The following is a 72,089-nucleotide window of genomic DNA, read 5'->3' as shown; positions in this document are numbered from 1 at the left end:
TATATATATATATCCGTCTGCCCATGATCAGACGTGTTTTCATGTCTGTTTCAGAAACGGGTTTGATTAAGATCTTTTGTCACACCATGGGCACTGATGAAGAGTGTGACCTTGCCTTTCAGTATTTGAGAGCTATGCTCCGTTTTTAAGATCTTCAAGATCTAGGATTTATTATTATTTTTTACGGCGTTCTTCTTCTACTGATTCGTTTACTTATATATATATATATATATATATAGAGAGAGAGAGAGAGAGAGGGGAAATAGAGGGTATAAAAATGTAGTATTTCAAATTCACTGTCGAATGGCAAACTTCATTAATACGACAACTTAACGTTATCACATGACTCAATTGTTCTTGTATCATTTCATAAGCATGTCACTCTAGTGTGTAAAAGACATCCACTCATAAATCGACATACAGAAATAAAACAATGCATTCTTACACAAAAATTCTATCGTTAAATTTACCTGACTTCAGATACCTTTCCTAAACTCAGTGTATTTCTGACCCAAGGGAAAGTGATTTAGATTTTTAATAATTTTAGGGGATAAACTTTTGAAAGACTGCATGTTCTCTTTTATTGCAATTTAGTACCCGACTTACGTTCTTTTTTTTTCTTACTCCTACTTTTGCTTATGCTTCCTTCTTTTTCATTTGATCTTTAGTTCCTTATTTTTCTTCATACGCCACTACATTTTTTTTTCCATTTCTTCTGATTTTTTCCTGTTTTTTCCTCCTTTTTTCTTTTTTTGTTTTTGTTTTGTCTTATCGTTCTGGTCGTCTCGAATAATTCATCCAGACTCCAGTAATAATTTCTTTCTCCTTTTGCATCTAATGTCTTAGGAATCTATAGATATAGATATACATAGATAGATAGATAGATAGATAGATAGATAGATGGATGGATAGAAAGATAGATAGATAGATAGATAGATAGATAGATAGATAGATAGATAGATGGATGGATGGATAGATAGATAGACAGATAGATAGATAGATAGATAGAAAGATAGAGATAAACATATATTGTATATATTATTCTTCCATATCTAATTGTCATCTTAGTTCTCCTTCATCACCATCGATACCATAACCACCATCATCTATTTTTTTTTTCTACTTGCTTTCCTCTTTCTCTCCGACGTTCGAGTCCTCCCTGCCACTTTTGTCGCGCTTTGCTCATAATCGGGTAACAGTAAACCGATAAAACGAAACTGGTGAAACGTAGACCATTCGATCAACACGGAAAAAATAGAAATAGGAATCCGATGGGAGAGGGAGAGAAATATATGTATATGTTTCCAGCAAGAAAAAAGGGACACCAGGAAGACAAGAAGGTAAACTCGCACGGTCTCGCTCGGGTTCTGTCGGGGACGAGTTTGCTCGGGATAAACACGGTGTTTTTAACGCACAAGGCACGTCCTAGCTGAAAGAATACGGTAGCGTTTTGGCTCCCATTTCTTTTTTAATATAAATGGTCCTGGTTGTCATTTATGAGGGAGGAAGGTGGAAAGGGTAGGAGGACGAGAAAGAGTTCTGGAAGAGGAGGGTGGTAGGAGGGGGAAGAGAGAGGAGGAGGAGGAGGAGGAGAAGACTTTGGAATATTATGTGTCGAGGTTCCCTGCAAAAGAGGGTAGGTCGACATGGGATAATGTTGACTCTCCGGTACTGCACCACTCCGGGGGCCCCACTTGAGTACGGTCTCTCGCTTTAGTAGCTCATCACTCTTTTCCTCTCCTCCTCCCCCTCCCTCTCTTCTTACTTCCTCCATCTAAATTATGTCGCTTAGAAAAGAAAGAAGAAAAAAGCAGAAATGAAAAAAGATACACAAATTGAGACGTTTATTGGGGTTTCAGCAAACGACGGGTAAATACAGAGAGCGTATTGCCGGAGAGTGAGGATAGAGCGGGTTTAACAATCGCAGGAAGTTCATAATGACTGTATCGGAGTTAGAAAAAAAAGAAAAGATAAAAAGAAATAAGATGAAAATGGAGGGCAGAGAAGCGATAGAGGGCGTCATTTCTTGCTACGCCGGATGTTTACTGTAATTCACTCAAGATAGCGCGACGAAAAGAAGAGAAAAGGCAATTAGATATAGACTGGCTTAATTTACCTGCCAAGAGTTATTTCAGAACCGCTTGCTTATTGGTTGAAAATGGGGAAAATGTGTTTTGATTTCATATTAACATTCAGACAGTTCTAATTACACGTATATCGCTCCATCCGAATTTCATCCTTACCCCTCTCTCTCTCTCTCTTTCTTTCTCTCTCTCTCACTCTCTCCATTTTCCCACCGTTCATATGAGATTTTACACCGCAAACTACATGTTTGAATAGACTGTACATACATAACAAGACGATTTTCCCCTAAAAATTGTCCCGTAATTCGCTTATGCTCTTCAGTTGAATATATTTTAGCGCGTGCACACACAATAACGTACATTTCTTAAGATAGACTTGTAAATTCATAGTGAAATGATAACCATATAGGTATAAATGAACACACGGATGATGATAAAAGTAGTATCAGTAGCAGTAGTAGTAGTACTGGTAGTATAGCAGAAGTAGTAGTAGTAGTAAGTACTAGAGTCGTAGTAATAGTAGTGTAAAGTAGTGGTAGTAATAGAAGTACTCTCAGAAGTAGTATAGTAGAAGTTGTTGTTGTAGCAGTGATGGTAGTAGTAGTAGTAGTAGTAGTAGTAGTATAGTAGTAGTAGTAGTAAGATGATAATGATAGTAACAATGATACTGATAGCAAAAACAAAGATGATCAACATGATGAAGACAATAATGACCAAAAAATGATAACAGTTACAATAATAATGATACCTTAATGTTCAACAGCAGTAGTGACAATATCATCTCGTCATAGTTCTATACTCTCAGGGGGCCCTGCTATCATTACTGAATTTGAAAGTACCTTCACGTTTCTTGTCCCGACGCAAATGGGTCACAGATACGAATGATACGCAGAACATTGATACATTGTATTTATCATAACAATGTAGCAAAATCACACGCAATGGTGAATGAATTCTGCTCAGCATTGGGGATAACTGAAAAATTGAGGCAACTGAAAAAAATAAAAGAACCCTAACCCTGCTTTTTCCATTCTAAAAAATTCCATTTCTGAATAGACATAGGTTGCGGCAATTAATTTTGGTTACTTCTGCCAGTGCTAAACGATAAAATACCGTCAAAAGTATTATCCCTTTTGCAAGTTTTCATGTGATCTATTCCCGTAATATTTTCCTATATTTATCCATTTTTTCCAAGATGTTATAAGATATTGATCAAAACCGACACATCGACCGCCATGTTCTATTATGTTTAGTATATTTTTTTTTGTATATCCAAGCTGAACATTATGTATCATTACATTAAGTTGTACTACATATATTTTCCATCGAGAAATACGAATAGAAAAATAGAATTGAAAATAGAATTGAAGTTAAATGGAAATTGAAATTGAAATGAAATAATTTGCTACCATCAGTTCGTGGGATGTTGAAACAAAATTTGCGAAAATATAGTAAATTGATAGTAAGCATAAGGTCAGAAATATTAGCAGGTGTGAGGTTGTATTTTACTGTTAGTATACTGTTTATATGGTTGGATGCCAGCTGATGTGGAATGGAATAGCCAAGTGTCTATATGATAATCACTAATAAAAAAATATAGATTATGTCTTTTGTCATTGGGAGAGAAGATGTTCCGAGTCACCGTTAAACAAGGGCAATTATATCAGCAGATGTTGTTTGGTTACATCTGTTATTATTATTTTTATTTTCATTATTGTTATCATTTTCATTATTGTTATCATTATTATTATTATTATTATTATTATTATTATTATTATTATTATTATTATTATTATTATTATTATTATTATTATTATCCTTATTATTATTATTATCATCACCATCATCATCATCATCATCATCATGAAATACAATTCTCCAAGAAAAGGTACGTCGTCATGAATGCATGACTGGTGAGACTTAGCCTACACTTCGGCCTTATTTTTCAAGAAGTTCAAGAAAAGTTCAAAGAAGTTCTGAGTGCACTTGATCTGGGACCAGGAGGAAATATTTCAAATTTCGACAACTCTTAGAGGGACCTGGCTAGTACGAGTTGCCTCGATATTCCTATTATGTTAGGCATATATACATTAGGGCTTTTGACTGATCCTCTTCCTACAATTTACTTTTGTGGGCAATTTCCATTGCAAATATAGACCCACGACGGGGTTTGGATTTGCTATTTTCCTCTCTCCGAAATTTGTTTGCGAACAATGCCCCCATACCATTACATACGTGTCGTTTCGTTAAGAAAGAAAGAAAGAAATGTCATCAAATAAAATGGGGCACCACGTTCAGCGACATATTATCTTACTTCACGTCATTTCTCGAGAATACGTCGTGTGTTTGTGGTCAGTCTTTCTGGCGTTCTTATAATTACCAGCTTGTTTGCTCTCTGCATATCTTGTGCTGAAATTCTCTAAGTTTCCAGGTTGTCTGTCTCTAGGTTCATATTATTTTGTTTTTACTCTCTCCTCTCTTTCTCTATTTTCTCTTTGTTTTTCACAATCATTCCTTTCTTCTATGTTTTTGTCCTCTTTTGCTTTAATTCCTGCTAGAATTTTTCAGTCTCTGATTTCAGTTACAGTTTCAGTTTTCAGTTTGTTGTATTTCTACACATGTACAGAAGAAATCAGAAAGACAACTCAAAGTTTTTCACTTGAATATGAAAACAAGAGTACTCAAAAGAAATGTATGATTATGTGAATACTATATGTACATGTATTTTATAGTATATCTTGAAGGACACAGGTGGAGGAGACCGTTATCGATAAGAAGTTTGCTTGACTTGGATAACAGCCTCGGGACACTATAGTTTCTTAGAGTTTTTCTTACTTCTATACTACAGTCAGGCTTTGTTACTCCGCGTAATCCTAACTTTATCTCTTCTTTCCACTCCATTTTTTTTTCTTCCATATCGCCTTTTCCCTTGATTTCATTGGAATTCTTTCCCTCTATTTCAATCTATCCCTCTATCTCAACCTTTCCGCAACTCGTCCGACTTCGTGATCGCAAGAACCCTGGTAACTCGGCGAACATTTTGTTTTCACTCTATACTGTGCTAAACTTGTTTCCTGCTTCTATCCCGAGTGTAGATGTAAAATAAAAAACAAAAATACACCTAAGAATGCGTCTACATGACCTTACAACTTCACATATTTGAATGAAACAACGTTCACCATAAATTTTCACAGCATTTACCATAAAATGAAACAACGTTCACCATAAATTTACACAGCATTTACCATAAAATGAAACAACGCTCACCATAAATTACACAGCATTTACCATAAAATGAAACAACGCTCACCATAAATTTACAAAGCATTTACCATTCAAAATGACACATGGATACCACGGTGCAAATAAGCAGGCAACACACAATGAAACAGATAGTACATGTCGCATTATGGTTCTGTAGAGTAAAAAACAAAATGGTCAATTGGAAAGACAAGACAGGACAAAGACAGCAGACTAATCTGCTTCCCCAAAATCTTTGATGGGTGCAGTGTAAAAACATCGGTGTTAGATTTAACACCATGTGTGTTAAATCTAACACCGATCAAGTGTCAATAGAGGACCACACCCACAGATGTAGAAAGTATGTTGTGATGGTGTTGAAAAGTGTTCACCTGGCACTTCTGGTGTACGTTTGACACTGTAGCTGTTGATATTTTTGACACTGCGCTGGTTTTAATTCAACAATGTCATCGCATGGTGTTGATTTGATATTGCTGGTGTTAATGTCAATGGTATAACACCCGCCCAGTGTCATTAGGAGACCGCACCAACTGGTGTCACTGCGGTGTAAATGTGTTTACGCTTTTTTTTTCAAAAATCAAGTACTGTGTCAGAAAGTTCTTGATAGTCTTGTTGAACTTCAAAATCAACAAGAAGAACGATAACCAAGTAAATGTTCAAAAAACAATTTTATATTTTGAAGTGATACCAGGAGGTGTTAATCTAACACTACAAATGAACAGCGGAAATTTAACACCAGATTGGTGTTTCATATTCAACACCTGACTTTTTGCAGTGTACGTCTGTCTGTCTGTCTGTCTGTCTGTGCCTGTGTATGAAGTGTTTCAATCAGACTGCTTTCCAGGTTTAGAATGATCAAAAGTTTCAAAATAATTAGCATTTTCCTAGAGTTCTTCGAAACAATTCAGAATTGATTCCTCCTTGAGATGATTAACTAGAGAAATCTCTCCCGAAGCTGCTCCTCACTTGCAAAAAAAAATCGAGTAATCATTCATCTCGTTTAATACGTCATGTTTTTCAAAATGCACCAACAAGACAACTACCTGTTTTGCAACTTAAGTTAAAAAGAAAAAATAAAGATAATCAGCACCAATGTTCCCTTAAATAGGTCAGACAGGTTCTCTCAATCATTTCCCAGCCTCCTCAATGATCGACTTTCCATCTTAATTCAACTTGGTCTTGTCAACTGGACACTTGGAGCCCCCTTTAACCGTCAGTTACAGCACAGTTATTGCAAATTGTCAATCCCCATCTGAAAACGCCATCTCTCTTGTTTGAAGAAAAAAAAAGAGAGAGTCCCCCACTTGCCCCTCAGGAGAGACCGTATACTTGGAGTAGCTATCACCGGGGGCTATCGGGGGTGGAACGAGTTTGATAGGGTCGCTGGCTGAGCTAACATTGCTCTGTTTAAACAAGCCCATAGTCAATTACACTGGTTTTCAATCATGGTCTCGTAATCGTGAAACGATGTCTTTGCCACGGCTACACGCATCACGCTCGCTGACGATTACGAGGAGGCACTTGATTCCAAGAAGGCACTATATCCACGTTTTGTCAAAGCAGATTTTTTGTTGTCGTTTGGGTTTTTTTAACCTCTAAACAACTACGATGTACGACGAACAGAACACAATTTACTGTTACACTTGGCCTGTCATGTCCATAAACTCCGGTTACTTGAAAAAAAAATTAAATGGACAAAGAAAAAATAATTTTCCCAGAAAATACAGTTTCTTTTGAACAGGACATAAACTGACATGCATGTTACCAGAAGGACTATGCGAGCTCGTCTATGACCTCCGTGATGTTACTAAAAAAATAATAAATGAATAAATTGTAGCAAGAATTTCTCAGAAACTTTACAAGAGTCCGATTCGCTCTTCGCTTATCCCTACGAGTAACATTGTTCCAGGGATTTCCTCTTTAGATAATATGTAATATACTTCTAACGCCCATCTTCCGTTTGTATCCATGCGATACACGGGATTAACTGCATCGGTAGAAAAATGGATTCACAAGTTGACTTTCGAATAGTTTTTCACCTTACAGCAAATTCAAGCGGATTTTAGAATGTTTCCAAAATGAATGAGTGTATCACACTCATGTAGTATCAACGAATCATATGTTTTATAAATGGAGAGCCAACATATCTCCATAAATGGCATATAACATAGTATGTAACACCTGGGTTTTTTTTATTCATGTGGGTTTTTTTTTCTTTCATCATGTGGCCGGTAAGATTGAGTCATGCATTAAAGGCAAAGAGTTACTTGAAGAATTTTACCCACTCATGGCTCAGTTTCAACGCATACAATGACTGCACTTTGAACAATGAATACAAATGAAGTTGGACGCGAAATAGATAATTATCTTGGCGTGATGAACAGCCCACCAGACATCAGTAATTCTGATACATATTGATAAGTTGTTCTCAGTCATTGCTTTTCTAACTCCTGCAAGATTTTGGTTATGACTCTTTATCGCACCAACAGTATGTTAATATTTCATGTATTTGGTTTCCTTTCTACAACCCTATTAGGTAAATTATTTTCCTTCGACTGACACTAATGTTCATCAAAGAAAAAAAAACGAATAAAAAAAGATGACTTGAACGAGGCTGAGGGGCCGACTCCTTTAAACCTCGGATGGCCTCTCTAAATTTGCCAAACACTTAGCCGGGCCTTAGCACTAAATCGTGCCTAAACCTCAGGTCTCGTGGATTAGCGCCGTTATGTGTTTCTCCCGTCACCAGTCAAACATTTCAAAATTTTTGCTCGGATACAAGATATGTTGGATAAAAAGAAATGACAAGACGCCCGCAGTTTCTTTGGTTTGTTTTTGGTTTCCTTTCTGTGTTTATCTTCGTTTTCTTTCCTAATTCTTAGTCAATAGGCAATCACACCGTATGCTTCATTGGATTTATTTCTTCTTCTTCTTTTCAATTCAGCGACACTGTGTTGTAGGTTGCGGAAGTCTTTTGGGGTTAGGATCACGTGTACAACATAATCATATAAATCTCGAGTGTATTTCCACACTTCCTCAAACTCGTTTCTCTCTCTCTCTCTCTCTCTCTCTCTCTCTCTCTCACACACACACATTTCATTTCTTTTTTCGCGGGAAGTTTTAAAAAAAAGGAACAGAAATCACAGGATCGCTCCCGGGGAGCGCTGAAAAGCTGAGCCATCTTAAGCTCCTCCAGAACACACAGTCGGGACTAAGGGAAACGTAGCATCCCCGGCCGAGAAGACGGCCGATGCACGTAAGCGTGGCTGCAAGTGTGGGAGGGGACCGTCCTTGTTTGCTCCCGCCGCAGGTGGGCCCAGCACGCCGTTCCAGCGACGGTGGGCCGCCGCGGCGCCACAGGGCTGACGAACGCATGGCTGTGCGAATTTGCCTTTGCCTGTGTATGTTGGTTGGGGCTGGGAGCGGCGCGCCCGCGCGCGACCACTTGTATGTACAAGTGGCGACTCTCGAGTTGTAAGGGCCCCGTTTTCACACGACTGCACAAAACTTGATCAATGTGATCTTTTTTTTTCAGCGGGGGATTTTTTATTCAGAATAAGTATATAAATGTGGCGTATTAGCATTACCTTTAAATATCGTCGCTGCCCATTTAAAGAGGAAAAAAGAAAGATGTTACTTGATAGATTCTATTGATATTATAAGTCATATATAAAACACTATTGGCATACCAGGTTAGTTTAAACTAATGATTCCACTTTGAAAAGCAATCAGATGACGACCAGCTATTAACAGGGCTTTTCAAGTTTTACACAATGTGCAATTCGTGCAAAATGTCATGACGCTACAAATTTCGTCGTCATTATACTTTAATTGGTGGTAGATGTTGTTTTGGAGTCTCATGGACCTATGTCAACTTTTTATTTCTCTGGGAGTCTCTTTCCCTCATTTGCGTTCCATGTTACAAAGGATAACATCTGGATATAGAGGTTTAGTTTATGATTCAAATCAACACTTAACCCATTTGGAAGCTATGTTGACAGGGAACACACACACACACACTCACACACACACACACACACACGCACACACACACGCACACACACACACACACTCACACACACGCACGCATGCACACACACACACACACACACAAATCACATATCGACAGAATCATCTCATTACCTTGCTACATCAATGATACATCAGTCTCTAAAAAAATCTTAAGGCTCTGGAAAACAAGTGAGTGTTAACGAGGTCACTTTTGATTTGATTTTGAAATTATTTGTTTCACATGATTGCTAAGTAAGTATTAAATTCTTATAAGCATGCTACCTAGGATCAGAGCTGAAATCCCCTCCCGAAGTACTAGGCAGTGAAAACTCCTTGCATAAGGGCACAGCCGCTTCCACCATGAGACTCGAACCACTGACCTCGTGATTGATAGTTCAAGATATTAACCACTGGGCCACGACTCCTTTTTAGTCACACAGTTAGTCGTGAGTATGTAATGGTGACTCCATAAGATGGTCGAAAGGATGGCAATAATAGAATCCTAATAGATCTAACCTGCAGCATGAATGGGGTAAAAAAAAGGGGTAGTTTTACAGACTCCGAAGAGAGGACTTTGTCTGATTACGATATATATTTTTTTCTTCGATTTGGAATATGGTACGGTGTTTTCACCTCGTGGAGAAAATGCAATATTTCGTGAGTTTGACACGAGATCAGCTTCTCTTTATCGTCTGAACGAACGCTCAAATGTGTGTTTGAAAACTGGATCGTATCAATGTCCCTTTGCTTGTGTCTTCGAAGTCGGTCCATACACACTGGTAGTCTGCGTGGGCCCACACATTTCATCAGACCGTGACGCGATAGGTCCTCAAGTTTTAGCTCGCCACTCAGTCATCACTGCGCAATTCATAACGTTTTAGTTTTGCGCTTATCCTGTAAATTTCTGACAAGCTGGAAATGAAAAGTTATTGCTCTATATTGAACTTTTTAATGGTGATTTGAAGAATGTAGTGACAGGATTCTGACGAGATAGACTACGCGGAAACACATCAACTGTTGTCTGCGTTTGAGCTCGTGGCTTCGTGTGTGCCGCGAGAGGCGATATTGGCGGGCTTCGGGCCGAACGGGGGTGTTTGCCCTGCAAAATGAAACGGGGTGGATTGAAAATGGACCGAGAAATTCAAACACGCTTGGCAAAGCTTGTTGGGCGAGCAAATACTCCCCTCACTCATACAAAGTGCTCTGACCTAGTATTTCATCTCAATGTCACGTGGTCCCCTTTGAAGCACAGGAGATGTAGGAGACAGGGGGGGAGGAGGAGAAGGAGGGAGGTGATAACATTCTGTGGTGAGGCGGCTGGGTTCTTAATTTTTTAGGGGGTTATGATTTTATTCTCCATTTCTGCATATTATTCTAGCTCTCATGATTAGCAAGTTTTGTATGGCATTATTCACATGTTCGTGTAGCTGCAACTACCCTTCATTCATATCCACTGAAATATCATGTGCAGAATGAAATGTTGTCACAAAAAGTCCTCCTATATAAATATGGTGCATTATGGGAATGAACCAGCTAAGATTGTGTGTGATCTTGAACGAAATGACCCCTCTAAAGAGGTCATATTGTGGGGTCACTTGTAGCCCCCTTTAATTCTAGCAGTCAAAGTAGGTCCAAAAAAAAAAGGTCATTAAATCTGATAAATGCATATATGCATACTTTTCTATTCTATGATATTCTTAATTTGACTCTCGTTCGATATCATCATCATACTCACAATGAAACGAATGATACACACTCACACACCCCTTACACACACATATATATATATATGATGATATATATATATATATATTTACATATATATATATATATCTGATATATATATATATTATATATATATATTTACATATATATGTTTGTGTGTATGTGTGTGTACTACAAAATCCCTGATTAAAATCTTTAAAAAAACAGTTAATACAAAGTCATATCTTTTCATACAGTCATACAAGATCCAACAAGTATAGGAAGCATGTGTAATGGAAAAATATAACTTGCTTTCAACAAATGCGTGGTGCTGGGCCGAGTAGAGATGGTGGAAATGGTTGAACGTCATAAGAGGCCGAAGTTTCACTGAATGACTGTGGTACTACACACACTCCACAAGACAATACCACAGCTCTTCACCAACTCTCGTAAAGAATTCCAGAAATATCGAAAAGAATTACGTTCATTGTATTCTGCGAAATGACACACTTGTGTTCTCATCGCATCACAATGATATCATTTTCTAACAGTTACGAGGAAAACATATTTTTCATGTTATCTTGAGCTAACTTCCCAAGGATATATCCTTGTGTTTCTAAGGAAAGGGGAGAGGAGGTTTCCACTTTAAAATGTGCTTGTGGGTATGTGTGTATTCTATATGAGTGTTTGTGTCTTTTAGTCAATAGACATCAAGAGAATGTCCATGATACTTCGCTTTCAGAAATCTCAAACAACCTACTGCGCCCTCACTATCAAATACTGTCAAGTAATACTCTTAACAACAACAAGAATGTACCAGAGGCAGAAGAAAGGAGACATTTTTGTTGGTTTAGTTGTGATGCGTTTTCTTTTCATTCACACATGCCGCACTTTTTGGTATCCTAGGTAACGGTCTCATTCATTTCCCACTGAGCGATTCAGCATCGTACACCAGCACGATAATACTCTTCAGTGGGATGTACTGTCGCTGTGTAGAAGACGGAAATCAAACACGCGGAGGATTAAAATGTTGCCTTTCAAAGCCCACATCTCAATAATCCTGAGCGTGCTCCAACGCGGAATTTCATACTCAAAGACGGACACGAGTATGCGTTTAAATCCATTTGACGTAAAAGAACGACAAAAATACATTCTTTCGAAAAACTAACAGGCGACGTGGCATTCTTCTTTTTTTCATTTGCGTTTTTTTTTTGTACCCCGCGTCCTTCATTCATGAATTCTCGTGCGTTAAATGAGTTTGACCCGAAATTACCCGCCAACATGGTGGTGCTAATTGGAGAGTCGTAGCCGAGAACGACATGCGCTTTTCTAAAGCCTCTTTGTTAGCTGCCACAATCGAATTAAGAAGATTGACGTTTTTTCCTCCCCAACTCTCCAGCACTCGGCACGGATGTCGGGAGGTAATAAGGATTTGATGGGCAGCTCCGCCTCGCGAACAGCGGAAGAAACGAAGGATGTTGCGCGCGTGCTTCCTTTATGTTATTTCTGTAACGACTGCTAAATATTGCTAAAGCAGGCTGGTCTGGTAGGGGGAAGAAAAGGAGTAATACCAGCTTTCGGTTTTCTTTCTGTTTATCTTTTCTATTCTCTGCCCGAGTCCAACGTCACATTTCTCTTTCTACATCTCCCTACCCCCCCCCCCCTCTCTCTCTCTCCACCACTCTTTTGTATTTGTTGATGATGTTGCCACTTCGCAACTTGTTTTGCTCGATGTCAATTTTTCACAGTTTCTTCTCGTTTAGAAGCATCTCTGACCTACTTTTTTTGTAATGATGAAATAAGGAAATGAAAATAAATAAATAGATACCGAAATAATCCACACACACACACACACACTCAAGGTCAACATTTTCAATTCAAGTGAAACTCTAATTGATACCTCGAGTTAAGGACCATATCATATATTGTGTTTTGTTTTGCCTCTGACGAAAATGGCGACGACACAAACTAAGACGTGGTCCACATGAGGAATCAATGCGCATGATCTGCGCGTCTACGCAGGCCATTGCTTGAGTAGAGAACTGACATGTGCGTCCTCAAGTTGTACAGGTAGCAGGGAGAGATCGCGCGCGAGAGAGAGAACGCTGCGCGCGCGCAAGGCCTTAAACATGACGTCATCATATTTCCGTCCGCATAGATCTGATTTGAAGATCTGGAAAATGTGAACATGATTTTTGGTGTTTGACGCTGGAATACTGCTGTGGAAATACGTTTTTCCTATCTTGTAAAATGAAGATACGGCCCGTGAGCATAGATTTAATTAGTATACTCAATATCAATATCGTAATAAATCTAAGATTATTTAGAATGAACTCTTCTTTACTACGATTGTTTTTAAATAGTTGATATTGTAGAAGTACTTGTAATACCATTAGACTTCCATCGTTATCACCATCACATTTGCATTATCGAATTACTCTCTCTTTCGTAACTGTCATTCCCGATCAGTGTTATGAATATGCATAATTATATACGAATTCGTGTAATTTTGAATAACCCAGGTGGTGAGGAGCTTCGAGAGATCGCGAACATGGCGTTCGAGGAATAAAGTCAGGTTTGGGTCGTTTCCTCCAAGAAGATTGGTTGGTGATGTTGTGGCAATATTAGTGTTTAGTGTCACAGAAATGACGTGTGATTATCCAGCTCTGCCTCCTGACATGTCAACTGTCTAATAGGAAGGTGCCCAATCCTGACTGAACACCTCTCTGCGATCAACGCTCGTCAATCATTGTTGTACCCGTGCTCCCCTTCTCAATCTTAAACTCGCTTTTAACCGGGACCTTCGCTCAACAAGCTCGCTTTTAAGTAGGTTCCTTCATATTTCTCCAGCATTCATTCACAGATTCCAAACTTAACAGATCGACCACTATCATGTTTTACATATTTGCAATATTCTATGTATGTCATGTATTTCATTTAATTTTGTTATATTTGATGTAATTTTTCATCGAGAAATAAGAAAATAAATTGAAATTGAAAATTGAAATCTCCGACTTAAAGGAGGGAGGAAAAGAAGAAGAAAAAAAGAAGAAGAAGAAGAGGAAGAAGAAGGAGAAGAAGAAGAAGAAGAAGGTTGATTCGTCACCATCTCCTTCACGAGGTCGTAACAATCAGAGTGAATTGCACTAGACGTGCAAGTATGGCAATGTACAAATCAAACATGGAAAATGGACGCTTCTCTCTATGACAATACGATAATACGACAAAATTCAGAAATATTTCTAAGATAGTTCTCTCATGCTAGGAGTCAGTTACTTAACTTCTATCATATTCCATCTAAATGTATTGTGCAATTTTGGACCAGCTCTAAACATACAAAATCAGGGTTCGATTGTTATTCTCCCTCCATTGATTCTACATAACAAGCTATACTCTGTACACCAGCAACGCGTATGCATGTATACGTGTTCATACATGGCCTTAGTATCTGTGTGTCTGTGTATGTGCATGTGTGCCTGCGTAATATTATATATTCCCCTGTCAACGATTGTAGGTTTGAGGTTGAGTGTTTTTAATTCGTTAATTACCTCTAATTTTCATCGTACAGTCAATGTGACAGTCAACCATTGTGTACTTAAGATAATTTGTAATTATGTTATGTTGTGTAGAAGAATGAAATTGAATAAGATTGAATACAAATTGAATAAAAGAATAGATTGAATGTTGTCTTAAATTCCTTTCTCCTGCTTTCTTTCTTTTACCAATATCTTGATCTCTTTGTATCTTTCTCTCTCATCAACTTTTGCGGTGTGGTTGCATCTGGGCGTGTCTCCTCGGGCATAGTGAACTATTCTCCCTTCTATGTTTCATGACCAGTGACTCGAGTGATAAACGGAAATAACGTTGGTCACACCCAAAGCTGTAAGACGAGGAGGTCACATCAGATGGTGTACTTACGCCGTACTTATGCCGATGATGTCCAATCAAACTTTTCTAATCGTGTACAGGAATAAAGATTTCCTTTCTAAAGAGGAGAGATAGAGATAGAATGTAGTTCCCTGCACTTTCCGTACACATGGGGTCACTAAAGTGTGAGAGAATCGCATCTTTGCGCGCCCCTCCCTCGCCCGTCCCCATCCCCTCCCAGTCGTCACCCCCTCCCCATCAATACCATGCCTCATTGGAGAATATCGCATCATAGCGATCGGTGATGGCTTCGGTGCGTTACATCAGTGGGGGAAAAGACGGGACCTTTGGGACGCTTATTGCGAAGATTGGGTGAAGATTTAGGACAGGATTAGATGCGGCGGCATGCACGATTTAAAGCGGATACAATAGCTCATTCCCATCCAATCATTAAGGGCAGATCGAAAGGAGAGGAGACTATTAAAAGATGAAGAAAAAAGTGGCGTGACGGTCGGCGAGGATGTCTCGAGTTACAGGTGGCGATGTTGTGATATGATGGAGGAGAGGTTGGCGGGTTGTCAGTTTTTCATCTGCTCTCTTCATGTGGGATTACTTCCACCTCCCGTCATCGTGTATAAGGAGATTAAGATGTCACAAACGCACTTAATGATTAACAAGAATGGGAGAAATTATGTTAAAGGCTAAAACAGGAATAGATTTGAGTTGAAGATAGAGGTTTTTGAAGTGCACGAAAAACGGTCGTGTTGATAAAAAGTATTACAAGCCATGTGAGCACATTTTGGAAAAAAAAATCATGTCTTCGTGAATTATTTAAAAGAAAATAAAGAAAGATAAGAAGAAAACGAATCGATAAATGAAATACACAGGTTTTTATTCATTTTACGTCAACATGTCTACAAGGAAAGTATATACTGTATAAATCAAAACACTTTGTATATTATCTCAAGGTCAGCAAAAGTACAAACATTAGCCAAACAAAATTGTACAGCAATGTGTTTTGCTAGAACGTGCAGTATCTTGATTTACTAGGTTTGGTTCGTCTGGATTTATTGTTTTTGTTATGAAAGAAATAAATGAAATAATAATCAGTATGCGCAGAAACTATGTCTATATATTCTACTGCGCTTCAAGAGCTCTTAAATTCCTATGTTGCAAATGCTGCATGGGAAGTATGAAATAGCCTATGCTCCTCAGACAGCTGTCTGAGAGTCTACAGGAATGTCTAATTTCTGTTCTCTAGGGGCTCACATGATCGGTCAAGGTATTTTGCATATGAAGGGGTAATGTAATCTTTGTTTTGCCTTCCTCGATTAAAGCTATTGTATTCAATCTTCGGCTGTGTCTCTCTCATGCTTTTATTTCTTATTTTATTAGCTTTGATTTTGTTTGAGAGTTGTTTTTTTTGCTTATGTGCTTGTATTGTTTTTAGGAACTGCCTGTTTGTTGGAGGTTTGGTCAAAGTACGCGTTGACGATTTGACAATCTCCGGTAGCCCAGGTAACAACATTGGTTGACACAGCGACCTCCGGCAACAAACTGACGACTGAAGCCGAACACCAAGAACTGGAGAATTCCTCTGCTTGCTTATAAATTACTTTGCTCAGTTCTTGTTTCTCTTGAGGAGTGTTGCATCACGACCACACACACACACCACTTACCACACCAAACTTTATAAAATGGAAGTATTTATGTAAACATACAAGCTAAAATGTATTTGTGTCAGCACTTACAGACATGTGGTCTGTGAGTCATTTCTTCACCTGAAGATATGAACTCCTATACGTGAAATGAACATTTCTTCTTCTTTTTTTTTTTGCAATTAACACAATACAACATGGATAGGCCCTACATCAAATTTGAGTTAACATATAGGTGCGTCATGATCTGCAAAAGTTTTCAGGACAATATCAACAAGTTTCATTCTAACTAAAAAAACTTCATATGCATTGGTAGGAATAAAGTTTTTTTTTCATACTTTAAGTTTGAAGCCTGTTGATAGTGTTTGAAGACTGAGCTACACCCTTCAAAGGCAAACGTGTGGGACTGATGGTTATTCTATATCTGTTTACACTAAGTAGAAGACAAATGGGAACAGTTCAGCCCACATTACACAGTGTGGCTCAATTTCACTTAGGATCAAAGTTGTTCTCCTAATCATGTACTTTTTAGAAGTACGATCGAAATGAATTTTGTGTAGAGATACAAATATATATATATATTTCTATGCATGGAGACTTATAGACATATTATGTACGTATGTGTGCATGTATACTTTATATAAAGATATAAAGATAGATAGACAGATAGATGGATATATTGATTGATTGATTGATTGATTGATAGATAGATATTGATATATAATAGATAATAAATAAACAAATAAGAAAGTAAATAAATAAATAAATAAATAGATAGATAGATAGATAGATAGATAAATGCACATATGTATGTACACATAAATATAATGTATATACAGTGTATGCATATAATGAACGTACATGTATATATTTGATATACAATGCATGTATATTAGGCCCTTTGTTTTGATATACTTTTGATATTTATGTATATATACATTTGCGTGTATGTAGTCTCTTCGTTTATTCCCTTCTCAGTTATATAATTGTTATGAAAACAAAACAAAAAGCAAACACTAATCTCTTGCTTTTATACTCTTATATTATCACCCCTCTAGCAGCCCTTCATATCAGTAAAACAAGTACACGAGAAAGTGCATTGGTCACAGTTTTTATGTGTTTATCAATTTCCTCTCCGAACGTTTATTGGTGGAAATAATCTAATGTTCGTGGTCTACTAGTTGTAGCGTGCATGGCGTGTTTGAACTGCTCCTGCCTAATTCACTCCTAGGCCCGTCATTCCGTGTTTGTCCCTCCGAGAAAGCGCCAAAAAGCGGCGGGGCATGCTGGCGGGGCCCCGTTGGGAACGAGCGCCTCGGCTCCCCGGGGTTGGATAACCACACGACCGATGCGGGGATAAATGACCAGGATCATGCCTGCCCACGTTTCTTTTTCGTTTGCAGAACGTCTGAAAAATCGCGGGAAAAGGGAGGAGAGAGAATGGAAGAGATGGCGAGAAAGAGAGAGAGGGAAAATGCTGGAGTAGCAGGCATCTGTGTCTTTATCATCTTAAGATGTCGCTCAGTAAGTATACTGATAAAAAGCGACCGCGAATTTAAGTGCACCAACCGATAAATCGCCCTGCTGGTACATACTATTCGCTAGATCAAAGGGAATGTGTGTTGCCCCAAAAAAAACTAAGTCATCGTTTACAAGGGAATAAAGCAATGCCGACTGTTTGTCTTTGGTGCCTTTTTATAGGTATCAACCGGAGCTTTCAAACTTAAATGGATCTAGGACGCCCCCTAGGGACAGGATGATGATGATGATGGTTTCGGTGATGATGTTGGGGCATGTTGTAAGTCATGTATAAGCTGGGAGTAGATCTAAAAGGCGATGTTAACGTTGGTGTCAGTTTTCTCGATCCTAAAGTTATACTCTCGATCAACCAATCAAGTCAGGTAAAATTCCCTAGAGCCGTTAATAATTTATTTCTGGCAGCTTTTGTCTTTCATGATCCCAGCAATGACTTGTGTCTCTTGAAGACCAGTGTCCATCGTCAATAAGTCGACATATGCCTTTCTGGGCCTCCCTCCTCTTGCATAATAACTATCCATGGAGGAACTCCAAAAGAATTACTACTAGATAGCGTCAGCTCGAGATGCAGTTGAGCATGACTCTAAAGTTTCAATCTTCGATGAATCACATTTGAGCTGACCTTTGAACGATTTCCGTAAAAGCTCCGAGTTCTTACGCTTTGGGTCTCAAAATCTCGGCCGCTGACAATTTTGCTCGAGGTTTTAGCAGGAGACCAGCAGGAGGCCAGCTGGAGTGCTGCCCAAACCTTCCCCGTCTCACTCCACTCAAGGGAAGGTCACTCTTGAGACACTCATATAAATGTCCATTTGATTTCTCGGCATGCTTTCTTTTATAGGCTAAAGTATCGTGACCCGATGTGGTCAAAGGAAATGAAGTTTTAATTTTCACAATTATTGTAGAATGGAGAATTGTAATTGTATGATTGTGGAGATGTTCGAAGCTGGCAGGTGTCTCCCCTTTAATTAAACACGAACAGACAGACAAACAAACAAGCAAACACATGCACACACAAGTTCATACAACCACATAGAAACAACGTACACATGTATATATATATATATATATATATATATATATATATATACGTATATATATATATATATACGTATATATATATATATTTATTTATTTATTTATTCATCTATTTGTTTATTTATCTGTCATTTATCTATCTACCTGTCTATCTGTCTATGTATTATAATGAACTTTTTTTAATGTTCGTACTGCCTTTGTTGATTTTCTTGCATCTCGCACTCTCCTCTGAAGGTGCTTATTGTCCCACAGTCACAAGAACTGGTCAATGGCGTATCATTGCCATAGCACAAAATAATGATCTTCATGAGAATTAACTTTTGATGACCATTTTCCTGAACACATTGATGAATCGTGACCATGCACTAAGACTCAAATTCATTTTATGACAAAACACTGTTGATCAAGTGGTTGCAAAGTAAAATGAATAATTAAGAATATATTTGTGATTTTATGTGCCAGAGGGTAACTATTCATTATTGTGCCGAGGTGACTTGTTAATTATGTTACAAAACAACAAAGATTATCACTTTCCCAAGTCGCAGTCCAGGCGAAACGATTTTATTTACAGTGAAATGATATTTTAGATGAGTTTACATAGCCGTCGTCAGCTGTTTGCAAATAAGTGAAAGTGATGACATTCCATTATGCTACAAAGAATCAGCATCGATTATATTCGACAAAGAGACCGATATTTCTCCCGTGATATCTCTTCTCCGGCAGAGATGAGCCGTTTTCATTCTCTCTCTCTCTCATTCTTTTTCTCCTTTTCTCCTTCTATATATCTCTTCCCTATCTTTCTCTCTCTCTCAAGCTATCTATATCTGTCACTCCATGTATAAGTGATGCATATCTTCTAATCTTTATCTCTCTCCGACTCCTCTCACTGTTTTCTCCTTTTCCAAATGTCCTAATGCGAATCTCAAGCAATCTGCGGTGACGATATTACATGTTTTTGTTAAATCAGACGATGAGACTGTCTGACACGTTTTGGCGGGAAAATACCGTAAACTTTGGGTTCAGCTCCCGCCATGTTAAACCTGGCGGTGCACTCTGTGATTTCATTTGGGCAGGCGGTGCTGCGCCGCGGGTAAATTTGGCGAACGTTTTAGGTGGCACGAGCGAGCAGAAAAAGATGAGCTTAAACTGGCGCGAGGATGACGTTTCACCACGTTCTCGATTCGATATATATCCCTCCTTTCTCTCCCTCTCTCTCTCTCTCTCTCTCTCTCTCTTCTCTCTCTCTCTCTCTCTCTATCTATCTATCTACCTATCTATCTGCCCCCCGTCTCTTTCCCTCTCTCTTTCTTCCTCTCTCTCTCTTTCTTTCTCTTTGCCTTTGTCTCTTTCTCTTTTTCGCTCTCAAGGTATCTTTATTTCTTTCCTATCTACCTATCTAGTTGGGAGTTGGAATGGATTATAATCATGATAATATAATGCCATAGTGCCCCCATCGGACTACATGAACGCAATTGTCCAAATAACTAGTATGTAAAGATTTTTATAAGACGACAGGGAATATAACATTGCAGACTTATTGCAGAAGATGAGGGCCCTTAATATAGGTAGTAGTAGTGGTTCAACTTAGCTGAAGTCTTAAATGGAGGTGTTTTGTTGTTTTATTGAATGACGCTTAAACCTTGGCTGAACGTTTTGATGCCTTTTACGTAATGAGAGAATATCGCAATTCACTCAATGGGCATAGTTAAACTGACAGAAACAAAAAAAAAGAGCAAAAATGTTTCCCCTTAAAGCACGGAACGCTCACTGAAGAGCATAACGCTTTCACAAATGAACTAGATTTAGCCACCCATGCATGAATAGTGGTTAAGACTCATGACTCTCAATTGGAGGACCCGAGTTCGAATCCAGTCCAGTGCTTACTTCCTTGGGCAAGATGTTTTTACCCACAATGTCCCTCTTGACCCAGGTGTGTAAATGGGTACCTGGCAACGCTAGGGTAATATCAATGGTAGGGCCCTCTGGTAGAGCAGTGGCAACACTGAAGAGGCTGGCATTGACAAAGAAGACCATATCATTCCATGCATTTTTACTTTGTGTTGCGTTTTGGTTAAAAGAAAAATCAAATACATTCTCTACCTGCACCATGGGCATGATAGGTAAGCTGATTGTTAGATGTCGAATTTTTTATCTATATAATGATGGAATACAACTTATAGCTTACTTACAAATTGTTATATGATTAAAGTTGTCAAATGCATACTTTTATTATGTATATACATTTCTTTCATTTACATGGAAATAAAGTAATCGAATTGAATCGAATTGAATTGTGATACGAAATTTAATGAAACTCAAAGAAATTGTGCTCTTTTTGCTATTGAATATAAGCCCTGATTGATAGATATTCTATGCCGTCGGATAAAAGGGGGATGAAAGGCCTGCAAATTATAAAGAAAACATTTCCACTTGTCTTCACTGTTAATATTTGTGGTGCATCTTAGCAGTTTCGTAAACTTTGCGCCATACATACACAAACACTCACACGCGGGCAAGCACAGACAGACAGACACACACACACACACACACACACACACACACACACACATACATACACAAACACACGTCAAATCACACTTTATCACGACACAGGGGTTAATCCTGGCCCCAGGGTGTTGAGCCCTTGCCCCGTATCCCTCACTCCTCGATCGGAAGCAAGAATTATTATGAATGTGACCAGTCATCCGGCGATTGATTAACCCGATTGGGCGAAATATTGGGGCGCTGTCCCACTCTCTTTCTACCTCAACCCTGACCTTAAAAAAGTATCATCCGCATTTTGCACGGATAAACAAGAAAAACGGAACTCCTTTTCTTCCCCGAGTGTCACGCGAAAAATTGGAATTCCCTTGCACAAACAGGCGCTTCACAGAGAGGACGGCGTTTTAAAAGGCTAATCAGGCTCGAAGATGCACACATTTGGGTGCAGTGGTGCCGGCAACACCAGACGACAAAAAAAAAAGAGAAAAAAAATCGCGCGAAATACGTTCTAACATATTTCCTTTGTCAGCGTCAAAAGATATGAGCCGTGTTATTACCAACCTCCTTTTCATCTCTAAGAAAAGGTTACACGCGTAGGGATAAAACGAGCCCGGAGGAGTGGCGGGGAAGCTTAATATCAAAATCAAATTCATATTACATTTTGGAGCGAAAAAAATCGCCCCTCCTTCTCTCCAAGGATAAGATTTTTCCTTCGACTTCTGATATCCCCCTACATTTTTGTCTCTTTCCTCGGGCCAGGCGCCCGAGGTTGTGGATATTTCTCTCGGTTTCAATGAGGTGTCGTGTCGTCAAGCCGGGCGGAGCAGCTCATCAAACCGACTCGCCAAAATAGAGAAGGCAGAAGAGGAAGGGCGGGAAATTGCGATTGAAGAAAATTTGTTGCCGTCAGCCCGTAATTTGGGCGCGTCTTCGTTTTCACTCTGTCTCCCTTCCTCTCCCCATCCCACCCCCATTCTATATCTCTCCCTCTCTATCTATCTCTGTCTATCTATCTACGTACCTACTTATCTATCTATCTACCTACCTATCTGTCTATCTATCTACCTAACCTGCCTATCTATCTATCTATCTACCTATCTATCTATCTATCTATCTATCTATCTATCTACCTATCTATATATCTATCTATCTATCTATCTATCTACCTATCTATCTATCTACCTATCTACCTATTTATCTATCTATCTATCTCCCTATCTATCTATCTATCTATCTATCTACCTACCTACCTACCTACCTACCTACCTACCTACCTACTATCTACCTATCTATCTATCTACCTATCTATCTATCTATCTATCTATCTACCTATCTATCTCTCCTCCCACTCTTTATATCTTTTTCATTTCTCTATAATGGTGGGACCGTATAGTATAGATACTAGTAGATCACACTTATGGAGTAAGAAGGAGGGAATAACAAAACATGACAAAGTTCTTCGGTGATTAACAGATCGTGTGCATGTTTTTCTTTTCTTCTTTTTTTTTACAGGCGCACACCTTTGCAGAGAAATAATGGGTAATGAGGACAAAGAGTAACATTCTTTGCTGTCATAAAAATGAAACAGACGCGTGACAGAAAAGAGTTTAAAAAACAGTTATGATCTTAATCGCAGCCAAATGTGATCGGGCTGGGTCCTGTTATCTATTACAATTGACTGTGTGAAGTTAATCTTACATAAAAGTGACCAATGGCTGTAACGCAGTCAGAATTGGTCAAATTCTTAAGACGGTGGTCAAGTTACGTTACAAGCCGCCTATTAGGGGCGGGGTATATGGAGAACAGGAGGGCCGTAAAATTGCATATATATCTTCAGTAGATATAAACTCATTATAGGGTTTGGTGGGTGGCATAGAGGTTAATCTATCCCTACACTACACAACCCTTTCTCTTCTTTCTTTTTTTTCGCTATTGCAAACATAACAAGACAGAATGTATGTCAACGTCACACTAGCTGTATCCCTGTGTGAACGTTCCTCGGTTTTTTTTAACTGTTCGAAAAAGAATTGGAAATGGCGTCATGCACTGTAAGCTCGGAGGACATTATGGACAGGTTGAATCTGACATACGTAGACCTAAATACAGTCTGTTAAACATTATTTCCAGGGCGCCCCCTTTGTTAGAAAAATATATAATGGTCAATCGTTTTTGTTCATCTATGGGTTTTTTGTTCAAAGTGTGCATGTTCACGGTCGTATTTCTGCTGAACCCAGTACAGAAAAACATCACGTGCTTTTACAGTTCATTCTGAAATGAGACAAACGACGCTATAGCCATATAGATATGAAATCAGTCTTATTGATAGATTCGAGGACCGCGTTGTTAGATTAAAATCGCCGGCTCTCATCTTTTATTAATCCCGGTAGGGACGCCAAAACCCCTCATCCTTGTTCGATCTGATTTTTTTTTTCCGCGCGCTGTTTTCCTTGTGGTTTATCTTGTGCTGCCTTGAAAATCGTGTGCTGATATTATGATCTGTTCGGGAAATTGCTCGGGCTCATGTATCTTTCAATTGTTTAATTACGGCAAGTGATTGGAATGCCACGACGCGGGAATAATTCGCAATCATGGAAATGGTTTCACCGCATTTCGGGATTGTTGATCAATCGAGTGAATAGGGCAACATCTTGTTTATGCAAGCGAAACGGATGTTTTTACTTCCTAATTAAAGCCCTCCACCAAGGCTAGGCTCTCTCTGGTAGGGTGATGAAGGGTATACCTTTCCTTTTTAGTCTTAAAAAATGGCGTTCGTGAGAAAGAAAGAATGTTTTCATAAGCCCAGGCTCGTATTCAGGGATCTCTGAAGTGTTTGTTCGTTTAGGGGATTGTAGGTAAAGTTGACGCGAAATAGAGGGAATCTGCAAATCATTCGCGCGTTGTTTTTAAATGGGTGGATAAGGGATGCAATCTATATAGGCATTACAGCAAAATTAAACTACGATTATTTCCTGCATATCCCCTCCTTCATTATTTTGTTCCCTTGGGCTTTAATTAACCCTTTCCGTGCCGGCTATTTTGCAATGTGTGAATAAGACTGTCGATTTTCCAACCGCACAAAGTTTGGGTTTCTTTAATCTTTAGAACCTGGTAACAGACCGATAATATGGCTGCACTGAAAACTTTGCGTTGTTGTCGGGAATTAACGTTATATTCCAAGAACTCGATGTCCTCTGTTTTAGGCAATGTAAGGCAGTGCCATCTCTGTTGTATAATCCAGGCCGATAAGACTCTATCTTGGCCGGCGGAACCGTGGGGGCTCGGGCCCCCACACTTTTTGTGCACCATAGGCCTGCAAAGGAATACATAAGGTGTCATCACTTTGGGCCCCCCACACTTTTTGTAACCCGGAAGTTCGTAAGTGGCACTAAATAGAAATAGATAGAGATTTTTTGAAGTGTGAGCGTGGTAAGGTAATGTTCTTCACTGAAGACTTTTTTTTTTTTTTGGCTTGTCACCTGAAAAAAACCCTGAAATGGAAGGGGAGAGATGAGATGAGCTGAGCTGAGGACCTGGTTTTTTTTTCTTGTCAGCTGAAGAGGCGAGCTGAGGACCTTTTTTATTTGTTTATATATATATATTTTTTTTTTTAATGACATGAAACCCGGAAGTGGCCCCCCACTCTTTTGAAAACGCTCCTCCGGCCCTGTCTAGAATAATCAAACCTTTCTCTGCCATAGATTTTGGACAGCGTGTAAAACACCATATAATGAGGTTCTCTGTGTGTCTATTAGCACTCAAGGCACATACGGGGTTAAACAAAACTGGGTTCAAATCCTGTCCAACGGCCTTACCCTTGAACAACATATTTCATCATATTTTGTCCTCGTGGTCATGGTGTATGAATAGGTACTTATAGCAAAGCTTCGGGGTATGAAGGTAAGGACGGCAGGGTTAACTTGGAGAACAGTGTTCTAAAACTTAAGAAGCAGGAATTTGGCGCATTACTAATTATCAGCAGTGTGTGGTATGGTACACTAACAGTGGCTGACGTGAAAATTGTTAAGTCGATCATTAAACAAGACGACTCTGGAATAGCAAATTACTACTTTAATGCTTTTTATTTCTAAAAGTCTTCGTAAGGATACCGCCTTGGTATCGAAGATCAGCCCTACGGAGCACCCATTATTATCATTATCATTATTATTATTATTATCATTATTATCATTATTGTTATTATTATTATTACTACTACTACTACTTCTACTATTACTATTAATATTATTTGCACTGTTATATAGGAGTAAATCCCCTATTTGGCCAAGTGCTAAGATATCGAGGAAATAGGAGACAAATAAAACCTAACATGACATATTAAACAAATTAGGCCACGTATATGTTATTGTAAGACACATTAAGCTAGCTATTGATCACGTTATTATCACATGACCAAGATCATATATGAAGTCACTCTATTTTATAGCAACGTGATTGATACCTGTCAGCTGTTAACTGTTGCTTTGTCTTCACAGTCATAATCCGTAAGCATAAAATCACACTTAAGTATGCTGACGTAATAGTAGGGGTCTATGCAATAAAATGATATCAGCTTTTATCAATGCAGCGTAATAGCTGTGTCAATTGGGTTTATATTGTTTCAGGAATACGGTATGTGAGATATGTAGATAACATGATATTTTATGAGTCCTTTAACTTTTGTGGGGTTTTTTCATATCCTGTAATCGTTGTAAATATCGTTAAAATTTCACTATTTGTTTGACTTCTGTTTACTGAAAACAATGCAAATCAACTACAACAGACTTGAATTCACGTGCAATAAAGGAGCCTCTATTTTTTCTTTTAACATAAGCATTTAAACGGGTGGCAGACGACGGAGCATGGACCATTCGTAGTAAGGGAAAGAACCAACAAGTTCCCCTCTTCGCTCATCTACCACCAGGGCGCGCCGGTCGTACACTAATTAACAAGAGCCTCGTGCGCCCGGTGAGCCTGGGTGATAATGGTTGCCTCTCCATTTCATCCTCGTATCGGTCACGGGGGCGTGCATAATTTAACGGGAAGCTTAAGGTCGCGCAGGCGTCGTGCGTAAAGAGATGATAGGGCACCGGGCAATTACGCTAATGGCTTTAGATTTTTCCCCGTATGAAATCTACCGGTAGTTCATTTTTAGGGACGCTGTTAGAGGTTAAGGACAGACACATGGAGTTATGACGAAAGGACAGTGTATCCTTGCGTTCGTAGGAGCACTAGTAGTTGTAGTCACTGGTAGTAGTAGTAGTAGCAGTAGTAGTAGTATTAGTAGCAGTGGTAGAAGTAGTAGTAGTAGTAGTATGACGTAGTAGTAGTGGTAGTAGCAGTAGTAGTAGCAGCGGTGGTGGTGGTAGTAGCAGTAGTAGTAGAAGTAGAAGTAGTAGTAGTAGAAGTAGTAGTAGTAGTACTAGAGGTGGTAGTAGAGTAGTAGTAGTGGTAGTAGTAGTAGTAGTAGTAGTACTTGTAGTAGTAGTAGTAGAGTGGTGGTAGTTGTGGTAGTGGTTGTAGTGGTGGTAGTAGTTAGGTGGCGATTGTGATGGTGGCGGGTTGTGATGGTGGTAGCAGTTGTAGAAACAGAAGGTTGTGGTTGAGGCAAGGAGGAGAAAGAAGAGGAGGAGGGAGATGGAGAAGGTAGCGATGATGAATGATGACGTTACCATGGTGACAGAATCTGGAAGAAATGGGAGAAAGAAGAATGGCAGTTGGAGAAGGACCAAAGAGAAGAAACATGAGAGGTGATAGCCATGGTGATGATGCGGTAGGAGCACAGGAAAAGGAGGAGAAGGGGCAGGAGGAGGAAGGGAGGAGAAGAAAGAGGTGGAAGAAGAAGAGAAGTAGGAGCAGCAGTGAGAGGAGACCCAAGACTGGGAGGAAGAGGAAGGGGAGTTTTCTATAACAGTTATAAAAGAAAAATTAAATTCCTTCTTCCTTTGACAGTTGAGCGATTTAGTAGGCTCTGTCTTTTTACCTTCCTGTGAGAGCCGTATGACATCATCGCATAGTTTGTAAGTTTTACAGCGCATCAACAGCTGTTGAATTTTAGGAAACCATTCCAGAGTAGTTTGCGTCCAAACAAGCTTTCTCAGATCCGTTCAGTTTCCGTTTCTCAGTTCCGAACGTAATCCCCCTCATCTCAGGAAGACACCAGCGTCTGGAATCGTCCCGATGATGGATGGTGAGTTAGGAACCAAACATCTTATACTTCAAGGCCAATTAATAGAACTTGAATGTAGTGAAAAGAGACGACATGATAAATCTATACCTTATCTCTAAACCCAAAGCAGTCGGTCTAAGTGAATGTGAAGCACTTTGTCGTCGTAAAAGAGCAAAGATTGTGTGAGATCCCTCATCCATTTTCTCAACTTCCATGACAGTTTTACTATTTCAGATTATCCTTATGAGTAAATTGTAAAGTCATCAAGGAAAATGAAAATGGCTATTAAATTCATCTAACTGCTGTGATAAGTGAGCTAATTCTGTCAGATCCGTAGTCCTTTATGATGTGTTTCAATATTTAGCACTTGTAATTTAGTAATTATGCGTTTTTCACATGCCTCAGTTGCTATATCTATATCTTCTTTAGATAGCATTTATGCCTCCATGCAACTGTTTTAGTTGAGATTAGCGATTGTCAGAGCACATACACTCCTAATCACAAGGATTGGGTTGTTTTATTCATTATTTCGCCAGACATGGTCTGAGTGTTGGTCCAACTGTAATTCTCTCCTCGTCACGTACGTTTGGTAGGGGATGAAGGGGGTGGGAGAAATAGACATTTAGGGTGGATTTATTACTGTTGTCTCGTCTCAACTTGGATGGCGCTCGTAGCGAGCCGCCGCTGTTTACGCGTGCGAACATTTACCCGTCGAACGTCAGGCCGCCGCTTGCTATCGTCTGCGCGCGCTTTCTGCATCCATAGCCCCCGGCAATGGGAGAGACGATGAATGCCAGTGAATATAAATTGGCGTGTGCGTTTATCGTTCGGCCTCATATCGTACACGGGCAGAAGTGAGTGGGACTATTGATTTGTCATCCCCGACACAAACGTGACCGTGCGGGACTATTTATTGGTATCCAACCCCAACCGCTGTCGACTTCTCAGGTGTTCATGATAAATTCTGGCGACAATTTGCTGGAGGCTAAAAATATCATCATCACTCCATTTCGCTAAACTCTCTCCCTCCATCTTTCCCTCTCTCTCCCTCTCGCTCTTTTTCGTTCTCTGTTTTCTCATTATCTCCCTATTTCTATTATTCAGACGGCACGCTTTTTTTTTAATACCGCTCAAGCACTTGGCACATTTTCACAAAGGCGCTATGTTCTCGCTCCATTGACGCCCTGCTTCCCTCGTTTACACGGCAGCTTGTGTATCATAGCCGGCGAGTCCCGGAGGGCTAGCCCGCCCCGCTGGCTACGCACGAATTTCAGTTTGCCTTACACCCCTCCTGGCCGCATTTCTCTTTTTTTCCCCTACTTTTCTTCTTCCCTCTCTTCCTCTTCATTTCTCGTTGCGTGGAGACGATTTCGCAGCGAGTGAGAGGCAGTTTATTGTCTTTGTCAACATTCAAAAGAGGAGGCACAAGAGATCCTTGGGTGGCTTTGGAGATGGGAACACCACTTAGGATCGGTTACAGGCGTGTTGTAACAGCTACGGGATACAAGTGATAGCCGGGCATAGCCGCGGAAACCTGAGCCGGCTCGAGATCAAGAAGCCCCGGACAAACTCTGGGCGACAAGATCTCGTCGACGAGCACACTCTCACGCCCGGCCGATCGAACTCGCGATAAATTTTTCCCCCTTTCCGCATCGATTTTTGTTTTCTCTTCTGTCTCTTGGACGATGCGGTGACATCAAATAATGGGTGAGAAGCTAAGCAGACGATGATTAACATCTCGGAGAGTTTTCCAGCAGTTTAAGCTGACGGGGGGACTGCCGCGTAATTGAATTGGAGCCATGAATTTGACCTTCTCGCTAAGGAAAGCTGTGATCTTGCCTAGACGTACTTTTGAAGTTCCAACCTCTGATGGGGAAAAAAAAATCAAGGACGATGCACCTTTTTTATCTACCATACTTTCTCCCATCTCAAAAACGATCACGCCCGTGCTTCTTCCCTTTCGTAATTTATTTATTTATTTATTTATTCATGTTTTCTTTAAAAGCAGGGTTGTCCCGTTCAGAGCCCCAATGGCCTGCTTTGCAAGGGAGCCCTGCATCAGATACAAAGGTTACAAAATCAAATGCAGATTACAAATAATATCGAGTAACATATATACAAATAATGTACAAATAAAGTAATGTTCCAGTTATCATCTGAAAATGTCAAGAAACGAATTACGACGAGACAACGATGGGTCATCTTGGCTGTCTCATTTTTTTTAAATCATAGACGGTCAGATGCAATAAAATTTTTCCTATTAATTCATGTGATTATATCAAACAGTGTGCAAAATAAAGAGTATGAGCAATAGAATGCTCATTTTGTGACAACTCGGTTTCATTGCTACATACAATGGCGACAAAAGCAAACAAACAAACACACACACAAACAGGACTGAGGTTTGATATCACTTATCAACCCCACGATATAAGAAAAAATCTCTTGAACTTGATAAGTTATGATTACTTTCCTGCCACTAACTCGCCAATATTTCTCATCTAAATAGCGTTCTATCTTTGGGTTGATTTTATTTTTGGGTGAAGTTTCAGTGTAGATTTGCGCATCGCTAAGTTCCTGATATCAAATCCTTTCTATTCAAGTAAGACATCTGTAAGAGGCATTTATGTTTACACGCACATTGTGTCATTAAAAATGAATAAGTAGTACCGTAAGTGTCGCATTTCTTATTTATGTTTATATATTCTACGCATATATCTGAGATATATCTAATCATAACTTCCAGAATGTTCCTCGTTTTGTAACAAGTGATGCATAACCGGAAAAGTTTTGCTTTGTTGTATCTAATGAAGGACTTGATTGAAAATATGTGAAAATGGCGCTTAACACCTTTTGCAATCAAACTCTTCATATATTCGCCCCTCTCTCTCTCTCTCTCTCTCTCTCTCTTCTCTTCTCTCTCTCTCTCTCTCTCTCTCTCGTTATAGGCCTGCATATAAGTTCGGCATACCTCGTATGAAGGGACAAGTCATTACAACATTTATCACATGGCCGGCGGAACCGTGGGGGCCGTAGGGGCTCGGGCCCCCACACTTTTTTTGCACCATACAAAGGAAAACAGAAGGTGTCATCACTTTGGGCCCCCACACTTTTTTTTAACCCGGAAGTATGTAAGTGGCACGAAATAGAAATAGATAGAGATCATGAAGTGTGAGCGCGGTAAGGTTATCTAGTTGTTGTTTTTGTTGTTTTTGTTTTTGCTTGTCAGCTGAAGAAACCCAGAAATGGAAGGGGAGAGATGAGCTGAGGACCCTTTTTTTTTTTTTTTTTTTTGCTTGTTAGCTCATGAAACCCGGAAGTGCCCCCCCCCCCACACACACTTTTGAAAACGCTCCGCCGGCCCTGTATCATACGTGTAATAGTGTGTGTCACGTGAGACTGAAAAAGGCGATGGCCAATGGGATGCGCTTTGGCTCATGTCAATATTATAGCGGTATATGGTGAGGTGAAATTTCTCAATCATCTTCATTACTTTCAATTTTTCATCTCTTCTCTCTCTCTTTCTTTCTCTCTCTCTCTCTCTCTCTCTCTCTCTCTCTCTCCTTTTCGTAGCAGAGTCGACCTTGTCATTATCATATCTGATCTTTATATTAGTATTTTAAGGGCAATTTATCTTTAAGCTCTGCTGAAAAGAACACAGTGTTCCACAGTGTATTCACAGTGTGTTGACGTACTCAGATATGTGAAAACGCTCGAATTTAAAGGGATCGTACAGTATTGGTTCAGACCTAATTTCAGGTTTCTAACATTTTTTGGTGAGATAATGAGAAACCTCTTATGGAACATGAAAGAGCATGTAATTCTATGAGGAATCCAACGTTTATTTGATAAAAATTGGTTTTGAAATGGCTGAGATATCCAAAAAGAGCGATTCTAATAAAGTGTGGGACCCACACTTTATTAAGATCGCTTTGTTTTTGGATGTTTCAGTCATTCCAAACCCGATTTTCATCAAATAAACTTTGAATTCCTCTTAAAATGGTATGCTCTGTACTATATCATAAGTGTTTTCTTGGTATCTAGCAAATAGTTAAAAGCCCAATTCTCATCTCCACCAATACTGTACCATCCCTTTAACAGTGTAAAGATGTGCACACTGTGGTGTAGTTTTTTACAGAGTTTTCACACAGTAATGTTCTGTTTCACGCTGTGAACTGATGATTCACAATGTGTTCGCACTGTTAAAACGCTCGAATTAAACAGTGTAGAGGGATTTCACACCGTGTACACAATGTGTCCACACTGTGTTTTCCATTGTGTTTCATACTGTAGGGCATGCTCTGTGTTCTTTTCAGCAGGTAAGTCCCTTTTTGTTTTATTACTTTACCTTCTCTTTGCTTGCTTTAGTTTACTTGTCATTGTTGCTATCGATGCTTTAATACTTTATCATTAGTCAGCTCGTGGTGGTTTTCTACAAACAGTGTCATTTCTCAGCTTTCCTGTTTTTTCCACAGAGGGGATAGGGGAAAGTACTCTTACTCTATACATAGCCTCGAACTGGTTCATTTCGGATGCAGTCAGAACTCATAAAACGAATCCCACTGGTTCCCAGGGTTCCCAGCCAAATACTTCCTTAAATTTTTATATGTATTTTTTGTTCTCACTCCTCATTTTTGCTTGTGAAGAGTGGCAAAGTATAATCTCTTCATGTTAATCGGAAAAATAAAAGTGTATTTATCCAAATGACATTGACAATAATTGAGTCGTAATGCTCCCTTCCCATGGCGTTGAAGGAATCAGCGAAACGCGACGTTTTATTGCTGTAGTTACTGCTTCTTGACTGCTGTCAATGATGAATATACTTCATTATGCGTCACGACCGACTGGCCGTTGCAGGTCGGAAGAGGGCGTAATCAAATGAGCCAGGAATAAATTGAGCCAAAGCAATGCTTGATTTTGTTCCCCCCCCCCCTCATACAAATGAAAAATAGTATTGCAGCGGCTTACACTAAATGAGACACGAACCCCTCTTAAAGGCTGTCGGCCTTGACATCCATCAAAAGGAAGAAAAATTGACATTGACATTGAAAGAGGTTTCTGACAGGAAAAGTCGATCTCACTTGTAATATCAATTGATAGATATGATGACGATAATGCTAATCACTATTAATAACGGTGATGATAATGATGATATCATCAGGATAAGGGGTTTTCATTTGTTCCAAGATGATGGTAATGATACTGTTGAAAGTAGTAGACATAGGTTGTAACAGGCAATAGGTTTCTTCTCTAAATAGCTTCCTATCTTTAAATTGAGGATTTTTTTTCAACAACTTTGTTTTGGTACAGTGATATAAAGGTCACAGTATATAATCGTATTTCAATACATAGCATTTTCCTCTAAGGTTGCGTTGATTTTTATAACTATGTATATGTAAATGTAATGATGTAATTGCAGTTTTGTTGGAATTAAATAAATGAAACGAATGCATGAATGAAATTAAATCAAATGACTGAAATGAAATGAAATAAATTAAATGAAATGAATTGAATGTAATGACATCAAATGAAATGAAGGAAAATGAAATGAAATAAAATTAATGAAATATGTTATATTGTTATGTGTTATTGTTTATGTAAAAAAATATTTGAGTGATCACTGTATCAAGTTCAAGTTTATTTCGTGGTTGTTGGTTTTTTTTCACAGTAAAATATTGTATAAACATACACTGTAAATCTCACTTTCTTCAGCAACAGAAATTATAGATGTAAATTTGTACAGAGAAAACAATAATTTTCACGTTAACTCTGAAAAACAACTCTTTAGCTGAATGGGATTAAAAACTTGAGTAATTTGAATTAAATGATTTAATGAATGAACAAGTAAAGATCCATTAAAAGTATGATTTCAACACCGTCTGGATGGCGTGAATGGTAGAAGATATGAGCCTTTTTTTTTTTGGATATCAGCATATAAATAGGACTTTGCTACATTTTACCGGTATGGGCCTATTTTTTTGTTTTTTACCATCTCAAAGAACACACAAATGCATTTAACGTTCACCGATTGAAGCTTCCCAATTACTTATAGGTTTATCATTACATGTAATATGTGTGTGTGAGTGTTTGTGTGTGTGTGTGTGTGTGTGTGTGTGTGTGTGTGTGTGTGTGTGTGTGTATGTGTGTCTTTATGTGCTCGCTCCCGCGCAATATAATGCACCGCCACGAGAATTGAATAGATAATGATACGTGGCGAAAGAAAAAACATAATAATGAAATTACCATAAAAGATCTAGTCGTACAGAAAGGTGAGAACTACTTTGTATCGTTTTATGTAAGACCAAAAAAGCGTATTACAGGTCGTTCACCTTATCAACCACAATATACTTCATGTCCATAAAGACACAAAGAAATAATGACGATAGGGTATATACAAACAGTCATATTTGTTGACATTTTTTGCGATTTTTTTTCCCCGGCAGATTATCATCTATTTCCAATGTGTATATGCGTGGCAGCGTGGTTTTTGTTTGTTTGTTTGTTTTATTGTTGTCTTTTTTACTCTATATGCCCTTGACCGGTTAGAAGGACGTTGACAAATTTCGGAAAATGAATGCATGAGCTTCAAAGACCTATGGTCAGATTTTTCAACCTCAAATTGTTATTGTATAGGTCGTTATTATTGCCTTTATGCGACCCTTTCTTTCGATTACAATAGAAAGCGACTCACTCCCTCCTTAGACCTCAACTCTTCACCGCGTATTTTCAACGACGTGGAATAATACATCCGATGACCTAAACGACTGAATAGACCATTGCTCTCTGGCCGTTTGGGACATTGTCTCGTTTCCATGGCGACGCCTTTTCATTCACAACATAAGTAGCGATAGTCTGCAAGTGAGGGTTTTTTGTTGTTTGGTCGTTGAGAGGGTCAGAGAAAGGCGTGTAGAGTGCTCTCAGTGTATTGTTACTCTCGGAGGAAGATAACAGTTACCATTAAAAGATGAAAATGACGAATACTTTTGTTTCTCAGGAGCAACGACTAAAACAAAAATAATGATGAAAAAACACCCTTAATCTTGTACAGTAATTTGCATACGGAAGTTTCTTCCCCCAACTCATTCTGGACAGCTGGTTTCATAAGTTTTAAGATAAACGTTTTGTGCGAAGCTAAATTTTCCGTTCCTTAGGGAAAGGCACTACAAGCATAAACAACAACAACAAATAAAAAACTCTCAACACAGTACATGTTTTATCACTCTTAATTCTGACAAAGATCTAAACTGTTGTTACAAAGTGCATTGACAAGAAAGCACTTGGTGTAGAATCGTGTTTGTATTTCCCATGCTTGTTTAGCACATAAGTCAACATCACTCTTAGAACGCTTTGTTTTAAACTAACATACAAGTGTATTTAGAGTGGCTGCACAGTACTGGTTAAGGTGGGGATTCATGTTTTTTACATTCTTAAGTGAGACAATGAGAAACCTCTTATGAAATATGAAAGAGCATGTAATTTTAAGAAGGATTCAACGTTTATTTGATGAAAATTGCTTTTCAAATGGCTGAGATATCCAAAAAAGTGATAATAATAAAAGACTACATGCCCCAACTTTATTAGGATCTCTTTGTTTCACCTTGTTTTTTTGATATCTCGGCCAATTCAAAACCGATTTTCATCAAATAAACTTTTGATACCCCTTAGAATTACATGCTCTTTGACATCTCATAGAGTGGTTTCTGAATATCTCGCAAAATGTTAAAAGCTAAATCCTCACCTCGACCAGAACTGTACACACCCTTTAAAACTCAGGTTTACTCTTTAACAAACTCATCTTTATCCAAAATCTATCTATCGACCTATCTTTTTATCAGTCTAATTTTCTATCAATATGTATTGTCTATCTATACGTCTATGCTATCTGCCAATCTATCTATCTGTCTATCTATCAGTCTGACTATCTATCTACCTCTCTATTTATCTGTTTGTTTGTCTATCTATCTACCTGTATCAGCCTGTCCCGTGTGTCTGCACAAGAATTATCCTATAATTCGTTTAACACCGGTTCGCCGATACGCAACCCTTGTGTTTATGTTCAGCTGCCTGCTTTTGTTGTGTCGATGTCCTCGGCGAGCCAATAGGTGGCGCTATTGCTCAATGGGTCTCGAAGTCTGCACCCTGTAAATGACACCCAATGGGATACGTGTCAAATCTGATCACATAACGTAAATAATTAGAAATGATGCCAATGATAACAAAGTATACTACCACTACTACTAATAAAACTACTCAGTGGCGGATCCAGAGGGGGCGCAACTGGCGCGCGTCCCCTGTTTATTGTTGTTAAAACAAAAGAAATTTAAAAAATGAGGTGAAACCCGGAAGCAGCACCAGGAATATTATTTGCGCCCCCCCCCCCCTTTACGGAATTCCTTGATCCACCCCTGCTACTACTACTACTTTTATTACTACTACTACTGCTGCTGCTACTACTACTACTACCACTACTGCTATAACTTACAATGATAATAATAATAATGATGATAATAATAATAGTAGTAGTAATAATAATAATAATAATAACAATGATAATAATAATAAAAGGAGGTATGCATAATATCCTTTACCACTCAATCTGAGTGCTCAAAGAGCATGAAAATAACAATAATGAAAATGATAATAATGACAATATAATACATGTATAATGATAATGACATTATAGTATAATAACAATGACAATACAAACCTGTATGATATCACATACACATATCCATAATGATAATGAATTTATCTGATAGAAACAAGTTACATCATATACATCACACAATCATGAAAGCACTAGTATATGCAGTGCAAACAAATATATGATATATATATTACATGTTTATATATATATATATATATATATATATATATATATATATATATATATATATAATACTGAATGAATGTTGCAATCGTTTCCAAATGCGGCAACATTTTTGTTACACAATCCTAATATTTCTGAAGAAGGGTTTCTACCCAAAATCAAATCAAAATTATCGAAAAGCACGGTACATGTTTTGTTGTTGTTTTTTCAATATGTTGCATTAAAAATTGCTTTCAAAATTGATTTGAACTTCAGAAAATTATTATGATAAAATGCACATTTTTTTTTAATGTACTCCGACACCAAATTCTTTGCAGATAAAAGTTAATACTTTGTCTTTGACGTTGAAATGCATTTTCTTTTAAGAAAAAAAAAAAGGTAACCTAACAAGTCCGAGTTAATTGCACAGATGAAATTTGCCAAGAGGATCGACAGACGATATAATTACGTTTGGTCTCGGAAAAAAAAGTCACTTTCTATTCTTTTTGTAATTATATCAACGATTTGTTTTAGTTGCCAATAAAACAGCTTAATCATGTCTTTCTCTTTGATCTATATTAGATCCTGAGTTCTCATCTCATGCCCACTAATCTTCTTATTGGAAATAACTTGTGACATTTTATGAACAATTTCATCTTGAAAAGGGAGGGGAATAATAATCATGTGGTTATGGTTTTATGTAAGTGTTTTCATAGTAACTGGTCAAGTTGTTGTTTTTTGAGAACCTATTCCTAGCTGTCATTGAAGTCATGCAAAGACGAATTATTTATTGAAGAGTTTCACAACATTCGGGTCTTGTTTTAAAATGTATCGAGATGTTTTATGCAATGCTTGATCATCATTAGATCACTAGAACTAATTACTGAATCACCTAGATTTTGATTAGCACGAGAAGTCGCTTAAAAATTACTTTTCTGCTTGAGTTGCTGTCGGAAATACGAAGAAAGCCAGAACATTTTGAAATACCTGCCTTGGCTTTGCCATGCCTTGAATTAATTATTTCTCTGACAAAGCTGACCTTGATTAAAGACTTTAGGTCATTTTTCGAGAGACATACCGACAGGTTGAAGGTCGGACAGAGACATCAAAGACAGCATTAATGTATTTTTTTTTTCTTATTGGGTTCTGACATTCAGTCACCAAGTGACTCCAAAGGGTCTGTAGGAATTTTTGGTCTACCGCCATCTAGTGGCCACAAGTGAAGAGTCGGTGAGATGCTGTGTGATGGTAAATGGCATGTCCTACATCATTCTAAAAAATATAATTCTGGTAAACAGATTCTTTTAATCTTAAGTGGTAGATGTAAGTGTCAGGTCATACCCAATATACACCCAGTTTTAAATGATAAGATAATTTAAACACTGGTGAACGCTTCAACATTAAAGGAAAAGGAGTTTCTTCATGTCTTTTTAACTACATGTATGTGATTTGCAGTTACTTCATGTGGATTTTCCAAGGATTACTCCGTTATTTTGGAAAATGAAATTTTTGAAAGAAAGACCAAGCATAACAAGAAATGAATTTTAAAAATCCTTTCATACTCGAAGGCCCAAGTTATCAGTAATTTACTAATTGTTAATTGTTAACTTGTTTCTGATAGAGAGGTGCGTGAGGCGATCTATCAATAAGCTGAACTATACTGCTAGTCAAACGTCAGTCACGTATCGCACGCATTGATGCGTGCTGTCGCTGGACATCAAATGTCGCCATCTTCCGGCGACAAACAGTGGGGAAAAAAAGAATACGTGGCACTAGGTGGCGCTGGACGACTTGTCTGGTTTGAACAGTGTACATGGTGTATGAATGGTATAAGGATGATCATATTTATTTTCACGTCTATCAAGGGTATTTACCCAGAAATGAAAATGAAATTTGTAAGATCGCAACTTCCGATCTGTAAATTTTTCCGATATGTTTCTTAATTTACAGATCAGCAGTTGCAGTCTTACAAATTTCATTTGTAGAGGGAGACAAATAAATTGAAGAAAATTCCAACCTCAACCTTCACCTCTGTATTTGGTATTTTCTTGCAATATTTTCCTTATTACCAACCCGAGCATAATGCCACATTGGTCACTTTTATACATGGCTCTAGTCGACATCGTTTGCAAAGAGGAAAAAAAAAATCTTCGAGGATGTAAGCAGAAGGCTAAATTCGAACTCGGGACCTTCAGTTTGAAAACCACGACCAAATCATTCATACTGTTATGGGCATGCACTTAGCATTCCATACTTTGTGTTACATTGTAGGCCTACAAGTATGAGGGAACGAGCGTGGCTAAACGTTTACAGACTGACCATGCTTACCGTTATGATACACGTAGGCCTATATAGGCCCTTGGTAGTGAGCAGTTTGTTAACTGAAAGGGCTGTCCTGTTGAAATATAATAGGCCTATATGTATAAGCTTGATAAGAGGTAATGAATTAATGTTAGGATATCATACACTCCAGAAATCAAACATAGTTTCGGGAAACAGCATGAAAAAAAATTCTTGAACAACTTCACGGCATTGACAAAATGATTCCAGATGGTCGCCGTATGTTGAATTGTAGAAAGGCTGTTTGTAATCATTATTGAATATTTCCCTTCTTCTTTTATTGTTCTTCGAATATCCTTTGCAGTTGACTGTTTTTCTTCTTCGTATTGTCCTCTTCTTCTTTTTCTTCCTTTGCTACTCCACTTCATTCATTCTTCCTAATTTTTGAGGCAAGACCATCGACAACGAACCTTGATTTTATTTTTCCTTTGCAATTACAAATTTCAACTGTTTTTTAACATGTGGCATAAAAAAAAAAAAAAATCTGTTGCTTATCAACTAAGAAAATGAAAGTCAGATTTATCATGGCATAATCTCATCATATTTTTTTTTACTACTAGTAACTCTACTGAACAACATTCAGGTCGCATTCGTGTGTCAGCTGCGGTCCCAAATGAACGAGTTCCAAAGGAATACTCGTATGCGTTAGGGCGCCACCTAGAGAGAGGTGATAGTTATAGTCTGAATGGGGAAATTGCTTGCAGCAGAAGTTGCAACTCACTCTGGTCAATGGAATAACGCGGCAAGTAGAAAATGTGCAGTGTGCTCCCGCGCAAGATTGTTTTGTTTGTTTATTTTTCATATTAACGAGAACAGAGCACAAGGAGTAAGACGTATATGTTTTTGTTTTTGCTTTTGTTTTGTTTTTTCCCTCTCCTCTCTGCGCGTATCTGCACGCTCTGTCCAATTTACCACACGCTGTGACAAATTCGGTATCTCAGTGATACGCTTTTGGAACAGGGCGTTTGGTTTCCTGACCATCGGTAGTTGACCTTTCACTTTTGACGAAACTGACCTCCTTTTGTTGAGAAACACCGATCTTACCAGGGTGGTGTCAAAAAGCCATGGCTCGAGGTGAAAATTGTCTGGTATTGGCTTGGTTGTTTGGAGTCTACTGAATCAATGCTAATTCTGCTTCAAAATATATATATGTATCTTTATCGTTAGAAAGTACGATTCAGGCTCTAGCCATGTGTTTTGAAGATCAGATCATGTTGTGTCTTCATGAAAAACCCTTATTCCTCTCACAAAATAACCGCACGTAATGATTTTTGTAGCATATTGACCGTTGACCTCCAAAGCGAGCCTTTACAACAGATGGCATCGTTCATGAAATTAGAGACGCGCACGTGTGCGTGATTGCGGTCACATAATGTATGCAATGAAAAAAAAAATCAGGTGAAAATATACACACTTAAACACACACATACGTGTGCGCACATACACACACAGACCCACACACACAAGCACACACACATTCCAGGTAACTGGCAGTAGTGCATTGATGTGAGGTCATTGTTTTGTTTTTTCATTTTTTAGCTGTGACGTGCACGCCGTCTTAAAAGCAGAATGGAATCAAGATTTTCCTTTGACCAATCAATAATTCAAATCCCTTTGAATCTATTTTTCGTTTTGTGTGTTTTGGATGTTTTATCAGTTGTACAACTTCTAGTATTCTAAGGTATAAACAAACTAAAAGTAGAGATCATGAAAGTGAAACTCAAGGGGTGTTGTTGTTGTTGTTGTTGTTGTTGTTGTTGTTGTTGTTGTCGTCGTCGTCGTCGTCGTCGTCGTCGTCGTCGTCGTCGTTGTTTTTTGTTCTTTTTTAAGTGGCTGGCTATACTTAAATCTTACCGGAAGCATTTTTAAAGGAAGAATGTCTACGCAAAACTTCACAACGATGATGAGAAAAATTATGCAGACGCAGAAACAACAACAACAAAAAAATGCTACCCTATGTAAACAAGAACACATGATTGATATCAAAGAACTATTTTGAGAGTAGAGAGTTTCATGTGATATGATTTTTGGGACCGGACAAAGTGTTTGGAGCATGTGAATATTGGCTGTGTTCATGAAAAATTCGGATTCTCAGAAGAAAAGAAAAAGATAGGCGGACACCACTCTTATCCCTTGTTCCTTGATTACCTCATGTGAATGCATCTTCTATTTTCTATCACAATTGCAGTTTATTGTGAAAGTACGATAAGGGACTTTAAAGAATGGATGTTAAACTTCATATTCAGTATTAGAATCAGTTCTTTATCCCTCAATCGCAGTTCAATTGTCAAAGCGTTCCTTAGAAGGATTCTATTTTGAATTTGATCTATTATGATTTGCGTAGGTGGTAGCCCTCTTACACAAAAAAGCAAGAAATACAAAGTGTAAATGCAATACAGATATCGTATAGAACATCAATGTATACATCTTTGAATATTCACATAACTAGATTAAAGCGGAGAGGAAGCAAAACACTGAAAAAAGATAAGAATCCTGTACCGAAAATCATGTTTATATATAATCCTTGTCATGCTTGTAGGAAACTTCTCCGCTAGCACATGTATAACTAACGTTTGCCGAATAGAAATCATCGATAAACAAACATCAGATTGCAAATTCCAAGGAAACTCTATGATGGGGAAAGAGAGAAAAATTCTCCCCCTCTCCCCCCCCCCCCTCCCGTCTTCCCAAAGTGGTGTGTTAATAATGTTATCAAATCAACCGCATTTGGGAGTTACAAACTTTAAAGATAATATCTGGCACATGCGATCCATTTTTTGATGTCCTAAATCAGTACAGCCTTATTGCAACCGACAAACTTCACACAGAAAAATTACATTATTCACACTCATCTGTTTAAAGATATGTGTCATTTTGCTCAAGGCAAGTACAATAAGCTTTAAGAGAGCAAAATAAAGGGGAATACAGCTGTACATGATTTCTTTCTTTTTTCCCATTTCCTATAACTATTAATGTCGCTTGAAGTTTGGGCAAATATTGCGACTTGAACCAATTGCCCTGTGTTAGTTTACATTTCTTAAATTGGTTTGATTTCATTTGACTATCAGAAGCAGTCTTCACTGTTTTCAGTTACAAAAGGGGTTGGGGGTTGTGAGAATGCACGAACGTGCAAAATGTACGTTTTTGACATAAGATTTACGGAGTGAGCTGGCATAATGGTGTCTGCCTTGCAGGTCAATGGCTTTCATTTCCAGAGTGATGTGCATCAGTTAAGACCTGTTTCTTAGCCTAATGATGATGTGAGATCTGCCTTCTGTGTGAGCAGAACCCACTCCCGTTTTTACACCAGGGAGGTCAGTCTCACCTCCCTGCTTACACAGAGACAGCATAATAATCTGTGTCACCGAGATATATTTCACCGGGATATATTTCACCGGAATATATTTCACCGGAATATATTTCACAGGAATGTATTTCACCGCGATATATCATATCCCGCTGAAGTGGTCACAAACTTCTATTTACGCGCTCATATACACACACGCGCGCGCGCGCGCACACACACACACACACACACACACACACACACACACACACACACACACATTCACCATCAAACACTGAAAACAGGTGTTCAATACCGACCCCTTGCGGCTCCACCCTTTGTAACTGATTGCCTGCCGTTGGTGTGACGTCACAGAGAACGCTGCCTGTGTACCGTGAAATACGTTATACGTTGCATGCAATACGATCCTCAGGTTCCAATCACACGTAGCATCTTTTATTTCTAATACTATATTCACACATTTCTCCCACACCAATCGTCCCGTGATGGTATCATGTTCCACCAGTTGTAGGTGCATGTCCTTTGCTTGTTCCTAAATAGCTGTCTACAACATCTGAAGGCGTCACTCACACATGGCTTACGACACAAAAAAAACACATATTTTGGGATACCTACCTCCTTAATCCTTTTACTCTTTAATCTATCTTTTATATTTGCACATACGCACAGATGCTGTGATACCCAAAAACGCAATACCCTTTTCCAAATCTGGCCCGAAACCATTCTCCCTCTCTCCCAATATCATACTCACTAATATGTCGTTTTCTGTCGATCTCTCATCTCTTATATCCGATACAAATATGTGAGGAGACGTGCAAACGATCACGCATATCCACATACCCACACATCCAGCCACCAACACACACACACACACACACACACACACACACACACACACACACGCACAAACACAGAAATATCTCGTTGGTATCAAGTTGAGCGTCAGGGCTCTCCGCTGAGTAACCTCAAGGAGTACCGAACTGCTTTTTCCTGTCCGCAGGGGCTGGCGCTCGCCCAAATCTCCCGTCCAGCTTACTCCATTATCCCGTGGCAGAAGTGTGGGTCGGGGGCAACTTACTCCACTAGAACATAACACAGGGGAAGAATTAACAGTAACGGTGAACTTGAAGGGCCCAATTTTCACCAACAACAAAACAGATGAAAATTTTACATTGGGATACCGTTATGTCTTTCATTTTGGTATACTCATGCAGATAGTAATGTATGTTTGCTCATTCTTATTCACAGTGTTTAATCTTGGAATCTCTTCCTTGCTTACATAAAAGTCTTTGTCAACTAGAATACATCTACGCAAATGCAAATAAATGAGAGAAAAGCCTGCAAATTTGGAAATGAAAAATGTCAAGGTATAGGTATAAATTTCGTTTCAGTCGGTCTTGAATTCCGAATCAAATACACTGCATAAATTCATGCTGAATTAGTTTCTTTAAAAGTTATAAATTCACGTTAAACTCTTATCAAACAAAGATGTAAACCACCTAGTTTACCTGAAGCATTGTATGATATACAAAAATATAATGTCAGCCAATTTTCTCCAATCACAAATGAGGCATATCTACAAGAAATATACGTAGAAAGTAAGATAAATCACCTGTCATGCTTGTGGTCAAAACGATAGAGGTCAGTAGCATTTCACTCTCCTTTTAAGGGGGCAGTTTACCCAACCCTACATTGCATTCAATGAACACAGAAAGATTCGATATGACATAAAGTCATGTTATGTCTCAATAATTTAACATCAGTCAGATACAAAAACAAGATTTCCTTTTTTTTCAATGTTAGAGATAGAGTCCCAAACTTGAATCACTGGTTAACTCAAAATTTCTGGAAGTTAATGCAAACGATGACTCCACTTTAACTGATCTACTTTTATCTCCGTACTATTGATTGATTGATTGATTTGAATTTATTTCCACCTTTTTTTCACAAAACAAGAAACAAGCAAGACTGTTACAATCAAATTGAATTAAAATCATTATATAATACAATGACCTTTTTTCATGGCTTAAAAGACAGTCAAAACGTATACTTTGGCATCAAATGGTAATCCAAAATAGTAATAGAAACAAAACTGGGGGTCGATGTAAATGAGATATCAGAAGATAAGAAATATTCATTTTACCTTGCTATGACTATAGGTCTCCTTTTAATTCTCTCGGGCGCAAAGCACGTGTCAATTTGTCTCCTGAAGTTCCAGACCAAACAAAAGTACATCGTTCTCTGCTCGGCCGGAAAAAAAAACGAGAAAGGAAAATGGAAAGCAAGAAAGAGAGATGAAAAGGAATTCTTTCCTCCTTCCTTTTTCTGATTTTGTCTGATGAGGCAGAGGAGTTAAATTAGAAATTGAAAAATCCGCTCGAATTTGACGAGAACCATCAAGGGGTGGTTGTCGGGCAGCCCCACCGAGATGCAGTCTCACCCTCTTGGGGGGTGCGTCAGACCCCGCCAGGCCTTCCAACCAGACGTGATGTGGGTGTCATTCTTCCCCCCTCCCCACTCCCCTACCCCCATCACCAGCCCTCCTTCCCCCCGAAGTTGTTCCCCTCATACCTCAATCGCTCCCTGTCGGGCGCGCTTCTTTTTGCCTCGTCCTCAAACCGACATTCATGTTGCAGTTATGACCGAATGACTCCACAACAACAACAACAACAAGAAACCCCAAAATTGTTAGGCAAGGGAACAAAGCGGGTGGCTATGGTTATGATGTTCAATCATTTTTTTCTCACCTCTACTTTTTTTTTCTCAACAGTCTTATCAAAATACCCAAGTAGTTTCCTTCCCCCCTAATCGTGAACGTCGGGAAACATGCTACAGGGCGTAAGTGCTTGGTCTATCGGACAATAACCTCAACGTGAGGGGAATATATGAGAAATCACAAACTGGTTTATAAGACTTGATTTTTTTTTTGACAAACATGAATATGTGGGAATTCTTTCTTCTTCATGAAGAGAGGGCATGGGGAGTCAAGATTTATTGGGCTTACGAGCATGGCATGGTTCATTCTTACTTGAACCTTAGAACTAGGACAAAGTTGAAGACAATTTCGGTGGTTTGGGGAGGAAATTCGTTTTCATTGGGAGCGCGTCGAGAGAGTCACGTACTGGTAGCCGAACCACGTTTGTCGCCTGCGCCGCAAGCTGAGCGAAACGTGGAGCCCGAGCGGGCGGATGGCACGAACCTCCCCGTACCTTCGGCTGGGCTACTGCCAATTCATCGGTGGGATGCCAATGGAACCGCTTTGACGAAAAAACACAAACGAAACGATTTTGTGAGTAAAACGAGACAAACTCATTTCAGATTTGTTTTCATATTTTATTGTTTGCTCCTTCATGCAGTTGTGCGGTCTTCCAGGTGTTTTCCTCTCATAACAATGAACTCTATGCTTTCTTAATTTCATGGTGTGTTTTTTTTTCTTTTGGTAATGCTCTTTCTTGTTTGCTAGTGATTTTAATCATGTATTATTGAGTAGTATGTATCATATCTTGATCAATTTTCCATCCCCTGGAACATTTATACATGTATCACGTTCTTTAATTGCTGGATTCTATGAAAGTATTTCCTGACATGGAGAACGGGAGAGGTACTCTTAGAATTATTTAAAACCGATTCTTCACGCAAGAAAATGGTTGTGCAGTTGTCATCAGACATAACGAAATTATTTCATTCGTTATGTCAATTGCAACCAGTGAATCACCACGACATGCATCTTCTTTTTCCTATTCAATTCAATATCATTTTAGTTTCTATCCGATAAAGAGTTAAACAAAATACAAATTCAAAATACAAAGTATGCAAACAAAATACAAATACAAAATACAAAGTATGCATTACACAATCATAATATTTGATAAGTTTGAAAAAAAAATACATAACGCAATGTGGATCGTAAAGTATATAAGATATTATAGTATGTACAATTAAGTAGAATAACTAAGAACACCTATGCATGTTTTGAAGTTTGAAAGAAAAGTAAGTATGGAAAAGAGTGATCCAGTAAAAAGCAACTAGGCGTGTGAATACGTGAATCACTCAAAATCATAATAAGTAACTATACATCATCACTATAAGGAGACAGCAATTACTGTAAAGTACGAATAATGTTTAAGTCAGACCAATCTTACAGTGTTTAGCGTACAGGCACTATTCGCTGAGCTCATAAGCAGATAGTGAGCACATTTACAGGTAGTCATTCAAGCTAATCAAATGTGGTGCCTATATTAAACCTTAACACAAAGACCTAATATAAAAATATAAAAGAATTCATATCCCGGTAAAAGTAAAATGCTTACAAAGAAGTGTTTGGTTCTATGCTAAGATTGTCGGAAATCCCTATTAGCGTCTTGATAACAAAGTGAAGTTCATCAATCACAACATTTTTTTTTCTTGCAGGGATTCAACTTAAGTATTGACGTAAAAATAATTTTAGATATTATTTCATGTTTGCCGAAAGTTGCAGGAAAAACTTCGATCATCATTATTTATAGTGATTACTTCGTATTTACCGAAAGGTTTAGTAAAGACTTCTACCATATTAAAGTATGTCACTAGTGTCTTGTTTTGATAATCAATTCTCCTATCTTTGATTATTAAGAAGGAAAAACAACTATCGAATGTGATGAACATTTTTACAGCCATTAGTTACCATGGCTGTGGTGGTCAATATTGCATGATGATCTTAAACTTATGATGGATAAGAAATGTTTATGAGATATTTCAATTCAACATATTTTAAGATACTTTCATTTTGACGCAACGGAAAGTGGAGACTTTGAAGTAGGTGAATATTCAACACAATCATTTTCTTTTTGTGATAATTATTCTTAGACAAATGGGATGTATATTGCTGAGTAAATGTGAGATTTATCCTTTCCACTTCCCCAGATTGAGAGTTACGATATGGAACGTTTTAAAAAAGTAACCAAAAATTTTACTCACATGATTTATCAACATTTATGACATTTGTAATATTATCTATCAATCATAAAGTTCATAGAATTCCCGCAATTTCCATATATTCGATCATTCGTCAGCGTGCTGGGGATTATCAGTCTTGCCTGATAGCAAACATTCTTAGTTTCCAAAAATCTATTAACCAGCAGAATCACGTACAGTAAAAGAAAGATTCGGTCAATAATTCAAAAATAATGTAGGACGTTGAATTATTAGTTTGAACACTTATGAACACATGCACGTCTTGTTTGTTCTTCGTTCGTATTATTACAGCTATAACTGAATCAAAATTAATCAAATGACATGTTAAACTTAATGTTATCAGAACTGACCTTTTAAATATAAGCTCTTGTCACAAGACAGCGAGCAAGATAACACTCCATCAAAAAGATCCACTTTGATCCTTTTTACAGTAATTTATTTTTTATCATATTTTTCTGTTATATTTGCTGCTTCTTCAAACTAAAATCATTGATAAAGATTTTGTGTTTGAGGACACGCAAAGTCGATGGCTTTCAAGAGAATTCGAAGCTGTTTTCTTTATTGTTTTAACAAGGCAATTCTAATGACTTACATCTGTGTAAATGTAGTATTAGTGCTCAGCCGAGATTTCAAGGAAAGACTGAAGCGAGTAGTCAATAAAAAGAATAGACAACAATAGTACAGTCAAAGTATATTTAAAATTATGATAGATACTGTATTTTATATCACTTTTGTAGTGTTTTCAATAACAGAAATGAAACCTGGTCAAACGCAAATAGAACTTGATTTTCTTTGTACCCTTTAATATCATTCATGTTCAGAATAGCCAAATTTACTGAAACTCTACTTTAAAAAAAAAACGAGGAATATAAAAACCATTCCATCATTAAATCATTTGAATGATAGCTAATCAACAAATCAAAAAACCGAAAGGAACGATTTATATCCATGGATGAATTGACAGTACACTGCTGAAATAGACCATCAAAAGTAGATTTTTTAGTGATATTTCATAATCTTTAAACTGTCGAGCCAATATGGTACATACATATTACATTGATATAATTACATTTGATTTATGTATAATTTTCCCAAATATTATGTCATGTACATTTTGACGAGAATACATGTTTACAAACAAGCATTTTGAAGTTGCTGATGCATTAACACATGACTACTCCCGTCTAATTCGCTTTGATTTAGACTACTTGTTACTCCTCTCTCACTATTTACAGCAATGAATGGTTAGTAATTTTTGCTGTTGTTGTCACATATCATAATGTACATAATGCTGTATTTTTGCTTTAATATTTTTCCGTATTCACTGGTATTAATGCGCTTAGAAACGTCAGAATCAAGCGCTATATAAGTGTCATTTATTATTATTATTGTTATTGTTATTATTATTATTATTATTGTTATCATTAGAAGTAGTAATAGTAGTAGTAGCTTCGGGGTTTTATCTAGTGTTTGAGTGACATCATGATGAATGTACAATTAATATATGTAGGTCATACGTGTATCGCTTGTATTATACCCTCTATATAAACATCCAGATAGGAAATCGAAAATTCTTATTCATGCTTCAATTAGATAGCAGTAGCTACGCTAGGAAAAATGAAGTGCTACATGCTTGAAATCACACAAGTTTATACACAGAACATTGCCAAAAGAGATGAGTTGTTGTAGGTCTATGCGACGTGAATGGTACCCTAAAAAATTGATTTTTTTTTGCAGAAAACGCTCAATGTTTTGATGAATATCATTGAAAATGTGACAAAATTACATTACCAGCTAAGTTGCTGAGAGGTTTCATGTTTTTCGACAAACATGAGATTTATCATCATCTCGACCGTCAATTCTATTTGATTTTTGTATCCTCTATTTTATCAGATTTAAGGTGTTTTTTTTTTTATTTGTTGCTGCTTGTGATAGTAACCAAAAAGTGCCACATAAGAATAACTGCTATAATCGTAAATATTGTATACTGGTTTACATGTCCAATATGGCTGTCATATATTGAAACTCCTTTCGCCTATTTCGTTTGCTTTCTTGGTTTAGTTTATTTTCGTATTTCATGCAGATATATATTTTATATACATATATATATATGTATATAATCATAAAAAATAGTGCAGTTTCATAATCAACAAGCGCACATAACAAATTTATGTCCTGTTTACCCTCTTTTTCTTCCTCTTCGAAAGATTTTGAAACATTGTACTGCTACTCTTTTTTAATTTCATTCGTTTCTGGAAGTAATATTACTTCCTTATTTTTCTTCTTCGCGTTTTTTTTTCTCTCTCTCCCTCTCTCTCTCTCTCTTTCTCTCTCTTACAGAGCTTATCCATTTTCGACTCATTTCAGTATCTTATGACATTTCAGCGTGAATTCAATATGCCTAATTTGCCATTGTACCTATTACTTAAATTGAATATCAATTTGCTGAAACAAAACTTGGTACAATCAACTGAAACTAATGCTACATTTGCTGTAATTCTGTTTACTAATTCACAAAGTACCTGCCGTTACACCTGGTATGCATCAAATATTACTGCGATATAATTCATTTCAGTTAAACAACTCGTAGCAAAATAATGCAAAATATATTGTGGAATTGACTTATTTTATAGAACGGTGGAACATAATAAATGATAATAATGGTGCACTCTTATATCATATTTTTGTAATTATGTATTATGAAATATACATAAATACACAAATATACACAATTTCAACAACATTTAAAAGTTTTTAAATACTACATTGTATATAGATGTAACCTATACCAAACTATGATTGAGAAATAGAAACTTTATTAAAATGGTCCGGTAGAATAAAGCGCTTAATGCCGTTTTAGATTTTTATCACATACATACATACGCAATTTCTATTTCATCCTAAATTGATATAATTATCAATTGTGATTTGAATAATGTTTCAATTCAAATTTGTTTATTTGTGTTTTAATTTAGGTCGTTTTGTTTTGGGTATAGTTACAACTTCAACACTATTTCAAAAACTTTCTGATGCTGCATTTCTGTAACTCTACCAAATGATGTAACGACATGAATGTTTTTATTCAAATTGAGAAATAGAAACTTCATTCAGTTAGGATAAAATAAAGATTATCCACATATTATTTGCATGATATTATATATTACCTTATTGAATTTTCATTTATCATCAGATTTCTTAAAACTCATAGAGAAAGAATGAAAATTTGAAAAGATTTATGTTCTTCAGTTCAAGGAGTGAAACGATGTAATGTGGGTTTGGAACAAGCCAAATGACACTAATCAAAGAATAAAATAAAAAGCTGGAAATCAAGTTAAAGGGGCTCAGAACTCATCAACTGCTTTTGGAACAATATTTTGAATACTTGGTGAAGGAAATCAGTTTGCCATCACCGTGATATCAGCTAAGCACAAGACATATCGCACATTAAGCATCATTATTATTTCGCATCAATTCCAATCACATGTTTTTTGTCTGCGAAGGTGGTTTACTAAAAAATGAGATTGGAAAAACAACAAACACATATAATTTAGAGAGAGAAAATCTACTTATAGGCGTTTAAAATCTGTTGTGAGGTGTTATTTTCTTCATTATCACTTCTCAAAGTTAATATTGCCTATGTTGTCATAGTTATTTCGGCTGATCTCAATATCAAAATCATAAGAAATATCGAAATGCCTATTGGTCTTGATATCAAAAGTCGTTGTAATTTAATAGTATTTTTGGTATTAGTATAGGAAAACTGCAAGGAGCACAACATTATAGTAATATTTATCCAAGTGGTAGCACTGAAAACTTAATGAATAAGAAAGTATGTCAAAAGAACTTGACGTAGGTGGCTGACACAGATGCAAAATACTAAACATATTGCATGTGTTCTAATTTTGCAAGCATATACCCATATTATCTTCCATAACGTCATATACGAAACATGTAGGCCTTGGGTTTCCTTTATGACTATTTCTACTGTTCGGGACTGACGAACTTGGACGCTCTGACGGTTGTGGTACTGTTTTATATCCACGCGGATAGTCACCGATTTTTTTCAATGGAAAAGCTTCAAACAGTAAACGATGGCAGGTAGTTCTGTTGAAATTAGTATTTTCGTGTTACTGCGCTCTAAGGCTTCGATAATGTCTGGCAATTTAGTGCAGTGATCAGGTGATAATAATACCAAATCACAGAATACCGATGTTGAAAAAGCTGAAATATATGTGAAAATATGACATTAGCCATCATATTGATTGATTTTTTTAAAAATCAAGATAAAAAACATAGCTGATTATTTAAAAAGTGGCAAGACACTTTGATCTGCCCAATAAGAGACTTCGGGAAAACAATTCGGGTAATATGTCTATGTGCAAACATTTTTTTTTTTAAATTTGGAAACAACAAAAATGAATTGACTATTTCTAATTGACATAACGAAATGAAGCTCCCCTCGACAATGATATTTTCACAAAAATCTACCTTATCGCGTGCGCACACACACACACACGCCCAAAATGTATAAAACCTCAGGATGAAACTAAAGTGGGTTTCCTTAAGCTCCAAAAGAACTTTTTGGATTTTTTTTTTATAGTTCTATTTCAATTAAATAGACAATTTGAACTTAATAATTTTAAGCAAATGATATCAACACGAAATTGATATAACCAATTTCTGTTTATTTTAAAGGCCTTACTGTCAGTTGTTACGCGTGTGTCCCGCGTTTTGTTCTTCTTCATGTATTGAAATTTCACGCAATCGCTATTTCGAAATATTTGTGATTTTTTTTTAAATAAGGTTTGATAAGAATCAGACAGTTATCAACCATTGTTGATTTCTGTAAAGAACAGGAAAGTCACGTCGTAATATGCTGGCATATGACTGATATGAAATCTGACTATGGATGAATGAATAAGTAATTACATGCAGTGTGTGTATATATATATATATATATATATATATATATATATATGTATATATATATATATATATATATATGTATATATATATATATATATATATATATATTATATATATATACAGAGAGAGGGGGACGAGAGAATTGTTCAGTGTAATATTCCTACTAGTATTTTCAAATATTGAATATTCAACAATGGTACGAACTCCGGATGCATATATAAACTAGTAATCAGATTCATATTTACAAAAAATTTGCAGGGCATATTCTTCTTCTATTCTTACGAGTTGGTAATTTATCTGAATGGAACTATATAGAATTTAAGTAAAATTTTATTCTTCGTGTAATGAGTTATCTTTGTAGTTACAACTCTATTTATGTCTATGTCTGTCGTCATCTGAAAGAGACGATTTTGATACAACCAAAAGACTTTTTCTATACTTGTGAGACATTGTGTCAAAGGTATGAGATTATTGTGAGAGGTGGTATATATATAAATCAAAGCTTATGACCTATGTCATTGGCTAAGTTCTTGAGTTTTGTAGTACCTGGAGTGACGATATAAGAGTTTGTTTGTTTGTTCGCTTTTTCCGGAGTTTTTATTTGGTAGTTACTGAAAATTTCAATTGCTACACTTTAATTACAATTAAACTTCCCAGCATGCCCAATATGTTAATTTACTGTTACGTTCAAATGTTTATATGCGAATGCTGCTGATGTTTCATTTAACGTGTTTCCCCTCACAAAAATCTTGGAAACGTTATGGTGATGACGATGAAACTCCAATAGTTTGCATCCATTTTATTTCACTTGACTATTGTCTCTTCAAAGCAGCTATCTATCCCAAGTATTTGTCCATTTCTTCTTCCTTGGAATTACACATATTGAAAGCAAGTTTATTTTTTCATTAGTCAATTACATCAAAACCGAAATTTCGTGACAAATATATAGAAAGTTCGATGTCAAACTTTTCGTCCTTGTCAGGTCTCTCCTTCCACCTCAACGGAAGTCTTTTAGTAGTTGCATCGGAAATGTCTGATCGATAAAAACGAGTTAACTCCATTTTTGATTTCATATTTGCGATTGCAACCGCTCAAAAAAGAAGATGATGATAGAAAACATGACATATATCAAATCATAACATCAAGAATATTCCTTGTACTGCAACAACTAAAGCACCATTAGAAATAACTTATTTTGCTCTATCTGATGATAAACATACTTTTAAATGTTTAAAAATGGCTCTCATCCAGTATTTGGATCAACCTCTTCATTCGCAAAAGGAAAAAACTTGATGCAAATATCTTTTCTTGATTCCTCCTTGTACTAATGGTTCACATACACACACATACACACAAACACGTACAGTTACACACATGTAAGAATATATGTGCCCTTATATCTTTTTGATTCTTGTTCCATATTCCACATTTTAGTAGAAATTTTACATTCCATTTGATTTTGAAAAAAAAACTTTAACACAACAGTCAATTTGAGATAAAATTACAGAAATGTATAAGAACATATAAATGATGTGTAATATGAGGAACCTATTAAAAAGCAAAGCTTGAAGGGTGTACGCTCGAAAGTTAAAATACGCGTACAAGCATTAATGTGTAATATTAGCGTATATAATAATCATGTACGTTTATTGTCGATATTCTTCAGTATTCTTCTATGCAAACCGCTATAACTGAAGACCAAAGGACTAAGAAAGATATCTAATGAGTAAAGGATACACATCACCTTTGATCTAAGTTATCAATCATGAGCCTATTGCAAAATATTACCCATTCTGTTGGGGGGGGGGGGGTTACGCCTGTGTCAAACGCTATATTGGTATAGTGGTAGACTCCTAGAATGTAGGTGTAATTGATTTAATTGCATTGTGGTGTTGTAGATAACATGATAAGATCCATTAAACTGTTTAATGGATCTGTCTTTCCCCGAGTCCTGAATAATTTCTTCTGCCTCTTGATGTAACATACTGAGTTTTGAGACTTTTCGTAATATCATTTGATGAAATAGCAAAATAATTAACAAATAGTGATACACGTGAAAATTGGCATGTATGACAAAATGCTTCAAATACCAAATATTGTGACTAAGAAGAAAGAAAGAAAACATTGAAGAATAAAATAATTTAATGAAATGCTAGCATAGATGAACCATGATAAGTATGTGAACATTGCCAGGTCTGATAAAGTGCTTCAAATACCTAATACTGCGACTATCAAAAAGTTAACTAACAAAGTTAAGTGTTAAGTCTCACAAACTCAATATTGAATTGCGTCAACATTTAGATTGAATCAATGGCATCACATTTTTATAACATGATCTTTTTTTTCTACATCCAAGTGATGTTTTACTTGTTACTCAACACATAATCTTCTTGAAGTAATCACAGCTAAGAGACACATGACAAAGAATAGATTTTTTTCAGCTTCTTGATTATGCATGCACATTTTTGTCTTGAGGTATGTTGTCTGTGTGGGTTTATAATGGAGAGGAATGTTAAAAGCTGACATAGCCGGAATGCTAACGACATGTCGAGTGGTAAGCGCATAAACACAATCTAAATTATTGAAATCTATGCCATATCGACAAGAACATGAAAATGCCATTGCCAAACATTTAGTGAAAATAACTAAAGCTCGATAATACCGCTGAGTGGTTCCCATTTCCGGTTATGCACATTAATCTTTCCTTGTCTCTTTGCAATAAATATAACACTCTTCACGATTGATTTTGATAACATAATCTCAAAAAAGGACAGACAGGGAATAGTGTTGGTACATCTGCTTGCATATATACACCTTTTTCCTATAAATAAAATATGGTTTACCAGTATTTTTTTTGTATCAATCTCTATAACTCCAGTTAATACCATCTTCACATTAAGGAATGACAAATCTATAGTTGTAAGAAAAGATATTATTTCCCTCCAAAATGTTTGTGACACCTTACAGTTCCACATAATGTGTTCAATCGTTTCATTCTCAATGCATCCAAATGAACATAAAGGAGAATATACTACCTTCATTTTAAACAACTTATAGTTTAATGGTAATATGTTATTAAGTGTCTTGAACTGAAATTCTCTGCTTCTTGCATCAATTGACGCTTGCACTATAAGTTTACATGCTTTACCTATATCCTGCTCTGTCATATCGAAATTAGACTGCATTCTAAAAGTACTAACAGGCGTTTCATATTTAGATTCTACTAATACATCATAAAAATGTCTGCTCCTTAATCAGGCACTCAGACGTAAGCGTTCCGGAAGGACGACAATGTCTTTTACGACTTGCTGAAATTCTGCACTAACTGATAAAACCTGAATCTCTGTATTCTTGTTAACATGAAATTTTAAAATGATCTTATTTAAGGTCGCTTTTTGGAAATATATGATAATCACAATTCTTCCCGTTGATATGACAATGAAAATGTGCAGGAAATAATGTAGTAATTCTAAATATCAGATGTAACGTTAACGCGGATATTATGCCCATACTGCAGGAGAGCAGCACACGCAACACACACACACACACACACACACACACACACACACACACACACACACACACACACAGACACACACACACACACACACACACACATGACTTTTTATTACTTCAGCTGAAAAGAAATTATCTTAGTGAAAATCATTCAGATTTTCTACATCTTTAAACCTATATTGCTAGCACAGGACAATATGATAGGTTATAATCAAAGGTAGTGAATAGAGGAATTTAGTTTGAGTTGACAACTATTTCTATTACCAAAAAAAAAAAAAAAATGCTAAAGATAGTCGAAAATGATTACCAGTTTGTGATATATGATATTATCTATTCTGCTCTACTTTGGCAAAAGGAAGCCAGTGACATTTTTATGAATATTGACTTTTTCATTGATTTGGCATATTTGAGGCATACTCTGTTTAACTGAAAAAAATCCAAAAGTTACAATTTGGACCCATTTCTGAGATATAAGGGTGGCAAAAGGAAGCAAGTGCACAAAATTGCATGAAAAAATGGCAAAAGGAAGCAAGTAACAACCTCATATGATTGTCACTTGTTTCCCTTTGCCAAGTCATTTATATTTACACACAATCTAAAATACTTTGGTAAAAGGGAGCAAGTAACATCCTTATGATATGATTGTCACTTGCTTCCTTTTACCATTTTTTATGTTTGCTGCAAATCTATAATACTATGGCAAAAGGAAGCAAGTAACATTCTCATGATATGATTGTCACTTGCTTCCTTTTGCCAAATTATCTATTTGCACACAATCTAAAATACTTCGGCAAAAGGAAGCAAGTAACATTCTCATGATATGATTGTCACTTGCTTCCTTTTGCCAAATTATCCATTTGCACACAATCTATAATACTTTGGCAAAAGGAAGCAAGTTACATAATAATGAGTTTCTATGGGAATATCAAAATTCTTCGAATTGTCATAAATGCATCACCATATGACTTGCACGAATACCGACATTATTTTTCATCACAAATTTCCATGTTGAAGGGCCTTCCCAAAAACATATTTTCTTCATTTGTAGCATTTGTACTCGATGTCACTTGCTTCCTTTTGCCAAAGTAGGGCAGTATTGTGTTTTGTGACTTAGTCAAATTATATGTAAAAAAAAACATATTTAAAATTCTTTTACATCAAAGTGACGTTAAATGAATTCAGTATTTAAGATTTAAGAATTTTTGCTCCTTAAACAAAAGGAAAAGACAACAGAAATTATTCGTATCATATTATCATATGAGAAGGTTCACAATGAAAAGAATACGATATCCCGATACACAAATATGATTCAAAACGTTACTTCTTTGGTTATGACATGAAAACGGCCGACCCGTAAACTGAAGAACAAGAAATATATCTTGCTACGAGGCATAAATAGCTTAAGATTGTAACATTTGAGTGAGGCAGTCAAACGAAAAAAAAGAGAGGAAAAAACGCATACCTCGACGACTTCGGATAATATGTCATAAAAGGTATCACGTTATAGGAGCTACCCTGGTATTCCTTTCACAAGGGTGGTGGTAACGAGAGAATGGGGTGAGAGGGGGTGGGGATGGGAAGGAAGGAATAAGAAAGAGAGGGAGAATGGAAACCCGAAAACACGCATTATGAGAACTCTTTTTACACGAAAACATTCGCGCACGGTTACACTCCCCCTTGTGACAGCCTGATCTATTCCCCCGTGCGCATGCGAGGGCACATACATTGACACTGTCGGCCCATTGAAGAAATGCATAAGTTGGAGAAGAAAAAAAAGAGAGACCCCATGTATCTCGTATTGCTTTCTTCGAAATACGTTCAACGAACTCGAGATGGAAAGCGGGGAGGAGAGAGGGGGAGAGAGAACACAGCCTGCATACACGCGGTGAAAGTTTTAGCCAAGAGTTCTTTACCCGAGCAACCCCTCTTCTCACCTGTAAAATCAATTGGTTTTTGCGAGCAAGAAAAGCAACGTGATACATTTTCATTATTTTTATATGGCAAGGTAAAGTATTTGTCTAAGTTGTCATGTGACTATTTTCAACACCTTTTTTATTCTAATTTTCATGGTTTATCAAATATTAGTCTAGTCTTGCTTTTTGATGGCACGCCCTTCAATATAGTAATTAGGTCCCACGTGCTCTGTATGTACTTAATTGTACCAATGGTGTCTCAAAATATCAAAATATCAAGGGACTGAAGTCTCTTTAAATCAACGACTGAATCAATGAATGCATGTATGAGTATGTAAGAAGACGGTCACTATATACTATTAATTGTTTTTTAATGAATTATTTTAGGTCTAGATCAAAGTTATCTCAGTCTGTATCTTTCATCACATCGTATCTAGGAACATAATAATATTATGGGCACGTGGACCAGGAAAAGGGCATATATTATATGCCCTTTTCCTGGTCCACCTGCCCGTAATCGTTTCTTCTCCTTTTTTTTCAGTTCATTCTAGCTCCTCCTATCGAACAATTTCTATTTTTCTTATACATTTCCTATTGCTACATTACTTTCTTTCTTACCTTGCTGTTCAATTCAGCTGTATTTATTTCCCAGCTTTTCCGGGTAACGATTTATACAGGAATATTGTGTAATAAGATGTAAAATGTTTCTTTTAAATAATCCTTCCAAAAATCGTCACATTTGATATCAATCAAATTGTTCTATCATTGTTCTGTATTGTTTTGTAATTGTTCTCTTTTTCCCTTTTTCTTGTTTTATGGTGTAAATTGCAAACCAGCACGGCACATTCTCGCTAGAAGTCGAGTATATCATACTAATGTTTCAGATGTGAACTGCGAAAAAGTCTTCGAACATTTGCAACTCGACGGGGCGGAACAAACGCGTCCCCGAAAATTACCTCTCTACAACACTGACATCTAAAGACATGTTGCGCATTTTCTTTTACAACCTTATCTCCTCTCGTTCACTCACATCCCTTTCTTCATCTGCCCCCTCCCTCCCTCTCTCTCTCCCTCTCTCTCACTGTCTTCCTCCCTTACCTATTCTTCTTATTCATAATATCAAGCCACTTTTTTCCCCTGCCGCATGGAGTTGATAAATTCCTTTATATTCCTGATAATAGAAGCGTGACATTCATTCACGTACCTATTGGCCTCACTAATATAAGCACAGTGAAGGCAGTCAAGACAATTTGGCGGGGAACAGCGCGATCTCTCGCAGACGATCGCCCCTACCCTCTGCCTGCCATCACCCTATTTGGCGCTCCGCATGCAAAGGTCCGGAGGAAGACTCTCCCCCATTGATAATTCAGCTACGCGGTATCATTTCTTACAGGCCGCTTAAAGATAATCAGAGGATCTAAGCGAATCCTTCCAAAACTTTGTTAACTGCATTCTTGTTAACTGCATTCTGCTTTTTCTTGTCCCTCACAGCCCTACCGGCCCCTACCGGCAAGCCGGTCATATTGTAACAATTTTCGCGCTCATTTAGTTAACTGATCAGAGAAAATTACATCAGATATGTAAGCAACTTCTAAAGAAAGCTCCTGATTTTTTTCTTATCGTCATTCTCCAGGCAATTGCCAGGTGCACGTGGATTTTTTTTCAAGGTGTCCAGGATCCGGCATCAAAATAGAAAGTCACGAAGAAGGGATCTTATGATTCTATAAAAAGTGACACTTCGTATGCGGACCAAAATATTTTTTGAACAAACACAACAAAAATGTTTGAAAAAAGTCTACATGGGAACGAGGTTTTGTCGTCGTAACATTAAATATCGATGCAATGAATGATCTTACAGTTGTTACCTCATTTGGTCTGATCAAAAATGCAATCCTCGTTAATATATATATATATATATATATGTGTGTGTGTGTGTGTGTGTGTGTGTGTGTGTGTGTGTGTGTGTGTGTGTGTGTGTGTGTGTGTGCGTGGGTGTGGGTGTGTTTGTGTGAATGACATATGTACGGAGAAAAGATTAGAAAACATGAAAACGACATTCTTCATCCTTTAACCAATGTCGGGGTGGGGTTGGCGGGAACAATGTTGCGGTTAATATGGATTGATGTTAAAAAAAGAAAAAAAGAGATGAGCGGTGGGCTCACAGGGGATATCGAAACCAGAAAGCCGAGAAAGTGTTTCTGAATAACTTTCTGTCAGGACCCATATCTGTGATCGCCCATCATCGTCACATATTTTGAATTATCATTTATCATCTTTCTTTTGTTAGAATCAAATGACAGGTCTCACCCCCTCGCTAGCGTCTCGGCGAAACTTGATTCTCTTTAACAACTGGATATGAACAATAACATCCTCGCAATTGTAATAGATCCTTTGTAAAGTGGAATTCGCACACTACTGAGTATGTATGTAATCGTAAGTTTATTGTTGCGTATATTGTTGCATAGACTATAAATCAAGTTGGAAATCGGAGAACTTGCACAGTGCTCAAACAAAATAGCTACATGAATAGACCATACTTTTGAATTAGATTTCGATAACTTGCGTTTTTGTGACTGTTGTATTGTCTTCCGAAAATGCCGAATAAACAATGATGGTATCGATAATAATGATGATCATGGTAATTATGATAATAATGATAATATTAACAAAAATAATAATGTTGATAATGGTAATACTAATGATACTACTACTACTACTACTACTGCTACTAATGATAATAATAATAACAATGATAATAATGATAATGATAATAATAATGATAATAATGATAAAACATCTAAGGACCTTTGTTGTAAAGTTTTAACTCCAGGTTCTGTTATTGGTTAATCAGTAAAGAGGGAAATGTACTCTGTAACGAACTCCCAAATGACTTACTGGACGTCTGTTAACGTTAACACGAAATTACTCTAAAATGGCATGGCTGAATTCAAATTTCAAAATCAACTTTAGATCGGAATTACTTGGTTTTTCTCTCCAGCCCGAAGATAAAATGTGTTCCTAAAATCCTCTTAACCTTTTTAACATCTGAAGGCAATAATTTACAATACTTTATAGATGAAAACATATCTACTGACTCTGTTTCATAAAAAGACATAAAAGAGTGAATATATATCTTGTGACAGTGAAACTGATTTCAAATGAGATTTATTTTTCCTTTGTAAGGAAATTGGAAGAGAGTATATTATGGTACCGTATAACGTAGGGTATTTCATCATAATAGCAGAAAATTATTTATCCAAGTGATTTGAAGGAAATTTCATATAATTATTTGTGAATAGACTTACCAAGTATCGAAGGGCACTTTACCCCAAGCCTTTTATGTGGACTCATTAAAGGACAAGTCCACCTTCATATACATGTGGATTGAGTGAATGCAGCAATATTAGTAGAACACATCAGTGAAAGTTTGGGGGAAATCGGACAATCCGTTCAAAAGTTATTAATTTTTAAAGTATCTGCGTAGTCACTGCTGGATGAGAAGACTACTACAGTACATGATGTCATATGCGTACAACCATATAAAGAAAATAAAAAGAGAATTGCACAAAACTTTACTTTTTGAATAAAGTGCACATTTCTTCGACTTGTTACTGGCGTAAGGGTAATTTTATTGCCCCTGCCTTCTGAAAGAGAGAAGTCAAGTGTTCTTTTGTTATGCGAGAAAAGTGAAAATATGTCGAATTTTCTTTATTCTTTCTTTATATCGTTATACTCATGTGACATCACAAGCTATAGTAGTCTTCTCATCCAGCCTTTAGTGAGCAGTAACTTCAAAAAATTCGTAACTTTTGAACGGATTGTCCGATTTTGCTCAAACTTTCACTGATGTGTACTACTAATATTGCTGCATTCACTTAACCCACATGTCTATGAAGGTGGACTTGTCCTTTAAATATAGAAGTACTGGTAGAACACATCAGTGGAGTTAATGTTATGAGGTTTTAAAGTTTTGGTTAAATGTTTGTGCCCTCATCGCGAGATAAGAGGCTACAAAAGTCCTAAATGTCGCAAAAGTGGAATATTGGAACAATGTTACGAAAACATGAGGAGAATTTGACTTACATCTTAGTTCTTCTGTAGCATAATGAAAAAGCACTTGAGATAAATTGCAATTTCAATTTAACATTTTATTCTATAATATACCAAGAGGACAGAAATCAGCAATGTATGCAAGCGAAATGACGACACAGTGAATCAATTAGCAAAGACCATTCTTTTACCCCATATTCTTGTCATAAAAATGAAAAGTAAGTTAAGGGTTCCTCTGAGAACACCCATAAATAGATATTTAAGAAAAGTATGAGATACCTCCTTCTCGAAGGCAGGGGGAGTAATATGTAGGTAACAAGTTACAGGATAAGAAAATAATATGATATGTGCTTTTCACATTTAATGTAAATTTGTATAACCGTTTGTGTGTTCTTTATATCTTTCCACTGCTACGTCATGATAAATCGTCGTAGCATTTTTATCCGGCGATGATGATTAATGGATTTCAACAAAACCTTTCTCAAATTTTACTTTTGATTACAAGTACAATTTTGGATGAATCATTGTGAATATGGGGTCCCCTTTTACAATATCATTGTCGATTAAATATGCAGTATATTTTCAAACGGTATTTTTGAAGAGTCGGCTTGCACAGTCATTGTACACCAAATAAGTTGCAGCTGTTGTAAATTCACAAGATGTTTTCTTCATAGCGCACAGAAATTGTTGGGAATAGTAGAGAAGTAATGCTGCGAAACTATAAGAATCCGAAGATATCACTGATACTATATCCAAAAGTTTTCCTTTGCACCTTGTCGAAGTTATATGCTCGGAGAAGATGAATTATGATAACCGACGTAATCCGGGATCCGCGATGTGACATCGGACACAAAACGCGTCGTCGCCACTTGCTTGGCTTGACCGATAGTGAAAGATTGCCCCCTAGTGGCGTGGTTGGAAGAACCCCCAGCGGGTTGGCTTCTTTGTGGTTATGACGTTATCATCATTACCAAGACCACAAGATTAACTATACAGCTCGGTATGCATACCCTTGTCAATATGGCGTCACTTCTGAGTATTCGTGTGACGTAATAAATCTGCAATGCTCTGTTCGGCGTCATGCTATCAACATCGAGCTTTTCTTTTTCTTAACAGTTTGTCATTATCCTCATGGTGTGTTACATTTGCGTGTGCCGTTCAAATTTGATTCTAGCAAGATTTATGCACTTAAGAAAAACACGAAGAATGAATAACGCTGTAGCACAGAATACGAAATCATGTTAGCAGCTTTTAGAGCCAAAGTAACGAAAACTGGTGAACTAAAGACATTCATGACCACTTTCGCAGAAATGTTCTAGCAAATAAAACTTATCATGTTCCATCATATCTCTAGATGAAAGTGTTGTGTATGTGTGTGTGTGTGTGTGTGTGTGTGTGTGTGTGTGTGTGTGCGTGTCATTACCAACTTAACTGACGCCAGTTCATGGCGGTGGTGTACCATTAAAAAAAACACCAACAAACACCCAAAGGCATCATCTCCGTTTCTTTCTCCCTGGTCTATGAAGCAATGATTATATCGTTCGTCTCTAATACTCCATCTTCCTCATCCATTGTTTGGGTCCTTTTTTGGGGGGAGGGGCGAAGGGGCTGCACAGTTTTGGCATATAGTGACAATGAGATGGTAGTTCGGGTGTGACGATTAAACAATTCAAAAGTGATGATAAATATTTGTAAAGTTTAATCATTAAACTCCACTTCTTTTTGCTGGCCCTTTGAGGCAAGTGTCAGCTGTTCTTAGTCTGCGCGCGAAAGTCAAACGGATCCTACCTAAATGTTCCACACACTTTTAGGACTAAGGGTGGGATTTCACGGAGCACGCGAACGATTTGCGAAGGACGCGAATGACAAAATCCAACATTCGGAAAAGTTTTTCTCCGAATGTTTTCCGACAATGAAGCCGAGAACTATTCTTGCGCAATTTGTGCGAAGTTCCCACGACGTATGTGCGATTGTCGTGTGTATCATTGCTAAAGTACAGCATGTTACGTACACGAAGAACACGCGACGGAAATGCGAACAACGAAACATTTTCAATAATCATGGGAGAAAATGTAGCAAGGAGAGGTGGAAGCAAGAAAAAAATCAACTCAAAAAGCTTTCTTGAGTTGATTTTTTTTTTCTTTCCTGTATTTCTCCTTTCTTTTTCTCTCATTTCTCTATCGTGAGTTTGCCTACATTTTTTTCCCCCTAGGACGTATCTCCACTAGTAAAGCATTTGTTCCTTTTTTTTTTTGCAGTTCCTCCAACACATAATCTCTATAGTTCAAATGAAATTTACATACTTAATGATTTTAAGTGTATTCTGCGATTTTTTTTTGTATATCAAATATTCTTTCTCTTTGCTAGTCTTTAATTTCTTTCGTTACTATAGTTGTTAATATTTAATTGTTTGATGTTTAGATGTATACTACGATTTTTATTTGTAGAAAACGTACAGGGCATACATCCCTCAAACGTGCGCTAAACGTTCGCGAGAATGTCTCAAAAGGTACGCGAACAGTTCGCGATTACGTCGTAAAATGATCGGAAAAACTTCGCAGATTTCGCGTAACATACGCGAGACATTCTCCGAAGTTTCGGAGTCTGTTTGGGGTTTCACGAACATTTTGCGAACATCGCGCGTGTCTTGCGAAGGTCTTGCGCATATGACGAAGCTTTAAAGACACTTTCGAGAACAATTCACGAGCAAATCCCGACTAAGTGTGCGGAAAAGGTTCGCAAAAAATTTCAAACTTTTTTGAAATTATCGCCGAAGTAAAAACGACATTCGCGAACAATTGACGACGCTTCCGAACCCTCACGTTTGTTTGGCGATCTTTTGCAGACTAAAATGCGAATGCTGGATTTTGCCATTCGCGTCATTCGCAAATCGTTCGCGTGCTCCGTGAAATCCCACCCTAAGTTTGTTTGGTTTCTCTCTCTCTCTCTCTTTCTCTCCCTCTCTCTTTCTCATACACACACACACACACACACACACACACACACACACACATACACACACACACACACACACAAACACAAACACCTACACACATAATCTATTGGATGTCCGATGCAATAATAGAAACCAGAAAAATGGGAGATAAACTCGCAGGTACGCACACGTGCGCCTAATAGCTCAGGAACGAAAACAGACGCCTATAAAAATTCAATGTCATTGTCAACTTATTTCATCACGTTTTCTCTCTTGTTGTGAGATCATTTCATTATCATATACGAATGCGAAACTTCACAAAAGACATTAAGATCCAAACAGATGCATTTGCTCGATTCTCATCCTTTAATGTTGGTATGAAAGCTTCTGAAGCGATTTTCAACCAGATTACCCAAATCCTGAACTTTGCTGAATGTATAAGTCCAAGCAGTGCGAAAGTCATTATAGCCCCTCCCCCTCCCTCCCCTTTCCACCCCCTCCCCCTCTCCTTTCAATACATCTTTATGCCGTAAACGACTTTTTTTTTTACTTTAAAGAGGGGTTAATGCCCTATAGCTGCCTTGAGTACTTCATAACGACATTTTGTGAAGCAAGGTCACCACTTTATACATGCAAATGGCAAAAGGGCGTATTCACTGTAAGTAGAAAAACAACATGCCTCGGAGTGGGAAGAAAGGTGTATGTTTATTCATACGTTCATAAAGACGATGAAACATTCTTCTTTGAAAATGAGGAGTGAAGATCGCAGAGTGCATTTGTTTCCTTGTTAACTTGTTTCTTTCTTTCTTTCTTTATGTTTGTGAAAATGTCAGAATCAGGAAAGACTAAATGTCACGTATGTTTTGTTTGGTAGTTTGTTCGTTTGTTTCTTTGACTTCTTGTTTATTGGGGTGCAATTTCTTTTCATATGCTCTACTTTGCAAGCGCGCTCTCATAACGAACGAGCTGATTTTGGCTTGCACGTCAAGTTTGTGTCTTTTATATTACTTCTTTTTTTCATTAAAAAAAATCAGAGTAAGAGCTGTCATATGGTTGTTTCATCAATATTAGCAGCGATGCTTAATTTGACAATATTTTGCGATACAGTTTCAAGGGAGAGTACGAGTTCCTCCGGTAAGAGAGTCTCATATTCAGAATACTAGTAGCCAAGCCATCGGTTCTGAAGTGCGCGCAATCCCGTAGCTCTCTGCGTGGCGTTGGAGAAACAATAGACCAGCTTACGGGTCGTTGAGCTGAGTTTAGTTGAGTTTATCTATACTGTGCCAACTTTGTTCAAATGAAATGCGCAACCAATAAAGCAAATGATAATGATAATTATACTAAAGTAGTAGTAGTAGTAGTAGTAGTAGTAGTAGTAGTAGTAGTAGTAGATAGTAGTAGTAGTAGCAGTAGTAGCAGTAGTAGCAGTACGCAGAAGTATCTTAGAAGGAGTAGTATTGGTATTAGTAAGACAACTCTATAATAACTTGAATCCCCATATAAACATAAACACACACACACACACCACACACTCACATACACACACAATGATACTGATAACGATGAAAAACCTTCATACACGATAAATCTAATACAAGTATCTTTCATGTCTGTAGTTAGTATCATACCGAAGTAAACTTGGTTTTCCCCTTCAGTGGTCATAATGTTGTAGTGTTTTCTGCTCAAACTCTGCTCTGAGTTCTTATAATCTCCGTCATGCCTTCATTTGTTTTATTTAGTTTTGTCTTGTTTTGTTGTGTTTTCTTTGTTGTTTTTGTTTTTGTTTTTTGTCTTGTCTTTCTCAAGAATTTTGTATGTTTTGTGAATTTACGCCAAAACAAACACCGGTCATGTATGATATCTGAAATCGAAAGATATGTCATGCATATCTCATTATTCAGTGAGTTTATGCAGGGAGATTCCTCCTCATCAACCTCAGCTAACCTCGTTTCATGCCGTTCAGGCGTTACCTTTCACCTTGTGCATTTTCTTCTTTAATTTTGAAGAAGAATGTGATCCAGGGACCAAACGAGTGGTCAGTATTTCACTTCTTCAGGCGATGGGCAACGTGAATTGGTTAGCATGGTGAATCTCCCTGTCCAGTTTTAGGCGAAACTGTTGACCGCTTCCCGCTCAAATTTTCAAACTGTAGCCACTCGATACTCAGGGTATCGTCCTTTTGATATGTGTGGGTGTTGTCAGTTGATTTGTGATTATGTGTGTGTGTTTTTAAAGATATCAAGATCATGTGTTTGCCACATGTTTACTACATGTTTACTGCATGAGATGACATTTGCTCTTATGCGACATACTCGCCTTTTTGTCTCTCAACTACTGTTTGTGAATAACATCTTCTTGTCTGAAATGTTAGAGATGATTCTTAAACAACGAAATAACAGTCACGTTTTCATTGAAGTCATATGATATCATAGTTGTTTATCAATGTGCGTTAATGACGTCAATCTGAGTTGGATTTTCATATTTCCCTTGGCTTGAGATTCATGAGATAGGGTTAATTGTGGATTCTTAATGGCTTCTCTCTAACTTTTGAGAAGATTTTCTTTTGAGACTCGTTTGCACCTGTTGTGCTTTTCTTTCGCTATAAAATGAGAAGAAAGAAAGACGAGATCTCAACACAGACCAGATCGCTCATCGATCAAACCACACAGGCATTGAGAATGAATGAATAACACATGATGGTTTACGAGGCGTAATTGTTGGTCGATCCTATTGTTGGTTGACGAAAGGGCCGTCGTACAACTTGCGGACAACAGACGGCAGAAAGCGACCGATGACAATACACAGATCGATAGCCGCTGACGATATCGTTCAATTGTTCCTATTGACAAGTTTGCCGTGGCAAAGTACCTCTGCAGAGAATAAAGGCGCGTCTTTGTCAAACAAGAGATTTATCCCCATGCCTATGGTTTAGGTTGTGGCGCTTTCAAGAAAGGAATGACTATATATTACAGTCCTTCGCATACCTGTCTTTATAGTATCATGTAAGACAGATGAAAAACTCATTCATTTTCAATGGAATTGACCACATTTCCTCATTGTCTAGAAGGTCAAATCGTTTCCTTGTGATTTACCTGAACTTATTGGAGAAAGAAAGAGAGCAGTTTTTTCCTAAACCGTCTAATAAAGAAAGTTTCAAATTCCCTTCTGAATGTGACGTTTATGAGAGAATTAGTTCATTTTTTTCTGAACAGGGACGATTGAAACCTTCCAAAGTCTATTAAAAATTCACATTGTGAAGTTTTCAGAACTGTGTGAAGGTGTTATATTTGCGTCAGAGATCACATGTATAATATATATATATATATAATTGAGACAAAGAGGACAGTAGATGTCGCCCGATGCCCACTATATATAGATATTATATTCTCTAAATCAATCAATATGCATTCTGTACCACAACACCATACATCTATTCTTACCCTCAACTTCAAAAAAGAACAGTAACCATTTCAGAACAAACAACTTTCGAATGACAAACTTTATTAATTTCTCTTAACTTATTCCATTTAATTCAATTCACAGATATATTCAGTAATAGGATTGATTGAAGTACGGTAAAAAAAAAATGTTTACAAAGTGTAATAGGTACAATTCAGTGAAATCAGAGGCTTTTAAAAAAACACACAGACACGCAGAATGTACCCCTAAGTCATTGAATAGAAGTCAAACCATTATACGTATTGCAATGTTTAAAATGTCAAACGATAAATGTTACCGACCATAGTTATAATAGAAACGTTGAACACGGACCATTCTCACGGGAAAATATGATTTGGAATCAACCTGAAATCACAAATTCGTTGCAAGCTTAAATTAACGTTACAAAATCAATTAATCCGTCCTCAGGGCGATGGTTACCATTATGTTATCATCATGTTATCATTACATTGCGATCATTTTTATCTTAAAGGTATTGTTTACCATTTTCAGATGAAACAAAACCCCCCTGGAGTGCTTCAAAATAGTTCTAACATGACCAAGTGAGTTAGGGATAGAAACAACCAAGGTAAAAATTGGATTCATTATAATTAAATGTTAAGTGTTGTTGAATATACAAAATGTGAACAAAATGATAAAAATGTTTCTAGAACAAACCGTCTACAGTTATGTTTTATTGAGAAAAATAATGATATCTCCTTATATTCTAGGCTTTATTGCAAAATTTTTATGGTAGGATGTTTTGTGGTACAACTGACCTACACAGTTACATATGCATCAAATGTGATAACTCGAACATTTTTAAATCACTGCTCCGAATGGTAAACAGTATACCTTTAACAAGACAAATCACAGGGCAGAAACGATTCGGGTTTGACACTTTTTAATGCCACTATCACAGCATGTTCACTGCTGAGAACTGAGAATAATTCTTTTAAAAAGGAAGTAGTTTTAGAAGAGAGAATAAATGTATATACTTACATTTATTATATATTATATTAATTTACGTATATGTAAATACCAATAGGGTAGGTTATGGAGAGAAATTACGGAAGATTAAGGAGATCAAGTCAGTCATTATAACGTATTATAGGGACCTGCCTACAATTTCACGCATCATTTTCATACAACTGCTTGAGGTGACAGGAAATAGAATCATTGAAACAAGTGGATCTATTACTTTACTCTAATAATTACGTTACATGAATTGGGAGAAAACAAACACCTAGCAAATATTGGGAATTCTGTGTACAACGAAAATATGAGTATCACGTATTATCACACTCACACAAGTCATTAAAACGATGACATTTTCCACATCTTATTGTTGATTTACAAACGATCACAGTCCTATTTTGTAATCATCATTTAAATTTCGTTTATAATCTATTTCTCTCTCAGTTTTCTTCTTGCTTCTTTCCATCATGACAGTGTTCTGAACTTCTCCATTGCTCCTGGCAATTATTCTGTGCAATTAAAACTGACATTCTCTTCTCATTCTTAAGTCGTGGTTCGACAGACTACTGAGGGAATATGAGATACTATGTATCTACCATTTGGGACAGTCATCAGTTTTCTGTGGACAGTGGTTTGGGAGGGAACTCTGGAGTGTCCGATTCGCATCATGGGTGCTTACACTTGGTATATGAGAAGGGGAAAATTGTAAGCCATTTTTTTTAATTTTTATATCCACAAGGAGATTATGGGTTAGAACTGCTTGAATCAACCTGTACATGATAAGGATCCCAAATGCATCCTAAAATGTTATGGGTAAGACGTGCATAATTATAACGTGTCACTCTTAAACCTAGATTGGAAATTGGCGTCGCGCGGTTACACAGCTTAACAAACATCCAACTGCCAACTCACTGCAATAATTCTTGATTATTAATTGTTGCATGGACATCTTTTGTAGCATCTATAGCCAACGTCCTTGCATTACACAAACTTAATGCTCAATTACAAACACCTGCATATACCTTGTTGAAAAGCTCTATACCAACTGCAATATACACGGTGATGACAATCAGATTTTTTTTATTTGCTAGCATGCATTTCAGAAAGAGTTCATTTCGTAAGCATATATACCATCCGGTCCCAAGGTAGAAAGGGAAAAGAAATGTAAGCTGCAGAACGCTAAGAATTTAGTTTGACTGTAAGAAACAAGCCATAGTTTGCTTCATGGCTTCCCAACAAAGAGTTTATCAACTGGTAACTCTTTATAGCTGAAGATGCACAAAGAGTTTATTGGTAGCCCCAATCTTATTGTTTCAGTCCGATAAGGAAGGAGAAAGGGGCTGAATAGGGACAAGAAATCGATGGTGACGTACAATAAGTTAGAACAAACATCTGCCGAGAGATCAAGAAGAGAAAAGAGGGGCTTACTGAGGGATTATCGTCACAATAAAAACTCACCACAACAGAAACTCATCGGAGAACAGAGCGATGAATGGAGGTAAAAGCGAAATAGTCAGGCAGGACATTGTTCCCCAGTGAATGGCGACTTAGGTGAAGAATGACTGCGCTGGACAATGGGCTATCACCCAAGTGAAATAAGAAGGGACTGAAGAATGGCGGGTTTCGTTCGGTATTTACCAGAAAATTTCACTTCCAGACAAAAAAAGCCTGGCCAGAAGAGAATTACGGCGATGGATGCGGATTGAATAGACCTGTTCGCCTGACTTAACTGCGACTGAAAAGTCGTGGGGGCTAATTACCTCTCCCCTTCCAAGTGACCAGGGGGAAAATGAAACTCATCTCTTGTGGCAAATCCTACTGCTTTGGGGTTCCAGTAGGCCCTATTCAAAGAGGCGTGGGCACAATGTGTATAGAGGAATGAAAGGTATTCCTTGAATAAGGCCAGTCCGAAATTGTCTTTAAATTGACATCGTACTACGGTGCAAAAGAAAAGATACAATGGAGTCGCACAATGGGGGCAATACACTGGTGAGACAATAAAGGCTGCTTTCTTTAACGCTTGCTTTTTTTCTTGAAAGGCGAGCGTAAAGAGTTTGTTAGGCTCTTTTTCTTTCATCCTCTTCGCTGAAAAAAAGGGGGCGAAGCCAGTGAAATGGAGGGTCACTTAATCTATGGCGAAACACACGGAAGTGATAAATGAGACTCATAGGTAGATGCTGCCCATAACATAGACAGCGATTCAGTTTAGCCTCTATTATTTGCCGTAAGTTGGAAGAGTGTAACTTTGAACTGTCGACAAAGACAAAGTAAAACATGTCAGAACTCGTAGTCAGCGTTAGTGTTTATTATCTTTTAGCAATCGCCCTGTCAGTTAAAGTAAAACGTGTGATAATTATGCTGGACAGGTTAGTGTATAACGACACGACATTCCCCTGCGTATATTATGCTCTAGTACAAGTTTTTGCCGACCACAGAAGAGGTGCATATACGTGACAAATATTAACTACCAAAAGCAACAGATAGGCAGACAGGAAAGTCGGACAGATGTCAACCTATAATGTTATTTATCGTGATAAAATATTTAGAATTATCCCTTCATTTTGTGGTTTTGTTTTTGTGTACATATTTGCATCATTGCTTGTTATCCATAAATTGATAGAACATTATATTTAGCTCATATCTTTTTTGGATCGGATGTCGCCACTGATACACAAACCGGCATATCAAGACAATCTTCTCGCACTTACCTATCCGGTATACGATCCCTTGAAATGTATATAACTGCAGCAGCCACAAGCGAAAAAGCATGAACCGTTATCAAGTCTCGGATAACCGCGTATAGTGTGCAAATAATTACTATGCTGAATTAATTCGAAAAATAATGATGTAGTAATAATAAGACAACGCCATTGTCGACACTGCGAATTTAGTCCTTTTTTTTAGTTTGAAATTGTCTGTGTATGTGTGTTGTCAGCAGTGTTCTTTGAAATAAACACAGTCGATGTCAGAGTGCTGATCAGTTTATTTGTAATCGGCAAATTTGTGCAAAACATCTCGAAATATAATGAAGGGCTTCTCGCACCTTGCCATTGTACTTGCCATTCTGGCCCTCTGGTCTGTGGCAGTTTGTCGATGGCCTCGG

This window comes from Diadema antillarum, unplaced genomic scaffold (genome assembly GCF_040938485.1).
Source record: "Diadema antillarum isolate AM-2024a unplaced genomic scaffold, OU_Dant_1.0 seq00000887_RagTag, whole genome shotgun sequence".
NCBI lineage: Eukaryota > Metazoa > Echinodermata > Echinoidea > Diadematoida > Diadematidae > Diadema > Diadema antillarum.
This window is presented reverse-complemented; position numbering follows the sequence as displayed.